Consider the following 72,089-nt stretch of genomic DNA (forward strand, 5'->3'; position numbering starts at 1 on the left):
TTTGTTGATGTTATTTAAAGCTTTTATTGTCAAGAGTCAGACAACCTTTGTTGATGTTATTTAAAGCTTTTATCGTCAAGTCCTAGACAGCGCCAGGGGCACTTAACATTGTAATATGATTGTAATATGTGGGTCTGATTGACAGGTCATAAAACCAATGCATATATCACACTCAAAGAACACTATCTACATTATTTGTAACACACCTCATTTAATATACAGATAACCACAAACGTTGTATAGTCTGCATGTATGATATATATATATATATATATATATATATATATATATATATATATATATATATATATATATATATATATATATATATGGGAGCCGGAAGTTTAACGAAAGACACTTGCCCTAATGCCGTTTGCACGAAGGCCGTTTCTCGAATAGACGTTTTCCCAAATGCGACAAATGTAAGAAAATCACACTCCGATACATAATGTAACAAAGTCACTTCCCAACATGTAATATAACAAAGACAGCTCACAACATGTAATATAACAAATTCACATACTAACATGCAATGTAACAAAGTCACATCCCCACACGTAATATAACAAAGACACCTCACAACATGTAATGTAACAAAGTCCCATCCTAACATTCTGTGTAAACAAATGAACACATAGATCTATATTTTACAGTGCGAAGTCTACTTTTCTTTGAACTTCCCGGCTTTAGACACACTTATAAATTAAAGCTTTTATTGTTGGGCTGATTTCCGTTTGACAAACGTACTGGTAATTTACTCACACTGATCCGGCAAGTGGAAATTTGTGGCGTTGTAATCTGTCGTGTTAAATAGTGTCATAGTTAATGGTGTTGTGTTCAATGGTGACATAGTTAATGGTGTCGAGCTTAATAGTGTTATCGTTAATGGTGTCATAGTTAATGGTGTCATCGTTAATGGTGTCATCGTTAATGGTGTCATAGTTAATGGTGTCGTGTTAAATGGTGTCATAGTTAATGATGTCGTATTAATGATGTCGTGTTAATTGTGTCGTGTTAAATGGTGTCATAGTTAATGGTGTCACGTTAAATGGTGTCATGTTAAATGGTGTCGTGTTAATGGTGTCGTAGTTAATGGTGTCCTGTTAGATGGTGTCATAGTTAATGGTGTCGTGTTAATGTTGTCATAGTTAATGGTGTCGTATTAAATGGTGACATAGTTAATGGTGTCATAGTTAATGGTGTCGTGTTAAATGATGTCATCGTTAATGGTGTCCTGTTAGATGGTGTCATAGTTAATGGTGTCGTGATATTGTTGTCATAGTTAATGGTGTCGTATTAAATGGTGTCGTGTTAAATGGTGTCATAGTTAATGGTGTCATAGTTAATGGTGTCGAGCTTAATAGTGTTATCGTTAATGGTGTCATAGTTAATGGTGTCATCGTTAATGGTGTCATAGTTAATGGTGTCGTGTTAAATGGTGTCATAGTTAATGATGTCGTATTAATGATGTCGTATTAATTGTGTCGTGTTAAATGGTGTCATAGTTAATGGTGTCACGTTAAATGGTGTCATGTTAAATGGTGTCGTGTTAATGGTGTCATAGTTAATGGTGTCCTGTTAGATGGTGTCATAGTTAATGGTGTCGTGTTAATGTTGTCATAGTTAATGGTGTCGTATTAAATGGTGACATAGTTAATGGTGTCATAGTTAATGGTGTCGTGTTAAATGATGTCATAGTTAATGGTGTCCTGTTAGATGGTGTCATATTTAATGGTGTCGTGATATTGTTGTCATAGTTAATGGTGTCGTATTAAATGGTGTCGTGTTAAATGGTGTCATAGTTAATGGTGTCATAGTTAATGGTGTCGTGTTAAATTGTGTCATAGTTAATGGTGTAGTGATAATGTTGTCATAGTTAATGGTGTCGTATTAAATGGTGTCATAGCTAATGGTGTCATAGTTAATGGTGTCGTGTTAAATGATGTCATAGTTAATGGCGTCGTGTTAAATGATGTCAAAGTTAATGGTGTCGTGTTAAATGGTGTTACAGTGAATGGTGTCGTGTTAAATGGTGTCATAGTTAATGGTGTCGTGTTAAGTGGTGTCATAGCTAATGGTGTCGTGTTAAATGGTGTCGTGTTAAACGATGTCGTGTTAAATGGTGTCGTGTTAAATGGTGTCGTATTAAATGGTGTCATGTTAAATGGTGTCATAGCTAATGGTGTCGTGTTAAATGGTGTCGTGTTAAACGATGTCGTGTTAAATGGTGTCGTGTTAAACGATGTCGTGTTAAATGGTGTCATGTTAAATGGTGTCATAGTTAATGGATTCCTGTTAGATGGTGTCTTACACTCACTCACTCACACACCCACCCAAATTTCCAAATGTACCCAATCCACTCATCCAGCCTTCCAGTCACACACATACCCACCATATGTGAAACCACCATCAAATCCTCAAGTTCACCTTTCATACACTCCTTGGGTCACGTCCCACCCACCCACATACCCACCATATGTGAAACCACCATCAAATCCTCAAGTTCACCTTTCATACACTCCTTGGGTCACGTCCCACCCACCCACATACCCACCATATGTGAAACCACCATCAAATCTTCAAGTTCACCTTTCATACACTCCTTGGGTCACGTCCCACCCACCCACCCACCAACCCACATACCCACCATATGTGAAACCACCATCAAATCTTCAAGTTCACCTTTCATACACTTCATGGGTCACGTGGCTTGCACTAATTAACCCCATCGATTCAAAGCGCCCCCGGTCTGGTGACTAAAATTAACAGGTGTGCTTAATTAGTAAGTCTAACCTTACCGGGTTAAGGATACGGCGTTATTTATTTTATAAACTTGTGCCATCATTCAAAAGGTTGCTGTAAATCAGAGGTCTCCAAACTTTTCAGTCCGAGGGCCACATTAACTATCAAATTTCAGTTCGGGGGCCAGTTTCTTCCAGAAATGTCTTTGAATTCTCTGGGCAAAGTTCCTCCGCCATCACCAACAAACATTTTTTTCCGTGGACAAAATGATCTCCGCGGGCCGGATGAGAGGACATCGCGGGCCGCATTCGGCCCGCGGGCCGTAGTTTGGAGACCCCTGCTGTAAATGAATGCGTCTATGATAAACCAGTTCCATTATTGAAAAGGTTTGCTATAATGATGTGCGTCTATAATAAACCAGTGCCATTATTTAAAAGGTTGCTGTAAATGAAGGCGCCTGTGACGACATACGTGATAATAGCAAAGATGGAGGGGGTATGCGTGTTTTGTAAAACAAGTGGAACAAGGAACTTGTCGAGAGGGGGAGAGTCAGAGGCGTAGTAGCGACCTATTCCGGCGCCCAGGGCGGATTATAAATTTGCGCCACTCCCCCATTTTTATAGCTATCCGTGATCCCGAAAAAGCGCCTCCACTCGCACTTTGGAAAGGTCGGAATCTCTTTTTACCATACACTGTTTCTTAACAGATTTTCTGTTTGTGTAACAATTGATCCGGCACATAGTTATATAAGTTAGTAAATCGACATAGTAGTCTGTTTTGTAACTTCGACGGGAAATGCAGCTCAAAATGACCTTTCAATTTTTTTTTGTAACCGGTATGGCGCCCCCTAGGTTCGGTACCCGATGCGGCTGTCCCACCTGCCCTCCCCTAGCTACGCTTCTGAGGAGAGGTTAGGCAATATCTCTGTAACAATATATGCTGTATGTCTTTATGTTTGGAAGGGTGTTGAAACAATACACTACTGTACGACAGTATTGCACAGACGACCCCAAAAGAATTAGCACATAGGACCTAACTCGGCTTAACTTGTGAAATACTGCATGACCTTGGGAAATCCGAAGTGTCTGATGTTTTTTTTTTATACCTCCCATTTTTTCATTTTTTTTGTTTTGTTTATCGCGAGATATTTAAAAAACGAAATTAAATTTTTATGTAGCTAAAATGAAATATTAATCCCCCGTCGTCGTGTCTTCTATCAGGGTCTACAACTCTGTGGATTATTTTAAAGCCAGTGTACACACATTTTGGTGACGTAATGCTGAAGCGGAGATACAAGAACTCGATATTATCGGGAAGAAAAAAAAAACATTTTTAGCAACCACTTTTTGGTCATTTTTACTTTCTCGTATATACGAAGTATAGAGAAAGTATTGTAATCGTGCACAAAAATAACATGAAATTTTAACAGTTTTCACCGTTTTACTCCTCAGTCCTTCATCACATCCGGAGTATAGAGGACTTATTTTAATCAGGCAAAAATTATAAATACAAATATATAAACATTTTGGCGTTTTATGCGTTATCGAGTCGTAAAAACTGGACTTTGCAATTATGTCCGTTGTCTGTGTGTCTGTGTGTAAACACGATAACTTGAGTACCGTTACAGCTAGGTTGATGAAATTTTATATATAAGTATTTTATGAAAATCGTAGATCCTGATCAACTTTTGAGCGATTTCCGATAACCGGAAGTGGTACTTTTTCTTCTTTGAATTTTTCAAAAGCCTAGAACTTGAGTACTATTTTAGATAGATAAATGAAATTTCACACGTAAGTAAAAGATTTAATTCTCTACCTTCTGTCAAATTTTGAGAAATTTCCGTTGATTGAAAGTACTAATTTACGCTATTTCCGATTTCTCAAAAAACGAATGTAAATTTATAAAGTACTAATAATATTCCGCACTATTATGCACGTTTTTTTTTTTTTTGGCGTTCACAGCTGTGCAATTCTTTTTTCTACGAGATTTTATTCTATTTTAAAAAGTTTAAGTTTTTAAAATGGATTAAAATTCATGTCTATATCCCGAGTTCCCATCCCCTGTTTTTTTTATAAAAGAATATTCGAGAAAGTTTTGGGGAGATCGCTCCCGGTTTATTTTTTTTACAACATTTTAACGGCAACCTCATTAAGGCGACCTCTCTAAGACAACTTCTGTACAAAAACGTCTTCAAGACATCTCGTTACAACAACATATTTCAGCCACTGTTGCCAAGGTAGGGCCTAAAAAAATGTTGACAGATTTTTGTTAACAACCTTTCAACGACCGTCTTTCAGCGACCGTCTTTCAACGACCGTCTTTCAACCCCTCTACTTCATTAGAAAATTAGCCAGCGTACCACTGCTTACCTCCAGAGGTCGTGATCTGAACTGTAATAAGTGTCTTGACCTTACTAAGGGCGTACCGGTTACCAGACACCGCTTACTCAAGCGGAACTCTAACTCATACTGTTCATCTCCTGTCAGTGGAGACATTCGTTTCGCTGTATTGAGTTTTTCGCCCACCGTGAAAATGACAGACGAGAGCGGAGTTTTTGACCAATGCGTTGATAAGAGTTTAGAATTTAGGTCACACGCGGGAGTTTCGGAGTCAAAACAACGTGTATGTGTGGAGGTGGGGGGAGGGGGTGGGGGGGAGGGGGTGGGGGGAGGGGGGGGGGGGGAGAGGGGGGGGGGAGGGGGGGGGAGGGGGGGGGAGGGGGGGTTGCCGCGGTGTGTGTGTGTGTGTGTGACCACTTAATGAGTGACGTCTGGTGCCCGAGGACCTTGGTCTATCATTCACGAGAACCCCGCCACAAAGCGGGCGGCTCGCTTTTAGGTTAGCCTAGCGGTGGATAGCGCGGCTTTGTGTGGTGGATGGCGTGGCTGTGTGGTGGAGGCAGACGGTACTGACGGGTCAAGGGAAACGGTGTGTGGGGGGATGTGTTGGAACAACGGCAGGTGTCTGATGTTTACCTGGAATTCTGTTAGCAGCGTGTAGGATTTACCTGAGTTCTGTTGGAACTGTGTTGAACGTTTTTGTTTACAAATTTAAGGATTTAGAAGAACAAAACGCAGATTTACAACTCGATATTTTGGTGGTAGTTTTGTGCCAGATTGTAACTTAGGCCTTACGTTTATTTTATGGGTAAGTTTAATTTCATCAAACTTTAATTTGTTAGGATATTGATATATTATTTACATTTTCGAGGCATTTGATTGGTGGGTTTAGGATTTAGATCTAGATTCTACCTGTTTAATTTGGTAGCAGGTGGCGTAATCGTGGATTAGGATTATATCACTAACCGTGGCGTGGTCGGTGGACAGAGCACACGATTTACAACCTGAAAGTCTTGAGTTCAGATCCCGGATACCAGTCCATTAAAGAGTCCACCCTGTATTAGTTTACTATTATGAGGTCTACATTCCACACAATCTTAGCAATACTGAGACATTACACATGGCACTGGTGAATATTTAACAAACAAAGAAAGCAGGCGTACATTGTATATGTAGAAATGTTTAAAACATGTGTTTGTGTTGTCAAATATCGTTTTCTCATGACATAGACCTAAAGCAACACACTTATATAGAATATTCTTTCATTTTAACACAACACACGCACATGCTATACGCACACATTACACGCACACATATGCCACACGCACACAAGGTGACATTACACGCACATATGCTCCCCACACACAAACTGTGCAGCCCATTTAGCCTTTTAATTGTGACCGCGCTTACTCAATGGCAGCTGAGCTCGACTTAAACTAGGTTTAAGTCAAGCAAGCTGTTTTAGCACTGTAGGTTTAAGTCAAGCAAGTTGTTTAGTACTGTAGGTTTAAGTCAAGCAAGTTGTTTAGTACTGTAGGTTTAAGTCAAGCAAGTTGTTTAGTACTGTAGGTTTAAGTCAAGCAAACTGTTTTAGTACTGTAGGTTTAAGTCAAGCAAGTTGTTTAGTACTGTAGGTTTAAGTCAAGCAAGCTGTTTTAGCACTGTAGGTTTAAGTCAAGCAGGCTGTTTTAGCACTAGGTTTAAGTCAAGCAAGCTATTTTAGCACTATAGGTTTAAGTCAAGCAAGCTGTTTTAGCACTAGGTTTAAGTAATCAACTCTTTTGTCGCTGTGTAGTTCGGAGTTTGTTACAACTTGTCAATCAACTACATGTGTTTGCGACTTGCTTTGAAGTGCTGAGCGAAGTGTCATTGATTGTGAATTGTTTTGTAGGTTTTGTTTTATGATTCACTTTCCTGTGAGTATTTTTTTTATTGTTGTGATGATTGACGATTGTTTTATGTGTAAATCGATATGACTTTTATGTTAGCTGTTAACTGGGTTTCGTTAATTACTTTAGTAGTACATTCGTGTAGGAAATTGATACTTTATTAATTTACTTAAGGTGTTTAAGTGTTATATTTTATGTGTACTTTAATTTTTGTTTAAATTTTCGCATTAATTTAAAATTTCTACATTGTGTTGGCTTTTCGTACTTCTACAATCCCAAGACTTTTGGGGTATCCGGATTTAGAACAAGATGGAGTCCGTAACATTTTGTTGGGATCGAGTACTATTTTGTTGGGATCGAGTACTCATATTTCGGGACCTTACAGTGTTAAGTGATCACCCACAATGTTCAGCGACCCCCACAGTAGCCAGTGACCCCCACTGTGTTCAGTGACCCCCCCCACTCAGGGTTCAGTGACATCCCCTACACACACTTTTCAGTGGCCCCCACAATGTTCAGTGACCATCATACACATAGGGTTCAGTGACACTTCCACAGTGTTCAGTAGCCCCCCCCCCCCTCCACAGGGTTCAGTAGCCCCCACAGGGTTCAGTAGCCCCCACAGGGTTCAGTTCCCTCCCACAGGGTTCAGTAGCCCCCCAAAGGGTTCAGTAGCCCCCCACAGGGTTCAGTAGCCCCCACAGGGTTCAGTAGCCCCCACAGGGTTCAGTGCCCCCCCACAGGGTTCAGTAGCCCCCCCCACAGGGTTCAGTAGCCCCCCCCCCCCCACAGGGTTCAGTAGCCCCCCACAGGGTTCAGTAGCCCCCCACAGGGTTCAGTAGCCCCCCCCCCCCCGTCATGGTTCAGTGCCCCCCCCCCCCACATGGTTCAGTAGCCCCCCACAGGGTTCAGTGCCCCCCACATGGTTCAGTAGCCCCCCACAGGGTTCAGTGCCCCCCACTGTTCAGTAACCCCCACAGGGTTCAGTGCCCCCCCCACATGGTTCAGTAACCCCCACAGGGTTCAGTGCCCCCCCACATGGTTCAGTAGCCCCCCACAGGGTTCAGTGCCCCCCACAGGGTTCAGTAGCCCCCCCCCCCCACAGGGTTCAGTAGCCCCCCCCCCCTCCCCACATGGTTCAGTGCCCCCCCCCACATGGTTCAGTAGCCCCCACAGGGTTCAGTAGCCCCCACAGGGTTCAGTTCCCTCCCACAGGGTTCAGTAGCCCCCCAAAGGGTTCAGTAGCCCCCCACAGGGTTCAGTAGCCCCCACAGGGTTCAGTAGCCCCCACAGGGTTCAGTGCCCCCCCACAGGGTTCAGTAGCCCCCCCCCCCACAGGGTTCAGTAGCCCCCCCCCACAGGGTTCAGTAGCCCCCCACAGGGTTCAGTAGCCCCCCACAGGGTTCAGTAGCCCCCCCCCCCCCCCCGTCATGGTTCAGTGCCCCCCCCCCCCACATGGTTCAGTAGCCCCCCACAGGGTTCAGTGCCCCCCACATGGTTCAGTAGCCCCCCACAGGGTTCAGTGCCCCCCACTGTTCAGTAACCCCCACAGGGTTCAGTGCCCCCCCCACATGGTTCAGTAACCCCCACAGGGTTCAGTGCCCCCCCACATGGTTCAGTAGCCCCCCACAGGGTTCAGTGCCCCCCACAGGGTTCAGTAGCCCCCCCCCCCCACAGGGTTCAGTAGCCCCCCCCCCCCCTCCCCACATGGTTCAGTGCCCCCCCCCCCCACATGGTTCAGTAGCCCCCCACAGGGTTCAGTGCCCCCCACATGGTTCAGTGCCCCCCCACATGGTTCAGTAGCCCCCCACAGGGTTCAGTAGCCCCCCCACATGGTTCAGTGCCCCCCCCCCACATGGTTCAGTAGCCCCCACAGGGTTCAGTGCCCCCCACAGGGTTCAGTAGCCCCCCCACAGGGTTCAGTAGCGCCCCCCCCACATGGTTCAGTGCCCCCCCCCCCACATGGTTCAGTAACCCCCACAGGGTTCAGTGCCCCCCCCACAGGGTTCAGTGCCCCCCCCCACATGGTTCAGTGCCCCCCACAGGGTTCAGTAGCCCCCCCACAGGGTTCAGTAGCCCCCCCACATGGTTCAGTGCCCCCCCCCCACATGGTTCAGTAACCCCCACATGGTTCAGTAACCCCCACATGGTTCAGTGCCCCCCCCACATGGTTCAGTAACCCCCACATGGTTCAGTGCCCCCCCCAGTTCAGTAACCCCCACAGGGTTCAGTGCCCCCCCCCACATGGTTCAGTAACCCCCACATGGTTCAGTGCCCCCTCCCCACTGTTCAGTAACCCCCACAGGGTTCAGTGCCCCCCCCCCACACACAGGGTTCAATGCCCCCCCCCCCCCACACACAGGGTTCAGTGCCCCCCCCCCCACTGTTCAGTAACCCCCACAGGGTTCAGTGCCCCCCCCCCACACACAGGGTTCAGTGCCCCCCCCCCCCCCCACTGTTCAGTAACCCCCACAGGGTTCAGTGACCTATGTAAGATTGTGCAGGGTCTCCCACAAGTTTCTCAAACGTGTAACATTCATTCTGTCCCTCCGTTATAATCCATCTCCTGCCATCGTTCACGCCTCACTGCCAGTCCCTACCATCACCCCCCCCCCAGTACACACCCCCACCCCCCAGTACACCCCCCTCTCACCCTTGCTTTCTGCACCCTTATAACAATCCAATGCCAAGACCCCCCTAATCTTTCTAACACAGACCGGCTTAATTAACACATCGTGTCATCACACGGACCGGCTTAATTAACACATCACACGGACCGGCTTAATTAACACATCGTGTCATCACACGGACCGGCTTAATTAACACATCACACGGACCGGCTTAATTAACACATCACACGGACCGGCTTAATTAACACATCGTGTCATCACACGGACCGGCTTAATTAACACATCACACGGACCGGCTTAATTAACACATCACACGGACCGGCTTAATTAACACATCGTGTCATCACACGGACCGGCTTAAATAACACATCGACACGGACCGGCTTAAATAACACATCACACGGACCGGCTTAATTAACACATCGTGTCATCACACGGACCGGCTTAAATAACACATCGTGTCATCAACGGACCGGCTTAAATAACACATCGTGTCATCTCACGGACCGGCTTAAATAACACATCGTGTCATCACACGGACCGGCTTAAATAACACATCGTGTCATCACACGGACCGGCTTAAATAACACATCGTGTCATCACACGGACCGGCTTAAATAACACATCGTGTCATCACACGGACCGGCTTAAATAACACATCGTGTCATCACACGGACCGGCTTAAATAACACATCGTGTCATCACACGGACCGGCTTAAATAACACATCATGTCATCACACGGACCGGCTTAAATAACACATCGACACGGACCGGCTTAAATAACACATCGTGTCATCACACGGACCGGCTTAAATAACACATCGTGTCATCACACGGACCGGCTTAAATAACACATCGTGTCGTCACACGGACCGGCTTAATTAACACATCACACGGACCGGCTTAAATAACACATCGTGTCGTCACACGGACCGGCTTAAATAACACATCGACACGGACCGGCTGAAATAACACATCGTGTCATCTCACGGACCGAAGCACCCAGGCATGACGCTGGAGTCAGTTCTCAACGTATCCATCTGTGGAGTTGTATTCACGCTTTAAAACTTCCTGATTTCAACGATCTTCTTTTCTTACCTGTCTTTCGTCCACCTCGCTGAACTGTAGACTTTATCCACCACTGCGCCAGTTTCAGATAGCCGTCATAACTCTTTGAACGTCGTCGTATTTTCCCGTGGGGCAGATGAAGTAGGGTTTATCTCTTTAAGAGACATGAAGGGATAGTGTGGTCAGCACTAAGTCCAGATGCCTTTGTTTCCCCAAGTGTTCTCGTTAAAAAGCTATACTACTAAAATGTTTTACATCAAAATTTCGTAACTATGAAACTCTGCAGTTAATGAGTTCATTTTAAAAAAAAAATGTCATAACGTTTTATGAATATTTTTTTTAAAAAAGAATGCAATATTAAAAAGGCATTTAGTTTTATTTATAAATAAAAATGGCAATTTTTAATATTTCTAAATTAAAATATTAATTTGTAATTCTTCAAAATTAAAAGAATAATCTATTATTTCTAAATACAAATATTAGGCTAATAGTAATATTTCTAAAATAAATAGCGTATTGTGTAGTATTTTTAAATTAAAAGAGTATATTGTAATGTTTGTAAATTGCAAAAGTTATTTGTATTATTTCTAAATGAAAAGAGTAAATGCGACCAATGTTCTGACTACAGTGATGTAATGTAACTATTGATTCACTCAACATTGTACTGATACTACCATTAACCTACCTAGGCCTGCTTTCTATTGTAAATTACTTTATAATTAAATTTTAATGACATATTCCATAGCATTAGAAGTGGATTAAACATTAGTACATTTTCCACCAAAGCATTGGAGGTGGATTAAAAATTGTACATTTTCCACCATAGCATTGGAGGTGGATTAAACATTTGTACGACATTTTCCACCATAGCATTAGAAGTGGATTAAACATTTGTACGACATATTCCAACATAGCATTAGAAGTGGATTAAACATTTGTACATTTTCCACCATAGCATTACAGGTGGATTAAACATTAGTACGACATATTCCACCATAGCATTAGAGGTGGATTAGACATTAGTACGACATATTCCACCATAGCATTAGAGGTGGATTAAACATTAGTACGACATTTTCCACCATAGCATTAGAGGTGGATTAAACATTTGTACGACATTTTCCACCATAGCATTAGAGGTGGATTAAACATTAGTACGACATTTTCCACCATAGCATTGGAGGTGGATTAAACATTTGTACGACATTTTCCACCATAGCATTGGAGGTGGATTAAACATTAGTACATTTTCCACCATACCATTAGAGGTGGATGAAAAGAGTAAATGCGACCAATGTTCTGACTACAGTGATGTAATGTAACTATTGATTCACTCAACATTGTACTGATACTACCATTAACCTACCTAGGCCTGCTTTCTATTGTAAATTACTTTATAATTAAATTTTAATGACATATTCCATAGCATTAGAAGTGGATTAAACATTAGTACATTTTCCACCAAAGCATTGGAGGTGGATTAAAAATTGTACATTTTCCACCATAGCATTGGAGGTGGATTAAACATTTGTACGACATTTTCCACCATAGCATTAGAAGTGGATTAAACATTTGTACGACATATTCCAACATAGCATTAGAAGTGGATTAAACATTTGTACATTTTCCACCATAGCATTACAGGTGGATTAAACATTAGTACGACATATTCCACCATAGCATTAGAGGTGGATTAGACATTAGTACGACATATTCCACCATAGCATTAGAGGTGGATTAAACATTAGTACATTTTCCACCATACCATTGGAGGTGGATTAAGGAGGCTGACCAGGTTGGCCTCCCCCCACCACCTCCCTGGGGGACGGGGGACTGAAATGTTGTTTTAAAGCTATAGCACGATATTGTGTTAATCCCGCCATTAGGGCCCACTCCGACTTAATCCACCACTAGGCCATTCGCAGATTTAATCCGCCCTTGGGTCTGACTTAATCCACCATTGCATAGCGCGAGAAAAACAAGAAAATTTTCGTCGAATATTAGTCCTTGAATTGTACTTTTAACAAGCGCTGTTTATATAAATGATTTTTACAAATTGTTCTAGAACCACAAACAAACAAACACAAAAATAGTTTAGTGCGTACTGTAGGCTACATTAGACCTATTGTCGACATGACACGCGAATGCACGTTAGCCTCTTTGAGAGTACCTCAAAGTGAACCGGTGGTGTCCCTGTAAACAGCGCGTCTCTAGCGATGTATAGCTAACGAGCCGACCCGCGGCATAACATACGCCGCTATTTAGTTGTTGTTTTTTCTACTTTTCAGTTATTCATAATTTGTGAATTCGACACTACTAACGCTGCCATTGAAAATATTTCTTTAAAACACTATAAGTCGCTCGTTAAGGACGATACCCCCCTCCTCCCCCCCTCGGTTAAAGAAAACCACTTAGATACCCCCCCTACGTTTAAAATCGTTTCAAACTAAATTATCTACCCATAATAGTCGTCATTAAACCCGGCTCTGTTTGTAAACATTTAGAGTGAACCACAGCTCACCAGACCATGTAGGGGTGGGGGAGGTGGGGAGGTAGGGAGCACGTTTACAGCTTGTTTTCTAGTGTCTCCCAGAAGAGAATTATATATACGAGCTGACCCGCTGCGTATCATACGCCGCTATTTAGTTTTTTTTTTTCTACTTTTCAGTAATTTATAATTTGTGAATTCGACAGTACCAATGCTGCCATTGAAAATATTTGCTTAAAAAAAACTACCCCCCCCCCCCCACGTGAAAGCAGCCTCCTCTTAGTTACCTCCTCTAAGTTTAAAATCGTTTCAAACTAAATTATCTGCCCCTAATAGCCGTCACCAAACCCGTCTCTATGATTGTAAAATGTAAACAGAGTGAACACCGCTCACCAGATCATGTGGGGGTGGGGTGGAGGTGGTAGTGATAGTGATAGAGAGGAAGAGAGGGGACTGCAAAGGCGCGCTTGCAGCTTGTTTTCTAACTGATCCCAGAAGAGAATTATATATATAGAAGATAGATTGTATCAACAGGAGGACTAATATTAGACCGTACACATAACATATAACGCGATATAGGGGGGGATTAGGGGTGCGATTTGTCCTTGTGTTATATTGCGTTATATGAGGCGGGGATAGTTTCCTTAGAGCAGTGTTAAAATAATATCCTTTGATTAAAAAAAAATTGCTTTTCATTTTCAGCATGTTGAAGTTGTATAGAACAGAAGGCCCATGTGGCCTATACATTTCAGCTACCGGCACAATAGAGTTCTTTATATTAGATTGCCATGGGCGTGTATGTGGGCGAAAAATATGCAAATGTAGTTGATTGAATCATAACAGTGTAGAATCGTTTGAATTTAAATCTGTCTGTCTGTCATTCTGTCTGTCTGTCTGTCTGTCTCTCTCTCTCTCTGTCTGCCTGACTGCATGCCTGCCGATCTGTCTGTCTGCATATCGAAGGTACCTAATAGGAATAAACATGTATGTAGCAAACCCCAAATAGTTTTCTTATCTTGTTCAATTCATGTGAGAGGTAATCTCGCTTTTTTTTTATAGTTAAAGTAATAGCCATGTATTATAATATTTAAAAAAAAAACATTTTATTTCCTTAATATTAATGCATATATAAAAGTTTCATTCTAAAAAGTTTATGTATATATACTTATCTTTAGGCCTTTATAGTCTATCCTTCCAGATGTTTAATTAAAAATATTATTAATCTGCCCATAGTAACCTTCACTAAACCCGGCTCTACGAATGTAAACATTTAGCGTGAACCAAAGCTCACCAGACCATGTAGGGGTGGGGTGGTAGGGAGCGCGCTTGCAGCTTGTTTTTTAGCGTCTCCCAGAAGAGAATTATATATATAGAAGATAACTGTTTAGTTCTGTTCGAAAGTATTTTACATAATCCAAGTAGGCCTGACTGAATGTTACTTAAAGCAACCCTTCTGAAGCCTCCAAATGTATGCTAGTAACAAACAGAAATAAATGCTAGTGACAAACACAAATGTATGCAAGTAGCAAACACAAATGGATGCTAGTAACAAACACAAATGTATGCTAGTAACAAACACAAATGTGTGTTAGTAACAAACACAAATGTATGCTAGTAACAAACACAAATGTATGCTAGTAACAAACACAAATGTATGCTAGTAACAAACACAAATGTATGCTAGTAACAAACACAAATGTATGCTAGTAACAAACACAAATGTATGCTAGTAACAAACACAAATGTATACTAGTAACAAACACAAATGTATACTATTAACAAACACACATAAATGCTAGTAACAAACACACAGAAATGCTAGTAACAAACACACAGAAATGCTAGTAACAAACAAATATATGCTAGTAACAAACACGAAAAAAAACCCTCTGGCCAGTGGCACACAACACACTGTGTGTAGTAGTTTCTGTCGTGGAATTGTATGTCAATTTGTAGAAAGTGGGCCAATTAAGGCGTAATTAGCTGATAACTCGTTATCTTCAGAAGAACAACAACTGCTTGTATTGCTATAGCGTAGATATGTTTTGTACGTCATAAACTAACAAAGAGAAACGAAATAATTCACATTGAGAGTTTTTACAAAAGTTGGGCCGGGAAAAATAAGCGGAGACGGAGTTATGGAAACTTAATTTTAAAATTTAATTTGAGATGTAACAGATTGTGTAACATATTTTATGCATAAGTTTTGGCTACCGAAATAATTTTTTTTTTCGAGAAGTGTAACGTTCTACGGTTTACGTAGTTCGATCATACAGACACGTGTCGCCGTCCTTGTTTGTCCAAGTATAGATAAGTACAGTATGCTAACGATTTCAATTTTATACCGGTTTCGATTTTTAGGTTAGGATTAGGGCTGTGGCCAAAGCTCAGAGTTAAATGTACCTCTCCGCGGGTAGGAAGGGGAAGGGGGTGGGCACCCTGCCCGGATGAAATGACAAAATACAGAGTTTATTTAGAAAAATATATTTCAACCGGTGCCTCAGCCCTCCCGGAAGTTTACCCCCCCCCCCCCCCCACATATGTCTGGAAAAAAGCCACTGATCACCCTTATCATAAAACACATACAGTTCTCTGGCCAATGTTAACGTTCAAACATTCCTTCCTTCCCCCCCCCCCCCCCCCCCCCCCGGCTTGTCGTACTAGATTGATATTCGCTGGGAGTTTGTTTCTTCAGTCACTCTCTTCGTTTATGGGTGGGTGGGGATGAGGGGGGGGGGGGGAAGAGTTGTGGTGATATGATACCTCTTCTTTCTTAATTCTAATGTGTAAAGGGATTCCCTCCAACACAATTAAGCATTCCGTGTCAACTTGACCACGCCGATTCCTAAAAAGTTTGGTTTGGTTCTCGATTTATTTCATGACACAACGACATGCAGTCACGCTTCACTGTACATGGTTTGTTTTGTTGCACTGGAGTGTCGTAAAGAATATGTAAGATACGTGTGACTTAACACCAGGGTTTCTTTCAGGCATCTCTGCGGGGGGTGGGGGAGGCATTGAGGCATGTCTACCGCCTCGCACTTCCCGAACGAAGTATATAAATTAAATACACAATACAAGACATCAATCAGCGTTCCCAACCTGAAATTTGAACCCCCCCCCCCCAGAAAGTTTCAAGTGCCACTCCCCTCCATTCCCCACCGAGAGTTTCTTCCAGGCATCTGTTCGGGGGGTGGGGGGGGGGCAAAGCCCCGAAAAAATTCTACCGCCCCCCCCCCCCCCGGAGAAAAGTCTGGAAGAAACACTGCCCCCCACCCCCTCCTGGTAAAAACTGTTTGAAATAAACACTGTTTGATGCCGATTTGAAGTCTTGGTTTCGAATTCAGGCTAGCGCCAATTGTATTTACATGTGTGGACACTTTATAATCATTTAGACGTGTTTGTCTTGCATGTGAGTTGAAGCCAAGATGTCGTGGGTTCTTGTCAAAACGCTGACACCGCAGATTTTCTTTTTTATCTTATCAAGGTTTGCTCTGGGTTTTTTTTTATCTACTGTGTAGTAAGGGTCAAGGTTAGGATTCAAGTTAGAAATATATTGATGATTAATGCTTAGGGTTTTTCCAGGATTAAAGAAGCGAGAAAAATAATATCCTCGTAGTCCACGAACCGACGTTTTTTAAAGACGTACCTACATACATTTATGTCTAGATGCTTACACTCACTGATATTAATTCAATGTTACACAAGTGTTTTTCTGATGGTTATTTTATTTTACAGGCATAGTTTGGTGAAGTGATTCAAGACTCCCGACTCTGTGACGCAACACTGACGCAACACTGACGCAGCAATGACTCGCTAAACAGTGACCACCTCAAAAAATGCTCAGACGTTACTTCACCGTTTTGTTTTCGCCCCGCTCCCCTGGCGCATGCGCAACACGGATCGTCCTGCTGATCACCACCGTAGTGGTCCTGTCGTTTGCCCTGGGTCTCATCCACACGCCGACCACGAAGATCGTCGAGAAAGAGCGAGATTTGAACCCGAACTCTAAACCTTTCATCCCGGACACGGCTCCATATTTCCCCGTCGACCAACCCGTCGTGGTCCGGTTTACATCGAACTTGACGAGACAAAATGGCGGGAAAAAAGAAGCGTGTCCGCTTCCACGTCTGGAACTCCATGACCCCGCCATCATGTCGTTCTACGTCAAGCACCCACGGATAAAGTGCGACGTGGAGCCGAACTGGGTGCTTCTGCATGCCGGGCGCTTCATCATCCTGCCCGAGGCCGTGGAGAAACACGGCAAGATCGAGTGCGACCTGTACCCTGTCGTCAAAAACAGCGATTTTAAAGTGGACGAGCAGGCGCCGCTACGTAACGTGGCCAATGGGACACGGTTTGAGAATGATTTTTACAGGATTAGCTGTGTCGCTAAGGACGGCGCCAAGTATGAGTGAGTACATGTTCTTGATAGTTTTTTGTCCCGTAAATCAGCTCAATTGATTTCTTGTCATCACCGTTTCACGTTCGTGCATGAGACACATAGGGTAAATGAAGTGAGTTCATCTTATTTACTTGTTAGTTATTGTTGCGTCCCTTGTGTTATAATTTTAGTGATGTCCCTTGAATGCCGTGTTTTTGATGTCAGTGAGTTTGCTACGAATGAGCCTGGAGAGAAGATGTGTCATGGGAGCTGTATTATATAAATAATGAAGTATTGAAGTTAACTTAGAGTCTTTTTTATTTCAAGTGATAGGACATAAGTAATGTGACATTCAATGACCTCGACATACTTGGGGTAATGTGGTCAGTACTATGCCCAGTCGCCTTTGTTTCCCTAAAGTAAGTCTGGGTACCCATTAGAGCTGTGTGGACTCAGGGACGTCCACAAACACATCTCAATCATAAAACTATAGCATTTAACATATGATTTTACTAGCGAGTGTCCGTTTAAACCTCAGGTTTTTAAACGTTTTCGAGTGACTCGCGACCCCATACAATTAATTTTTTTAAGTTTAGTCTACAAGTTGGAGACCCCAAAACACCTTCGTGATCCCCGATGGGGGCCACGACCCATAGATAGGGAACCCGTTTTGTAGATCATAAGATCATACCTGCCAATTCCTACCTACCTTTTTAACAGGTACAGCCTGATGCTACTGGTTGATGATTTGCTTTTTGATTCATTCCATTTCTCCACTGACAGCGTCACGGGTCTATTACGTTCAAACTATATTTTAACCGAAGGGTAGGCTTTGTAAACATTACATCACGTGATTGTTGCCCCCCCCCCCCCCCCCCCCCCAGTGTTAATACCACATTCTAAATATACCTTGTTAGTCTAGAATGGATGATCGGTGGCAATGGTACTAAATTTGTTTTTTTTTGTAAAGAAAAGTTCCGTTTTTTGAAACTAACAGTCCATGGGGCAAGTGAAGTAGAGTTCACGTGTTTCTGTGACATCGGCATATGAAGAGATAGTGTGGTCAGCACCATGTACAGTCGCCTTTACTTTAATCAACGTGAGTTAGGTACCCACCAGAGCTGGGTGGACTCAGGGACGTCCTACTGACATAGACCCGGAATCGAACTTTCAGCTTAGCTTATAGCGCTCTACCTCTAGGCCACACCGTCTCATTAATGAGTTGTGGGAGGAGTTTATACTTTGATTGATAGGAGGACATGTTTTTACTTTTTCAATTTGCATGCTAATCAATTTTGGAATTTAGAATCCACTCTCTAGACACTGGGCTAAATTGCCTACTCATGGATTAAAAACAAATAAAGGTTGACATGTTGTCTACTCAAGGATTAACAGACCCCCCCCCCCCCTTCCCCACTTACACACCGTTACAATCTACCGAAATCCAGTCGGCTTGAGTCTAGTTGCAATGTGAAATGCAATTTTGCCTAATAGTCAAGTTGCAATGTGAAATGCAATTTTGCCTAATCTCAGAAGATTTGATTTCACTTTGACTAGAGATTATCTAGATAATGGTGCTCTCTGAAAACTCTTATCTAAAATCGTCCTCTCTATGAAACCTATTTAATAATTTAAAAAAAAAAAAAAAACTTCCTCTCAACGGCAATCCTCACTGAAACAGCAATCGACTCTAGCATTGCCTGGTTACGTTAGTATTTGTCGGTGCGATAAGGATAAGAATATAATAAAACATGCAATTGCTACTGTTGCTTGATTAGGAATTTAATTCCTCGGCTAATTAAAACCTTATTAAAACACTTAAGAACAGGGTCTGATTAAGGCGGAAGCTATTTGTTCGGTCTTAAGTCGTGTATAGAGCATGTATTTTCCGATCTAGGTGGCCTTCTAGTTGATACATTCAAACATATCATGGCAGAGATATAATACCTTTTAGGAGCCATCCATGTAATTAATATTGTCAAGCTTATTTTGACGTTTTTTACTTCGCCCTCTGCACATCAGCACAAAATGCCCAGCCCCCCCCCCCCCCCCCCCACCCACCCATCTCCCTTATGACATCACATCTAATCCTACAACACACCCCAAAATTACAGATTCTGTTTTAAACACCGATTTCTTTTCTAAAATACTTATATATATATATATATATATATATATATATATATATATATATATATATATATATATATATATATATATATATATATATAAACAAAAACATTTAAAAACGGTAAAATTCAATTTATGATAATATTTTAATGCAAAAGTGTGTCGTCACACTTTCTGAACCCGCCTACCTTCCCCAGCCACATCGTCGCTAGATTCACACCCCATATCCTTAATAGTATGACGCTATTAAAAATCACATTATTTATTGAATGCACATGCTAACACTATATTAAATACAAATAATCGGTTTTAGGGGCTTTAGTAACATTTGTTTTCTCCATAGGGCTGTAGGTGGTTTGCCCGTATTTGAGGATTTGATCACAGGTGCATTGTCTATACAAGATGAGGATTAACTTAACACAGGATTAAAAAGTTAAGATGCGGCACGATGTATTAAGATTATTCATCATGTGTAAATTATTAACAAGTCATCTGAACCACTACAAAAAGTGCAATGTGCTGTCCAGAGATTTGCTATTACATATGTTATTTAGTCAGTGGCGTAGCGAGGTAGGGTGTCACCCGGTGCGGCACTTAATGGTGTTACCCCCCCCCCCCCCCCCAGAGGCGTAGCGACCCTTCCCGGGGACAAATTTTCAAAGTTTCGATTTGCTTTCCCCCCTCAGATTTTCGATTTGCACCCCCCCCCTCAAACTTTTGATTTGCACCCCCCCCCCCCTCAAGTTTTTCTCTATATATTTTGCTATTTTTTGCCTTGGTGTCACCCCCCTAAATGGTGTCACCCGGTGCGGTCCGGAAGAAACAATGTGAAATTTTCGGGGAGGGGGTTGGTAGACTTTCTTCGGGGGGGGGGGGGCGGACACTGTTAAAAGTATATATTTTCTATATAAATTATATAAATTTCATTTCGTTCGGGGGGGGGGGGGGGTAGAATTGTTTCAGAGATGTCTGGAAGAAACTCTACATGGGCTGTGTGTTTTCGAGATCTCCACGATTTATGAAACGTTTTACTCCTCGCATTATTTGTGCTCATAAATGTTTATGAATAAATCAAATAGGCCCTGCACTAGCTTTTGTGGACTAAAATAACTTTATTGACTTATTTTATTACACGTTAATTTCTATTAATGGCAGCTCATTATTATTGCATTGATAATTGTATAAAGCATTTAAAGTAATGTTAAACAGCTTATTATTATTATTATTATTATTATTATTATTATTATTATTATTATTATTATTATTATCATCATCATTATTATTATCGCACTACATGTGGACAAACTATAGATAGATCCCCTAAGGTCAAGGCCCCACTATGGTCAACACACATGAGGTATAAGTTCTGCTTACCAAACAAACCGTTGCCATAAAATGAAAAGAACTTTATTAACAGCTTATTTTAGTACGCCCCCCCCTGGAGAAAAACGTCTGAAAGAAACACCGGTTTAAACGAGTCTTCAATATGCTTGTATATACCTGGCAACGTGTATGACCTAAGGTTTTCCTTCTCTTCAAAGTAAATTTACACAGTCTCCGGTTCGTTTCGGGTTTTAGAAAAAAACCGCAAGCATGAAAAACCCAACACGCTCGGTACACCAGCATCAGGCATAGATCTTTGTTTAAAGCAGGTGCTATGCAAATGTAATTTTTTTTATTTAAGCACATTTATTACTCGGTTTAGTTTGCCAAGGTCATTTGATGCCGATGTGAAGTCGGATTTTTTTAAAAATACAGGCAACCGGAAATTGTTTTACGTGTGTAGGCCTAATAATTTCTTGGATATGTATGTCTTACACTTACAGGTACACGAGCGGTGAAATAAAGCTGTAATGGGTTATTATCAAACACAGTGGTGTAGGCAGGGGGGGTAGGGGGGTCATAACCCCCCCCCCCATAGACCCCTCGGTATATATATATATATATATATATATATATATATATATATATATATATATATATATATATATATATATATATAAAGTTTGAGGGGGGGGGGTGCAAATCGAAAGTTTGTCCCCGGGTAAAAATTGGAACCCCCCCCCCCCCCCCTTGAGACGATCCTAGCTACGCCACTGTTACGTGTGTAGGCCCAACAATTTCTTGGATATGTTTGTCTTACACTTACAGGTACACGAGAGGTTAAATAAAGCTGTAATGGGTTCTTATCAAACATGACAAATCGTTGACTCCTCCTTGCTTTATCAAATACATAACCTGTCACACGAAAGGGTTTAAATACAAACATAAAAGACAGACAATATTGTATTGCATAAAATGTTAAAACAAGTTAATTAAAAAGTCTAGTGACATTTAAGCGCAATTTCCTTATGTTATCTAAAAATAGTTCTGTTTTAGCGTACATCAAGAGCAGGGTTAGTAAAACCATTGGTTAAAATACAGGTTTTATTTACAATAGAGTTACATGACTAAAAACCATTGCGCGCCTAGCTACTGAACGTGATGACGCAGCCATTGAACGTGATGGCGCAGCTATTGAACGTGATGACGCGTGTGGTGTGGTTGGATAAAAATGCCTACTAATTTGGTCCAAATTTTAATTAATTAAAAAAAATTTTTTGTTACCGAACGAAAGGATATTTTTGAAAACTTTCTTCGGCAATATTGTTCTAAATTATGGCAGGAATCGATTGGTACATGTTTCAAGTCGCTAAGTGGTCTGGTTGCCGAGATATGGGCCAAAAACTGCATTTTTTCGATGTTTTTTGGCTTTTCCGGGAAATCCATGAAAGAAACCCGGAATTTTTATGGCCTATGTTCATCCTCGTAACTTGCTTAACATAATTGCTTTTGAAACTAGTCCTCGATATTGCTTCGTTGAGGAGGAGATACGACTTAAAGCTGCGGACACACATTCATCCATCCATTCATCCATCCAGAAATGACGGGTTAATAAACGCAATTCTCCAGAATGGAAATTGCGCTAAAAATATCGCTTCCCAGAACAAACTTCCGGTTTAGTCTTTTTAAATTAAAGCGTCGTTAGATGATAAACCCATGCATGCACTTAGAGCACTTACGATACAAAACAGTTTAAAAAAAACCCACCCGTTTATGTCGTTAGAAATTCTTTATTCAGTATCATAAGTTTCGGCAATCAGACTGCACTAAAGTGAACGGTCTTTATTATAGCCTGTTGGTCGCACAAAGGTTTCTGTAGACATACTTTCCGTGTTTTATGAGTGGAGGTGGGGACGGGGAATTAGGGTGGACGCATCAAATGAAGTAGGATACTCTTGAAAAAATAAATTATTCTACAGGTTTTTTTGTAAATCGCTAAATCAAACATTTTACAGGAGCATCTTATTATGGCAATTTCTATCATGTTTATTTAAACTCATTAAGATTTGAGTGTGTGTTTTCATTTCTGGAATATATCTAACGGGTTTTATAAAGGGATGTGGATGTGAAAAGTTTCTACCAACGTGAAAACAGGTCCAGTGAAATTTTTTTTAAAATGTTTCCCCAAATTTTTATACCGGCTGGTAATCTACGATACTCTCACAGGCTTTCGTGTTGAATGGTGATAGAATTATAGAACGAAAACCTGAAAAAGTGAGTTATGGCGTTGATTTACTGCTAAATACAATGTGTTGTCCGATTAAATTTAAAAATGCCGTTATGGTGCCACCACTCTGCCCCCGAATATTTTAATTTAATTGGATAACAAATTGTTTTTGCTGGTAAATCTGTTTCGATTTGGTGTCTTCCCTTGAATGGTGTCCCCCCTCTGAATGGTGTCACCTGGTGCGGACCGCACCACCCGTCCCCACCAGTTGACGCTACAGTCCTAGGGTGTGTAAATCTCGAAACTTCAGTGATATCTTGTTCACCCACATAAAGTATGTTGCGTGAATCAGAGCCGGGGAAATTGAAGGTGGCTTGGCATAGTGCTTACCATAATATAGTGCTTACTATAATATCCCATTACACTTAAATGAATTCTACTTGATTTATCTCATGCACCATAGGAAATAGCGCTTCTTTGTTTAATATAAACAGTGTTTCTTCCAGACTTTTTTCTCCGGGGGGGGGGGCACTTGAAATTTTCGGGGGGGGGGGGGGCGGTAGATCTTCTTGGGGGGGGGGGGGGGGGGGGCGGACACTGTTAAAAGTATATATTTTCTATTTAAATTATATAAATTTCATTTCGTTCGGGGGGGGGGGGGCGGTAAAAAATTTTCGGGGGGGGGGGGCGAAATAGATGCCTGGAAGAAACTCTGAATATAAATCAAATTCAAATTTATTCAAATTTATTCAAATTTATTCAAACAACGGTTACAATTGTAGGCACAAAGGCCTTTTTTCACATTGGCCGTTTAAACAAATAAAGCAATTCAATAACACATAGCAGTAACACATAGCACTGAAAATGTGGAATAAAGAAACAATGGTACATAGCTATCATACATAATGAGATAAAAAAGAGAATATAATAGATGAATGAGAAATGTTACAATGAGTCAGTTAGGTCATTAAATAATTTTAGTTTTAATTTAGATTTGAATATATTTTCAGATCTAGATAGCTTTATTTTATTAGGAAGATTGTTCCACAAATTAGAACCAGAGTAGGCGAAGCTATGTTTTTGGAAAAAGGTTGAATAAGGGAATGGTAAATTGAGACGACGATTTAATTTTATGTTAAAAGAAAATAGATCTGATAAGTAAGAGGGGGCTGTTTCGTGGAATATTTTATATAAGAAAATTGATTTAGTATATATTATCTTTTTATTTAATGGAAGTATTTTAGTTGTAAGAAAAGAATCCATACTACTAGACAAGCCAGTAACCAGTTTTATAGCCCTTTTTTGTAAAGAAAGAAGAGGACGCTGCTTAGATATAAAGCTGCCGCTCCACACTACAGAAGCATAATCCAACCTGGATTGAATAAAAGCCTCATAAAAAACCAGCCTGCTCCTATAGTTGAGAAAGTTCTTTATCCTTGCTAACTGAAAGGTTGTCTTTAATAAGGACATTCTTAGAAAATGAATATGGTCAGACCAAGTGAGGTTGTGATCTATAAACAATCCTAGGCATTTGTAACTGTCTACCTGTTCAATGTTTGAATTGTCTATAGTAATGTTTAATGCGGTGGATGGAAGACGAAGGCGTTTCTGATGAGTTGTAATAAACATTGACTTGGTTTTATCGGGGTGAAGTTTCATTTTGTTAAATTTTGTCCAAGTTGCAAGCTGATTGGCACATGTTTGAAGTTTGTAACTGAGTGACTCAGCACTGTCTGCAAAGACATGCAAAGAAGTATCATCAGCGAACATCTCGCACTGACCAGCGTCAATATGTAATGGAAGATCATTAATGTATAAAGAAAAAAGTAAAGGACCTAAGATTGAGCCCTGTGGAACCCCTATATTAACATATTTCTGTGAAGAGATGGTATTAAGGTGAAACACGCGTTGAGATCGGTTAGATAAAAAGGAGTGAAGTAACCTAACTGTAAAGTCGTGGAATTTGTATGGAATTAGTTTTTTAAGAAGTATGGTGTGATCAATAGAATCAAAGGCTTTTCTGAAATCGACAAACAGCGAGCCACAGAGTAGGTTTTTGTTAATATTTATAAGCCAGTTTTCATTCATCTTAATCAGAGCAGTGTGACAAGAATGAAACTTTCTAAACCCAGACTGATTACTATGGAAAAGCTTGAACTTTTCTAGGTAATATGAAATGCATTTGTTTATATGTATTTCTAGTGGCTTGGAGAGGGAAGAAAGTATAGAAATTGGCCTGTAGTTATTAGCATCTTGGATGTTACCTTTTTTGTGTAGTGGTATAACCTTAGCATGCTTAAAATGTGTCGGGTAATAATGCTTGGCAATACAGAGGTTATAGACATAGGTTAAAACTTCGGAAATTATTGGAGCTGAAATCTTCAATACATTATTAGAAATATCATCAAACGAAGTTGTTGAAGACGGTTTAAGAGATCTTAGGCTAACATAAACTTCATGAACAGTGAGAAGCGGAATGATCAGCTCTGTCCTACCACGGTGAGCAGAATTACAAAAATTTTTAAGCTCCTCACTGATTGTGTAATCAGCATCTGTGTTGAGCGCTACAGATGATATAAAATGATTGTTTAAGTCATCAGCAGATATCTGGCAATGTCCAGCTGTATTACATGTGCGTTTTTTTCTAATTATTTGATTTATAGCAGTCCAGATAGATTTGGAATTAGGTTTGCCTGACAGCAGCTTATTAAAATACTCTTTCTTCGACCTACGCACGAGCAGTTTGACATAATTTCGCTGCCTACAAAAGTCCTCAGAAGTTCCATGACGTTTAAGCCAGTCTCTTTTATTAATTGCAGATTCGATATTGTTGTTAAACCAAGAAGGTTTGTATGTAGTCTTAACTCTTTTAGAGATTTTAGGAATATGTTTATCATATATAGTATAGAAAATACGCAGCCATTCAGAAATGGCAAGATCGGGACAATTATAATTGTATACATTGCAGAAGGGGGCAGCCAATAAATCCGAAAGAAAAAGATTTTCATTAAATTTTCTAAAAGAGCGATAACTTATAGTTATGTGTTGCCGCGAAGGTACACATAATCTTTTTGTCGAAAAAGTACAACAAACAGGGAAGTGGTCACTAACACCACAAGAGGGAACACAGACCTCTATTAGGTTGCAGTCAGGTGATGCGTATATGTGGTCAATTATTGTACTAGATTTATCATTTACCCTGGTAGCCGTGTGCACAAATTGTTTAAGATTCAAAGAATCAATAATATCTTGCCAATATCCTTGAGGTTTTAATAAATTTATATTAAAATCTCCCAATATGATATATTCATTGTTAGTAGATAAAACGGTATCCATCATGGAGCAAAAACGATCATACCAATCCATGTTTTCACAGGGATTTCTATAAAGGAAGCAAATTAAAATTGCCGGATGGTGTTTGCTTTTTTCGAGTTCAATCCAAATACATTCTATATTGTCCGTTGACAGATCCATCCTGTACTTGAAACGAATTGAGGAGTGGACATAGACACAAAGGCCAGTTTCTTTGTGTAAGGATGGGTCTCGGCGTATTAGGTTATAATCAGAGACGGATATCTCAACATCATTTATAAAAGATTGTAATCGAGTTTCAGAGAAACCAAAGATATGGAAAGGATTGTTGGAATTGTTTAAAATTTTTAGAACTTCATGGTGTTTATTAAATATGTGGAAAATATTTAAATGGCCCAATTTTAGCCCACATTGTGAGGGCCAGGATGATGAAAATAGACAATGCATAAAGATAATAAAATATCAATGAATAAGAGATGTTATAAACAAAAATCAATATAATGAACTAATTAAACAGAATCAATATAATTGTCTTACAATTACACGCTTTGTCATCCAATAAACAAACACTCGCTGCTCTTCACACTGCCTTCACTATAATTAAAATAGTACAGTGAGCTAAACTAGTAAATAGTAAGTGAAAAAAGTTAGGTTCCGGGAAGGCGCTTAAGCGACAACATTAGAGCTTGATGAAGCAACAAAGGGCTAAAGCCCATTAAGTGATGTAAGCCTGGGCTAGAGTTCAATTGATCTGAAGATATTGTTGGAAGCAAATCAACAGTCGAAACCAAATCAGACGTTGTACCTTTTACGTTTGAAAGTTGCACATGGTCTTTATCTGTTAAGCTGACGGCTCTTTGGGGATACTTTATATTTTTAGCAAGAATGCTGCTTCCAATTTTAGTCAAATGAATACTGTCACTGTACAAGCGTTGTCTCGGGGCTCCTGACTTCGCAGTGAAAAAAGGTGTATTGTTTATAAAACAGTATTTATAACTAATGCAGAAAGATTGTAAAAATCTATTATTTATATCTATCAACTGCCTACCCTTGCCCCGACATGGGGGTACGATGGATGAAAATCGGATTGTTGCGTTGGGAAATTTGTGAGTGATACTTCTCACAATGTCTAGCATATTAGCTTGTGACAGCCTGACGTTTGATAGACTGTCGTTGACACCACAATGTAAGGTTACAGTTGTGGTATTAGAGTCACGTGATCGGCTACTAATAATGTCCCTAATTTTTTCAAAATTTGCCCCAGGCAGCGCTATTACCGATACACGCTCGTAATGATCCGTGGCCATTATATCAGGATGGAGACCTTTAAGTGTAGAGTCACCAAGGATCAAATGGTGTTTCGTTGTTAGGTTGGTGTAGGGGGCGGCGACATGTTGTGTGCTATCTCTATTAGTGGCATAGTGAGTAGAGCGTTGGACAACAGGGACATGAACAGCCTTGACCGTTGGGACGCTGTATTGTGTAGAATTGCTTTTAGTTCGTGGTCGTTGCAGGGTGCTGGGACTCGAATGTTCCGATGGTTTGATTCGCGCTCTGTCATCACGTTGCGTAATTTTAACAGGGATTGGGAACGGAGCTTCTTGCATGATGCCTGCCGATGTGATTTTTGTATCATTTATTAGTTGTTGTTGATTATCCTCACATGTTGAGGTGGATATTGTGCTGCAAGAGGGATTCTTGGTTGTGAGGAGTTTCTTTAGTGACGCAGAAATATTTTCTTGATCAATCAAACGTTTCTTAAGGTTAACGTGTATATCTTTGCAGCTATGCACTTCATTAGATAGTCTCTTGACTTCATCCCTTAAGACAGCGTTTTCGACTCGGAGTTGTTCTAGTTGGCTGTTAAACAGCAATTTCTCCGCTTTAAAAGCTTTTTTAACACAGGTGATCTCGTTAAGAATAAACGATCTTAAGTTATTATCCAGTTGTGTGGTTTGAAGAAATATTTTTGGACTAAGCAAATCAGTTGGTTGAGATAGGTTTGATGAAAATGTATAGTTATTTATAGGTGTTACACAATCTAACGGATTGGTATTGATCGTATCCTCTGCACATTGATTGTCACTGTTGGAAGCAGACATAATCATGGGCGGTGAAATGGGTAGCTCCAATACTCTGGGTGGGGACAGTGAAGGTGGTGGTGACAGTGATAGTGGCGGCGACATGGGTAGAGGCATGTCGACAGCTTTGTCTGTTGTAATTAGGTTATTTAGAATACAGCAAAATTCCGAATCCACCCAAACAGACACAACGTTAGATTTTCCCTGTACCATAATTTTGTTATTCGTGTGGTACAGATGGACAGATAGCCCTGGTAATTTATAAATATCTTCAACATTGGCGCCATCATCATCCCTTCTTTCCTCAACAACACCAGCATATTTAGTTTTGAAGATTCTTTTTACTTTTTCATAGCTAATTGAGTTTCTAAAGGCAACGATAACGCATTGTCCTCCATCTTTCTTTTGAAATCACACGATGTACGTCCAAACAGGAACTATCACGCCGGCATCAGGTATGACGAGAAAGTCCAGTCCAGACCAGTTCCAGAGTCCAAGACAGGCCTGAATCTTGACGTCATCATGATAGGGCTGGACTCGACGTCACGGCTGGCGTGGAGGAGACACTTGCCCCTGACCAGGGACTACTTCACGAGTACTCTAGGTGGAGTAGAGTTAGAGGTGAGCTTAAAATGGGGGGCTGGGGGAGGGGGGGGAGGGCAGGAGTGAGATTAGGGGGCGGGGGTTCTAAATTTTGGCGTTGAGGGTAAGCTAGCATTAGTATTTTAATTCAGATATTTTAGTTACACAGTCTCATTTAAAACAATGCTATAAACTCGTCGTTTTTGAAAATCTCCAAGTTCTCATACCAACAACGTAAAATACGCATCCACACATCCTTAAGGCTATAGTCAGCTTAGAAACAGAAAACAGTCTACGACTGGTTTTGATTTATCGTTTACCATAAACATAAAGCAGTTTCCGTGGTTTATTTATTTTTGCTAAATTTTAAAACAATGTCAGAGAGGAGTAGAGTTTCTTTTAAGCATCTCATAGACTTTAGACGATCCCCGAACGTTAACAAAGCGTTAACAACCCTAACTTTTCTAAGTAAAAGAAACACAACAGCTCTACTTCATCTATTCAACCGAGGTTTATGTGATTTGACAAATAGCGAGAAGGCAAATACGCTATCTAAATACGAAGACACAAATGCTGTGACTACGATTTTCGCTGTGTAAACATTGTTAATCACTTTGTTAATGGAAGATATATAGAATGACGGGGAGATGTCCAGTAGTCCCACACTGCAGACGCCCTTAAGCCTGGGGCGAACCCCCCCCCCCCCCCCCCCCCCCTCTGTATGCGCCACTGACGAATGTCGGACTGTAGTTTACAGAGAACAACCGCTGGCTGTTTCTTATTTAGAAACCTTTTCACGTTTTCCCCAGGGCTACAATATTTTGGGAGACGGCACCCCAGCCGCCATTATGCCGATATTGATTGGCAAAAGGGAGGAGGAGTTGCCGGAAGCAAGGAGAGGCTACTCTGGTGCCAAGCCGGTGGATAGCTTCCCCTGGATCTGGAAGGAGTTTAGGGACGCGGGGTACGCTGTTGCATGGGGGGAGGATGATGCTCATCTTGGGACCTTTCAGTACAGGTTGCTAGGTAAGTGAAGTGTGTCCAGTGTTTCTTCCTTCCAGACTTTTTTATCCGGGGGGGGGGGGGGGGGAAAGGAGGGCACTGTTAAAAGTATATATTTTCTATATAAATTAATTGTTTTTTTTTTGGGGGGGGGGCACTTGAAATTTCCGGGGGGGGGGGGCACTGTTAAAAGTATATATTTTCTATATAAATTAATTGTTTTGGGGGGTGGGCTGGGTTGCGGTAGACTTTCTTCGCCCCCCCCCCCCCCAACCAAGAGATGCCTTGAAGAAACACTGAGTGTATCAGTGACAATAGGCTAGGTGTGTCAGTGACAGTTGGCTAGGTGTTTCGGTGACAAAAATATGAGATCACAAGACTTAAACTGCCCACCAGCTAACCAGAGAAAAATTCCACTGTAATTGATCACTACTAATTATTGAAAGTGTTAATTATGTAACTGACCTTCAGCCCTCTCCGTCAATTAAATGTGCACTACTTGTGTTGTACATTATCGGCCATCACACCTGCTTGTTGGGATAACCTTGTTTTGTCAGTTAATTATAATAATTAACCTCTTAAATTACAAAAGCCACCGAGTCTTATTTCTTCTACAAGCATGAAGGTGACCTCCCTTTGTGGACCCGTACAATCAGAGTTGTTCGCCTTGTGTCCTTGGTTCTTATGTAAACAATTTACGAAGCGGCGAAGTACTTTTTCTTTTTCTATTATTATTGGTGCCCTAACTTAACTATGACTCAAACCTAAATGTGTACCTTTTCCAAACCTTAATGTAGACTAATCCTTAATCTAGACCCGAAACACTTCCTCAAAGCTTTGTATTAAAAACACATTCATCTCTGGGGCAGTGTTTCTTCCAGAGTGGGGGGGGGGGGGGGGGTGGACTATATTTTCCGGGAGGGGATACTGGTGGAAATGTATATTTATGTATATTTTCTATATAAATTCCATTTCGTTCGGGGGGGGGGGGGGGCTGTAGACTTTCTTTAGGGGGGGGGGAGGAGGAGGTCGGCGAACCCCCCTCCGATGAGATGCCTGGAAGAAACCCTGCTCTGGGGGGGGGGGGGGGTGCACAGTGCACTAGAAACTTCAAGGGGGGGGGGGCATTCATAAATTTCAGAGAGGGGGCTATGATTACAATATACATTTTATACCAGAATTTCTTCCAGGTATTTCTTCGGGGAGGGGGGGGGGTCCGTCCCCCCACCCCCGAAGAAAGTCTACCGCCCCCCCCTCCCCCGTACGAGATGGAATTTTATATAGCAAACATATAAATGTTGACCGCCCCCCCCCCCCCCCCCCAGGTCGGCGTGGTCGAGTCGGTAAAGCTCATGATTGCTAAACCGAAAAGTCTCGAGTTCGAACCCTCGGGCAGATGAGGCTCGTTAGCTGGGGACAGCCACTCTTCTAGGAGAGACAATTCCAAAATCAAACAACTGCTGCCTTGTAGAAGCAAATCCAAAAAGAAAAGCAGGCTAAAATCGGAGTCAATGGCTTCAACCAGTTGACACGTATCCTTAATTGTGATGGAGGCGTGGTCGAGTCGGCAAAAGCTCATGGTTGATAAATTGGAAAATGTCTCGAGTTTGAACCCTCTGGCAGATAAGGCTCGATTCCTTCCAACACCAAAAATTAATAACGAAGAAGACCGCCCCCCAATGTCTGAAAGAAATTGCACTCACTCGATTATTAGTAAACATAATTGTCCTGGCATCATTTCTAAGAGAGCCGTATAGAGTTAACTGCTAAATATAGAGCGACACACACCAGATGCTTGAAACTGTCGCAATACCAGGATGTAAACACAAAGGGGAGATAAACAACAAAGGTCAAGGATCTAACAGGAGGAACACACCTTGACTCACACTACATCTGCGTTGAAAATGGACTGTTAGATAGAGAGAGGTCGTGTACATATTTTTGACCCATTTTAATTTCACTTAATGTCATATGAACCAAATAAAAGGAGAGAAAAAAAATAGAGTCTAGTAGGAAAAAGATCAGTCTGTTTAGTACTATTCTGCTTAGTAATTAAATACATCTTTCCAATTCTATTATTTGAAGAAATTTCATTGTTTTGATTTTTAAAAAAAAAAACATTTTGCGATTATCAATTGAAAACGAAATAGTTTGCTTTCAAAAATGAAATATACTATATTGAACTGTTGATAATTTTATTTGAATTAACCTCCGAAAAAGGCGCTTCTATCATGAAAATGATCCTAGGTGGTGCGACCGCTCCCCCCTCCCCAGGCTCCCACGTACACTGGAGTGGTATCTACGTAGACACCAGCAGTTGTATTAAATAGCTGGAACAAAGCCATACCCCCCCCCCAATTTGTAAATACATTATAACACATTTATAGACTAACCCCCATTCTCCTCTTGTTATGAAATATGTCGAATTATCTTTACACAACTTAATTAATCACTTTGACGGAAACATTTATTTTACTAAAAAAAGAATTTAAGTAACTTAAATTTTAAAATAATTTTTTAAAGTTTTGGTCTGTAAGAGATATTCTAGAGTAGGGGAGACAATAAATAAAATAAGCAGAAAAATGTAATAAAATAACAGTGAGCTCCCTTTGTTTTGTGTACTCTAAGCACTCTATTGAAACTCTCTTTTCTCTTCCAGGCTTCAGTGAACAGCCCACGGACCACTACTACCGCTATTTTAGCCTGGCCCTAGAGCCACATTACAAAGATAACAAACCATTCTGCGTGGGTTCCCGGCCCAGGCATCTAGTCCTCCAGGACTACATGAGAGAAATGTATTACATGTACCCCAACAGGAGGAAGTGGATTTTTTCCTTCCAGAGCGAGTTGTCCCACCAAGACAACAACAACCTCTCTAAGGTGAGGAAAACAAAATACTTAAGAATAGGCTAGGCCTATATATTTAGTAGGCCTATACTATACGAGAAAAATGGCCCGTTGAGGAAGGATACACCGGGCGCTAGGTTGATAGTGCTGTCTCTTTTCTCTAAACTAAAACCAACCCATCCCCCCCACACACCTACCCCCAACCCCCAACCCCACCCCCCACCCACCCCACACACCCCACCCCCACCCCCACCCCAGCCCCACCCACCCACCCCCACCCACACCCCCCAAAAAAACATGTCTACCGTCCCATTCAACGAAATATAATTATATACTTTTTCCAGTGTCCGCCCCCTCCCAGAAAATTCTACCCCCGCCCCCGAAAATTTCAAGTACCCCCACCCCTCTCCGGGGAAGAAAAAGTCTGAAAGAAACACTGAAACCAACCCACCCCCCACACCCCCCCCACCCCCCCCACACACCACCCCCCACCCCCACACCCCCCACCCCCCCCACACACCACCCCCCCACCCCTCCACCACCCCCCACCCCCAAAAAAAAAACATGTCTACCGTCCCATTCAACGAAATATAATTATATACTTTTTCCAGTGTCCGCCCCCTCCCAGAAAATTCTACCCCCGCCCCCGAAAATTTCAAGTACCCCCACCCCTCTCCGGGGAGGAAAAAGTCTGAAAGAAACACTGAAACCAACCCACCCCCCACACACCACCCCCACCCCCCCCCACCCCCACACACCACCCCCCCCCACACACCCCCCCCCACCCCTCCACCCCCCCCCCCCCCCAAAAAAAAAAACATGTCTACATGTCATTGCAAGAAAACCACTTTTTAGATTAGACACATTAATTAGGCGGTAATTTTATTATAGAGTATCGATGAAGAAATTTCTTTTGAGTTAGGGAGGGGGGGGGGGCTCAGACGTTCTTACGCGGGGGGTGGGGCTTCGCCCCTACCCGAAGAATTATATGCAAGAAACTCTTCACGCAAACCATTTAGATTAGACAAAATTTCCTTTTTTTCAATGTTTACGCGATAATCAATGACGTCATATTTGTGTGTGCACTCTCTGGTTTGAGATTATGTTCTAGGCCTACTCTATGCTAAATGTGTCGACGTCATATTTCGTTTTTCGAATTACTGTGCATGTTTTTATTTTGCTTGTGTTTTCTCTAGAGCGTTCTTGTCAGACAGAGCGTTCTTGTCAGACAGAGCGTTCTTGACAGACAGCGAAACTATTAGTATTAATAGTAGATCTAATATGTTGGCCTATATTTTATTTTATTTTTATTATAATTTTATTTATTGTCTTGAAATTGTTAGGTTATGCCCCTGCCCTAGAATAGATTAAATCTACTAATCTACCTAGATTCTATATTCAACAAGTGGTAGACTAATTAATAAATTGTAAAAAAAAAGTCTATACTATAGACTATAGACTCTATCTATACCAGGGGTTCCCAACCTTTTTTTACTCTAGAGCACATTCTAAAATATCGATTTGCACCCCCCCTCAAACTTTCGATTTGCACCCCCCCCCCCACCCCCCCCCCCCCCCCCCCGCCCCTCAAACTTTCGATTTCCATCCCCTTCAACCTTTCAATAATGTTTATGAAAAAATTCTGTCTCTGTCGAATAGTGAGAGGCGGGTACATACGAATCGTTCTGCGGGCGCCATGGGGCACGGGGTTGGGAACCCCTGGTCTATAGTATAGTCTATAACTATGACTATAAGTATATTAGTATAGAATCTATAAAGTAGTTAGTCTAACTAAATTAACTATTAGATTGTATAGTACCTATATTTTAAAATTTATCAATACTTGTCTTTAGATGGATGATGATTTTTATGAGCACATCAAGAGACTGCATGAGGAAGGTTTTCTGGACAATGCTATTCTGATAATGATGGCTGACCACGGGGCAAGATTCAGCAAAGTAAGAGCCACTGCACAGGGCAAACAAGAAGAGAGGCTGCCTTATTTTGGCATCAGGTCAGTCAGAAGCTTTAGAACACGCAGCAAACCTCCTTTCAGAACACCCTGAATCACCGAATAGTCAGATTGTATTCCTTACAGATGCCAATTCAGTCCTGCAATCCCTACAAAATCCAGAGTCCTATATTCAAACACTTAAGACAGCACTAGAGAGGCTAAAAAATACCTGCAGCAGAATTGTGCTGCAGTGGATCCCGGGCCACTGCCAGATCCAGGGTAACGAGATCGCAGACCAGCTGGCAAAAATTGGGGGAAAGAAACCACAACCGGAAATTTCGCTACACCCAAAAGAAATAAAAAGAATTATAAAAAACAAACAAACGCAAATGTGGTCTGTCACACACCCTCACTACATTAAAGACGACGGCTATTATAATTTAACACGAAAACAACAATAAACAATCTTTCGACTTAGAACAGGCCACAACAGACTAAATCAACACATGCACAGAAAACTGAAGGTTGGGTGTAGCGAAATGTGCCCTTGTGGCAAGGCCCCTGAAAACACGGAGCACGTACTCCAGGAATGCACTTTGTATAGCCAGGCACGAGACAGACACTGGCCCCAGCCCACCCCACTAAGGGAAAAATTATATGGGGCACCTGACAAACTGGAGACCACAGTCCGGTTTGTCCACCAAGTTGGACTTGTTGTCTGAATCCTCCACCATATTCACAATTAAGAACGAAGAAGAAGAAGAAGAAGTCAGCTAAACAATTATCAAAGAAACTATTGGTTTAAAACATCTAAACACTGAAAATGAGCCATTTCTTTTATTTAATAACAAGACATTTTTTTTTTTAATCACAAGAGATGAATATTAAATTTTCTATTTCTACTTTTGAAGTTAATTTCATTTACTGCTATGATAATACAATGAAATATAAATGGATTCATTAGTCAAGCCTGATAATAATTTAGTAGATAATTTATCTATGCTCAGATTGCTTGACCTTACCCAAATTTATTCAAATACCTATTAGAGATGGATGGACGTAAATCTTTTCGACAGGAATTGAACTTAATGCTTTTGAGTTAGCATTATATTATTCCACCCACCTTACCCATACCCCCATCCCAAATGTGCATTAGCCATATGTAATTATTAATGTTAGTCCTATTAATTTTGTATATGTAGCTCTGTGACAAATGATTTGTTCTAGCATTTATTCCTGGTAGCTATAGAAGCTGTAAATGAGTTCTAGTCTACCATACATAAAGCCTAAACTTCTTTTTTTTTACTTAATAAATCATCTAAGATTGGCATAAACATTTGTGTATCTTAACTGGGTAGCATAACCCAGGTCTATGTAATGGGTAGATAACTATTTTATCAATACTCAAACCCAAAGATTGAAACTGTAATCACATTATATTTTTCCAAATTCTTTCACAGATTTCCTGAGTGGTTTAAAAAGAAATATCCTGAAATCATCCAGAATGTGTTGAAAAATTCCAAACGGTTAACTACCCCTTTTGATATACATGAAACGTTCCATGACATTTTGAATTTCACTGGGACTGGACCAGCTGATATTAGCAAGAGGGGTGTCAGCTTATTTAAAGAGATCCCACCAAATAGAGATTGCAGCTCGTAAGTTCTATTTTTGTATGCCTTTTTTTTTTAATGCTATAAATATTTTTGTTCATAATGAAGCAACATTATCTTTAGGTGAACAACATTCTGTTCTTTAATTTAAAAAAAAGCGTATGCTTTATTCACTAGAAGTCATATGATGTTAGCTTCATATAATTTTTAAATTGTAAAAGTTAAACCTATTATGCAGTTGTAGAACTGTTTTTGTATTGAATAGTGCACTGGGTTAAGTTCAAGTTTTTACCACATAGAAGTGATTTGTGGTTACTTTTATTAATGGGTCTTTTTCCAAATGTCCGAATTTTGTACATTAATTTTGAAAATTCAGTTAGTATTTAACTACCTTACAATTAATGAAAATATTTATACCACTTATTACCTCTAATTATATTTTGAGAAGAAAAAACTGAATTTTCCTAACACTTGCTAGTAAAAAAATAAGCAAGGTAATGGAGTTGAATTTAACATTGCCATGAAATAATTGAGCAGGGCTGAAGTTGACCCCCACTGGTGTGCTTGTATGGAGTGGGTGGACTTGAATATGAAAGACCCAATCCTAGACAGGCTGACAGAGAAGATTCTGGAGACATTCAACAACTACACCGAGCCTCATAGAGATCTGTGCGCTAAGTTGAGCATTGACAAGCTCATCTCTGCCAAGGCTCTGAAAGTGATGGATGCTGTTCTCAAGTTCAAGGACACCAGTGATGGAGGTAGAGGGCGCTTTGGGAAGATGGATGACACTACACAGCACACTTCAATTCTTTATCAGGTAATTTAATTTTACTCAGGCAGTTACCCATTAATTGCTCATTAATTGACCATTAGTTGACCATTAATTACCCATTAGAAGTAGGACTATTCTAAGAGAAAGTTTTATTTCAGTTGCCATTGAATATGTATGGATTGTGCTACCATATAATAATTTATAAAAAAGATTTAATGAATCCAGTGTCAAGCCATCTACCAGATCATGTATTATAAGATACAGGAAACTCTGCCAATTGAAATTGCTTGATAATTTACATATCAGTGTTCAATTGTTTTATTAGTTTTGCTCATCAATGTGAAAGATTTATAAAATTCATTTATGTACCAAAAATTTAAATAGTTAAATTTTATTGATATCAGTAGTCCCTATTTAAGCAATTTTCAGATTTACCTAGATTCTAAATTGATCTCATTAAAATGTTTCCAGTTTTAATTATACTATGTATCAATCAGAATTGATAATTTAAAGTAGATATTTTTTTAATACAATTTTTAAATCTTCTCGATTTGTAAAGAATTCATAGCTTTGATGTTTTATTATTATCAAAATCTAATGTTTTAAACTTTAGTGTTTTTAGATTATTCAGTATTATCATAATCTAATGTTCTAAACTTTAATGTTTTCAGATAATTCATTATTATCAAAATCTAATGTTCTAAACTTTAATATTTTCAGATAATTCATTATTATCAAAATCTAATGTTCTAAACTTTAATGTTTTCAAATGATTCATTATCAAAATCTAATGTTCTAAACTTTAATGTTTTCAAATGATTCATTAGGGGGTCGGCGTGGTCGAGTCGGTAAAGCTCATGGTTGCTAAACCGAAAAGCCACGAGTTCGAACCCTCGGGCAGATGAGGCTCGTTAGCTGGGGACAGCCACTCTTCTAGGAGAGATAACTCCAAAATTAAACAACTGCTGCCTTGTAGTTTGTTCTTGGTTGGACAAAGGCTATGGAAGCAAATCCAAAAAGAAAAGCAGGCTGAAATCGGAGTCAATGGCCTCAATGGCGCATAACCAATTGACACGTAACGCTTAATTGTGTTGGAGGCGTGGTCGAGTCGGCAAAAAAGCTCATGGTTGATAAATCGAACAAAGTCTCGAATTCAAACCCACTGGCAGATAAATCTCGATCCCCTTCAACACTAATAATTAAGAACGAAGAAGAAGAAAAGAAATGATTCATTATTATCAAAATCTAATGTTCTAAACTTTAATATTTTCAGATAATTCATTATCAAAATCTAATGTTCTAAACTTTAATGTTTTCAGATAATTCATTATTATCAAAATCTAATGTTCTAAACTTTAATGTTTTCAAATGATTCATTATTAAAATCTAATGTTCTAAACTTTAATGTTTTCAAATGATTCATTATCAAAATCTAATGTTCTAAACTTTAATATTTACAGATAATTTTCCAGACGACCCCAGGTGCTGGTTTGTTTGAGGTGACCTTGACCCACAGGTTGAAAGAAGACCAGATTATTCTAGAGAAAAAAGATGTGAGCAGGGCCAACAAGTACGGCAATGCAGCCGCCTGCATTGAAACACAAGATGCATTCTTACGACCTTACTGTTACTGTAAAAGTACTTAACTAATTTGAGTGATACACTTGTGGAGAAAAATGAAGTACTATAAAGGCAAAAACTGATGTGTGTTTAGATTTAAACCATCTAATTTTAAACTGACAATAGTTAAGGTTAGAATGAGGAATGGTTAATCAAGTTGGATTATAATCCTTATTCATCCAAGAGAAATCCACCGTCTAAAATTGATGTCATATAAAAGTGCCAAGACGCAATCCGGACTGATTGCTTGATGTAAAATATGCTTTGTGTGACTGATTGTTTATGTTGGGGGTCATACTTAATTGACGCCACCCTCCAGCAGGGGTGGGTGGGAGGGAATGTAGGACTTTAAAGATTAAGTTTGGGGGGTGGGGGTTGATTTAGAAAATGTGGTTTTACATTTTCATTAAAAAAAATTAGTAAAAAAATTAAATTTAATTTTTAGCAATTAATTTCATATATTTCAAGACCTGTTTCATAAATTGTAATAATGAATAGGTCAGTACACCTTACATTGACACCAGTGTGTATTTAATAGAGACATCTCTGATTCACAGAGAAATTGCAATCTGGTTGGTGGGTTAGGTAGGATATGTAATTGTGGGTTTTTTTTTGGGGAGTGGTTGACTTTTTAAGTGACAAAAAAAAGCTTGATGTGTTTTATCGATGACCCTGTATTAAATGGCATACATGTGCTAACTTATGCTTCCGGTAGTAAAAGGCGTACACGTGTTAGCTTATGCTTCCAGCATACAACAGCATTAAATAAACTTTTGTTCTCGCTAGTGTTACTGGTCTTAAAAGGTAACGGTCGAAATCAGGGTACAAATGTCTTGTTCATTGTAGTATTTGTAGCCTTTACTTTTTAGGTTACTGTTGTGTTCTAAGTATATATGTCACCTCTAAGTGAGCCATCACCTGTTGAACTGTCTTCATGTTGATTTTAGCCACTATTGGGTTACCACTGTGTTCTGGAATCTGTTCTCAGTTGGATTTGGACATTTACCCCCACCCCCCCCCCCCCCCATAACCCTCCGGTCAATAAACCAACCCCCTAGTCAACTATCCCCCACTGTTATCAATTTCCCCCTCCCCCACCCCCCATGAATACCAATACAGGCTACTGCTACTATTGAGCTTGTGGGAAACCCAGTGTTTTATTTATATTTCCCAATCTCAAACTTTTAACTTCATTTTAGGTTGATGGTCAATTAGCTATTGACAAGAAGGTGTGGTCCTACTGCAGTTTTTTTTTGGGCTGGGGGTGATGTACTAGATGGTTATCTCCCTGGGGGTGGGGGGGGGGGCGCGAGGGTAATGTCCTCCATCCAGTTAAAAATTGTAGGCTCTGACAGAGCCCTGTCTTAACGAACCTGTCCTCATTTTATGTACAGTGTGAAAGAATAGTTTTTTATATATAGGCCTGCTTATATTTAGTTACGTTTAGATTTGTGTAGGCTAAAAATTTGTTCATGTGAACCCATTTTTTTTTCTTCCTGAGCTTATGTAGTTGTAAACCTATATTGATATTAGACTATTGGTGTAAGCCTATGTTTATGTAAACAAAAGTTGATGTTAAAGTTTATAGCTGACTTTTGTTAAACTATTTTTATTTAAACACATATTAGTTTATGTCTATGTTGATGTAAGCCAAAGTAGACATAAAAACCTATGTTCAAATAAACCAATGCTTATGTAGGCCTATGTTAATATAAATTTATGATTGTGTAGGCATATGTTAAGTTAAACCTATGTTTATGTAAAAACTATGCTTATGTAAAGCCTTTGTTTAAAACCTATGTTTATGTAAAGCCTATGTTTATGTGAAACCTATATGTTGGTGAAATCCTATGTGTAACATAGACTTAAATAAAACTTTTAAAATTTAATTGAAATCCTAGTAAGAAAAAAACCATTATGAACTACAACCACAAAACCCAATATATCACTCATCACTACACATTGATTAATATTTGTCTTTCATTAAGCTTAAATAATTTGACACCATGTACCCATGCTTCCATTTTATTGTTCCATTATAATATGCCAAGGAGGTTATCCTTCATATTTTTTATTGTTTAGCAGTTATTTGTTGAAATTTACCATTTTTGTTTCAGTATTATTTATTCTGTTTGCTTTCAAATATGTGTAGTTTTTTTTAAAAATTCAGCTGGAATAAAAGCCAGTTTTTCTTCCAGACTGTTTTCTCTGGGGGGGGGGGGGGGGGGGGCTTTTGAAATTATTTTTTTTGGGGGGAGAGGGGGGGGTCAACATTTATCGGGGGGGGGGGGGGTGGACACTAGTAAAAGTGTATGTTTACTATATAAAACCCATCTCGTTCGGGGGGGGGGGGGGGGACGGTAGACATTCGTTGGGGGGGGGGGGGAGAGATGCCTGGAAGAAACTCTGATGAAAGCTAATGTACGAATGTGTTTACCATGACTCTAAGCTGTACATTCTACTTAACGAGGTTGTGTTGAATATGGTGGAAGACAGACACTATAGAAAGGTGAAGCTGAAACTATATTTTTTGTTACGATCATGGTTAAACAGTGGTGAAAATGTTATTTGAAATTTTTGTATGGCTGCTTACATTTTACTATTTAGCTAATTGAATTTCAGTAATAAATATTAATAATTTGTTTGAAGTAACAATATCATCCCAGGGTACAATCAAATTTACTTGTTGCGATTTTTTAATAGTACTGTGATGTACTAAATTGCGAAGTATCTACACATGAGAATTTGGTGTTTTTCAGTAGTGACACAACCACCTTTGTCTTGTGAGACCAATAGCTTGTGTTATCATTTTATTTTGTATTCGAAAAATAGCTTGTTTTATCATTTCATGTTTGTTATCTACACTCTCTACTCCCAAATATTTTACCCCCTTTGTTTTTCCATCTGAAACTGTATAGAGCAGTTGTCTATAGAAGACTAACCACCAGCATTTAAGTATTTTTACTCCCCCACCCCCTTACCCCATTCTACCAAGGAAAATGCTGGTTTCTCCAAGGTATCTACACACCTTATATTATTATGTTATGCTACATTAACATGTATGCAACTAAAAATGTACAATATTGATTACCCTTTATGGGTTTATTTACTTCCTAAATGTTTTGGCTTTGATTTGCCTTGAAGCAATTTTTCTTTTTCAGCCCTTGTTTAAAGGATGCGTCATAACTTTGACTCACCCCCCACTTCCTATCTCTACAAGTTTATGATGTGATCATCCAATGTGTGAATATTCAACACAGTGTGTCCACTCTCTGTGGCCATGTCTGCTCTAACTGCATTCTCCATACCAAAGATTAAAACTGCATCATAGAACTAGTGTCTTGTAGCTTTTTCTGGTAAAACATCACAACTGCACATCATAAAATTATCTTGTAGCTTTCTCTAGTAAAACATAACAACGATGCATAAAATTGTCTTGTAGCTTTTCTCTAGTAAAACATCACAACTGCACATAAAATTGTCTTGTAGCTTTCTCTAGTGAAACATCACAACTGCACATCATGAAATTGTCTTGTAGCTTTCTCTAGTGAAACATCACAACTGCGCATCATAAAATTATCTTTGCGCATCATAAAATTATCTTGTAGCTTTCTTTAGTAAATCATAACAATGATGCATACAATTGTCTTGTAGCTTTTCTCTTGTAAAACATCACTAATGTTTTTGTAGCCTCCTCTATTAAAACACCATTTTTAAGCTCTCTGCTTTCAGTAGTTTCAGCCATTGTGTCCCTTCAAGCTAGTCAGTCCATTAAGATCGTTCTCAAATTGTTTACTTTTTTCTTTAGTAACATTATCAACTAATTTGATATTGTTGTCATTTTGTTTTATTCTCGTCCACATTGTTTCCAACTAGTTTCAAATTGTTTACACTTTGTTTAAAATCATTTTACCTAAAACTCCATTCCTTGTGCACCATTGTGATGATTTATGTTGCTAATTTAAAGTTCACTTAATTAGGAGGTGTTGTAAAATATATAACTGCTGTTGAGCTTATTTATAAATTGTTTCTTTTTTTACATGTTCTTTTGTAAACATACACATATCTTTTTGTTTTTTTATTTTTTACACGTGGAATAAGTATTGTCACTGTGTTTTGGTTTGATATTGATGGTTAACTCTTAAGTTAAAAAAAAAGACTAAATCAACTAAATGTTAGTGTTTTTTTATTAACAATAATTTTTAAAAATTTAACGGAAAATCTTAGTGCTCAATCTAATTCCTACCATATTGCTTGATAATTTTTAAAGTGGAAATTTTTAGAAGGTTTTGTTGGGAACTACCAAGATTTTTTTTTACCCCATGGCCTTTAAATTTCATCTCTTGAACATAACATTATTGGATTATAATTAACACAAAAGTAATTTCTTTATTCTTTGTTTTTTTTTAAACCAACTGTATTTAAAAAAAAAATACATATTTGACTCTTAAAATCGCTTCAGACAAATGATTTTTTTCTTTATATTTTGAATTCAATAATATCCATGACATTCAATGATTCCTACCACTGAAAATAAACCTTTAAGATTATTTTACAGAATGCCTATATTGAAAGATAATTGTGTGTAGGGTGTATTCATAGTTAATTTTTGTAAGTATCTTTAACTTCCTCGATATCTCGTTTCCCTTATCTAGACCATATCCCTATTAATAACCGACATTTAATACTGAACTCATCTCAAATCTTGATCCTTTCTCAAATGTTGACCTTATCTCTGGCCCTATCCCTAATCCTGATCTTGTCTCTATCCCTAATCCTGATCTTGTCTGTATCCCTAATCCTGATCTTGTCTCTATCCCTAATCCTGATCTTGTCTCTATCCCTAATCCTGATCTTGTCTCTATCCCTAATCCTGATCTTGTCTCTATCCCTAATCCTGATCTTGTCTGTATCCCTAATCCTGATCTTGTCTCTATCCCTAATCCTGATCTTGTCTGTATCCCTAATCCTGATCTTGTCTCTATCCCTAATCCTGATCTTGTCTGTATCCCTAATCCTGATCTTGTCTCTATCCCTAATCCTGATCTTGTCTCTATCTCTGGCCCTATCCCTAATCCTGATCTTGTCTCTATCCCTAATCCTGATCTTGTCTGTATCCCTAATCCTGATCTTGTCTCTATCCCTAATCCTGATCTTGTCTCTATCCCTAATCCTGATCTTGTCTCTATCCCTAATCCTGATCTTGTCTCTATCCCTAATCCTGATCTTGTCTCTATCCCTAATCCTGATCTTGTCTCTATCCCTAATCCTGATCTTGTCTCTATCCCTAATCCTGATCTTGTCTCTATCCCTAATCCTGATCTTGTCTCTATCCCTAATCCTGATCTTGTCTCTATCCCTGGCCCTATCCCTAATCCATGCCTCCCATCCATGACCTCAGACCCAACCCTTATACTGGCCATTAAAAAAAATCCTACTTTACTGTCTCGCTTTGCTGGTAGTTAAATTTTAATACAAGAACCTTATACTCTCTAAAACATGTAATGTGATGGTACTGAGTTTTGCTTGTATCCACTTAGACGTGTTAGTTCTCGATGTACACTGATTTGATTTTGTGCTGTGATTTGATTTTGTTTCATTCCATCGGCTCACACTGCCAGTCACACGTGCGTGCCACCGAGAGGCCGACTTTACCAGACGTGGGGAGGGAAGGGTTGTCAGCACCCCCTCCCCCCCCCCTCCACCCACAACCATCATCAGTTTGTCGTTCATATTTTTCATCGAATTAGTCACATGACCAGATGATTTTTAAAAAAATGTGCATTGCATCAAGTTTGAGAAATGAAGCAAAAGTATAATAAAACTAAGACTTCGTTGTTGTCTTTCTTTAATGTTGTTTTATTGATTTGTTGTACGGCGTTTACGTAAGTGAGATGATCTAACAGGTGTAGTGAAAGCTACTTAATCTGTTACACGCACAAGGATTCCCGTCACTCAATGCTGCGATCTCAGAAGAAAGAAAATTCAAAGAAACAAAAGCGACCAATTGTGTGTTTTTAGATTAGTAAAAGCGTTTTTTTTTAATAAAACCAAACCTATCGCTATTGTGCTCAAATAACGTGATGCATCAGATAAAAAATAGAAACTGAGTGAGGGTGAGGTAGGACACCCCTCGCCGGGGGTCGCGGTGAGCTCGTGGGAACCACCGGCTAAACGAATGCAGGGATGTCTCGTTTTCTCCATCGATTGTAGTAGCCTACCGTATCCCTAGTGTAGGGCGCTCTTTGAAACGAATATAGGCGAGTTGGTGCTCTTTTGGAAGCCCGCGACGCACATTATCACACGGCGATCTACCCAAGTCCTCTGACGTTAACATGTATATTGAACACGAATGAGCTGCTCTATAACAAAAAAAAACGTGTCAACTTCGAACAAAGCAGAAGATTATCTCCAGCACCTTGTACCTACGCCACTACATAAGCATGTTCTTAAGATTATATTGAACATTCTATGTATAAATTCGATAAAAGTAATTACGTATTCTGCAATTTTATATTTGTAATAACATATTGTAAACGAAATGCGTCTTAAATTCGAGTAAAAAATGGGCCTTTATATTATGTATTTTTTTGTATTATGCAATCATATTATGTATTTCTTGCTGTATAGCCTATATTCTATAATAATATACTAATATATTCTATATTCCACAATCCTATATCGTTTAGTAATCTCTGCCCTAATGTTTTCTATACTGAATAATCAATATTCTGTAATTCTAAATTGTGTATAAATTAATCATACAATCTCTAAAATTAATCATATTTGTGATCACAATTAAAATAATTTAATTTTCAATTTTTAAGACAGAAGATACATTTTTATAATATTAATGAATATTTGCTCTGTAAAATGAATGGTTGTTTAATTTTTGTTATATTAATTTTTTAAATCGATTAATTAATCGAAATAGTTTTATTCCGTTAGCTAGTTTGTACAGTGTATAACTATAATTAGAGTCTCATCGACAGAATCAAATGAGAAAAAATGTATAGCCTTATTCTATACCGACACTGTCGATGAGCGACTCAACGACAGTGTCGATAAGAATAGTGTAGGATCGGCTGCGTACGTCTAGGGAGTGTAAACTTATCGTGTGAATGAGAATGTGCTAAGACCAGAGGCGTAGCGAGGGGGGGGGGGGGCGGGGGTGCGGACCGCACCGGGTGACACCATTTAGAAAGGTGACACCAAGGCAAAAAATAGTAAAATATATAGAAAAAAATTTGAGGGGGGGGGGGTGCAATTCGAAAGTTTGAGGGGGCGGGGTGCAAATCAAAAGTTCGACGGGGGGGGGGGGGGTGGTTACAAATCGAATATTGAATGTTTGTCCCTGGGAAGAGTCGCTACGCCTCTAATGGGGTGACACCATTAAGTGCCGCAACGGGTGACACCCGACCTCGCTACGCCACTGGCTAAGACTATCTAAAATTGTTCTTTATTGAAAGAGTTATCGCGCTGGGACGATGTGTACACTTCCTCTCGATTTTAAAGGCTTTTTCACCCACCATTTTTCATAAAGAGTCAGAGATTTGCAGGGAGTCATAATTTTTTTTTATTGAAGAATCTGTAGTCCGAAGTTTTTACTGTCATTTGTGGCTGTCTAGCTATCAAACTTTATACGGGTTCGGGTAAATTCGGCTAATCAAAGTGTCGTCATTTTATTTCTTATACTCAACTTTACGCTGCATGTGTTTCCATAACAAACGGCATCTCCCCCTTTTTTGAGTTTGCGCTGATCGTTAGCCCTACACACCTGTCCAAGCGAGCACATTATACACGCGTTGATATTTAAAAACCTTATTGTAACGTGGTTATTTTAAGTCTTTTAACTGGAAAAAAATTGACCAAATCTACATCATCTTAAGCTTTGACACGAAATAATGATGTAGGCCTACTATGATATGGTTGCAATTGTTAAAAATAAACTTGAATACCATGAATTGTTTTAAAAAAATGTCGCCTTCACTGCCCCATCCATCCCCTCCCGCTTGTAAAAAAAAAAAAATCGATTAATTTTTTTAGGCGGGTGGTATACAGCTACATTTCTGATAAATTTGAGAACTGCTGATTTATTGTATAATCTACATTTTATGTGAATATTCAAATTTATTTTTTGAAATTATTAAATGTAAGTATTTTGTGGTTTAATTCCACATGTGGACCTCTACATTGACCCAACCCCCCCCCATTCCCCCCAGTCCACACGCGTCCACCAAAGTCAATTTTTTTCGGAACCCCACCCCCCTCCTTCCACCCCAGTGTGGGTATCATAAATAGATATATACCTCCAACAAGAAATTTTTACTGGGTTTTTATAAAGAAAGATAAATCTTCAAACTTTTATGGCCGATACCTATTTAATGGTTTTCTCCCTTAGACCGTTTCGGGGCAATGAAACAAGAAATTCCTTTACTCAACTGGGTTGAATAAAGAAAGATAACTCCTCAAATTTGCGAGGCCGATACATATTTAAGGATTGTTTCCCTTAGACCGGTTCAGAGCACAGTAATAAGAAAATGCAATTATAAAAAAGTTAATTTCACTCTTTTGTATTAGTTTTCCAGTGGTTATTTTGAAGGACAAAAGAAAACTTATATGTAACAATAAGTTGACGTTTACACAAAATAATTTATTTTGGGAACGGACGAAATACTTATAGGGGCTTCTGAATCTTTGTGTTGATCTCCAACAATGGATGCATGTAATTACAAATCGACAAATAAACATTGACGTTTTAAGAACATCCGTTTAGAAATATATAATTTATGCATTCTAATAGATACAATTTTAAAACTATTTGGACATTTAAACAATGCTTTCCTACTATACGGATAGCTTTCCCTGCTACGCGGAAGCTGTCAAATGTTTTACAAAGAACTGTTTCGAGATTTTCTATGAGATTGTTAATATTCATCAAGGCTTGTCATAATTTGGAAAATTCTCCAGATAAACCACTTATTTTTAATTTGTAAAGTATGTAATTTTTTAAGTTATTTATGCTCAATATAGTAAGTTTTTAAATGTAAATAAATACACATAATGATCTAGTAACTATTGTCTGTAGCGAAAATGAGCTTGAAGTTTATAATGTTAAAAATATAAGCTCAATCTTTACCCCTCCCCCCCCCTCCAAAAAGGAATAGTGATAAATGAAAACTTTTAAAACGGTTCCACATTCAGAAAATTACTGTCAGATTTTTTTTTAGAAAACTATATTTATATTTTGCTAAATAACTATTCACAACAATCATATTAAGAACAAAGTTTCGAGAATGACTTGTTTCTTGTAGACTTGAATAGATCAATTTAATCGCTCAGCCCTGCATTTATGCATGAACATGAGAAACACTTGTTCTACTGAGGTTTGCTGAATTGTGTAGTGCTCTAGGCCAATATCATTTTTAGCCGTCTCCATCTTGTCAAACAGGACAGACAGGGGAACGATTCCAGCTGGCACTTGGATGTGGAGGTACAGGTCCATGTGATCGAATATATGCATATATGGATATATATATTCATACATACATATATATATATATATATATATATATATATATATATATATATATATATATATATATATATATATATATATATATATATATATATATATATATGTATATATGGATATATATATGCATACATATATATATATATATATATATATATATATATATATATATATATATATATATATATATATATATATATATATATATATATATGCTTGCGTGCCCGTCCCCCGCGCTTTGCTGCGGTCTCAGAGAAAAAATGGCTGATGCGATATTTTAAAAGGATTTCATCAATCATGTGTTACCGATCCTGTATTTTTATTAGACGCTGAACTTCTTTTCTACAACTAAGTTATTTTAATGTAAACGAAGCAGGCACTGTTTTTTTATCCTTTTTTGTTTGGCCGCGGATTTGTCCACACTACCGCCCAGACACCCCAAGGCGTGCTGTTTAAAAACTTTGAGTGTACGTTAGTTGCCCTCCGTAAGAATAAGGTAGATCAGACCTCGGCGACAACTCAGGTGTCATGGCGCCGGGTACGCTCATGACTCGCTTTAATCATCGAACGTCATGTGCTTGCATGTCAGTATTGTAGAGTGCTATTTTAAACGCTTACGGGGGGGGGGGGGGGAACGGGGCACCGAATCGCCCCCTGCAAGAGCGCCGGAGGACGCGCCTGATTCGATAACATCAACCATTAATGTTGCCTTTTGTGTCCTTAGAATAAAGCTCTTTTTTTAAAAACAAACGTAGATGCCATAGTGCTCACCGGGGAGCCAAGGGCGCTTTGGGTCACTCTATCGCTGGGGCGACGGCGGATGGAGCAGTTTTACTAATGAATCAAGATATGTCCCTTACCAGCTAAGTGCTAAGATAGCCGCTCTGGAACTCTATATTAAGAAAACTCTCACATTCCCGGGGCGGCGCCCCTAAAAATATTTTTTTTCCGCATTAACCTCCCGAAAAGTATTTTTAACTCCCCATAGTTTCATGGCACTCGGATGAACGGTATCAAACGGCATCCTACTTTTATTTATATATATTCTGTTACGGGCTAGAATAGTGTGGGAGGTGTGTGTGTGTGAGTTGAGTTAACCTCGGGGTGTTTATGTATTGTTATCCCATGGTCGAGTCGGGTATAAAAGCTGGAATGAACGATTGTAAAGGGTTTTTAGTTAGTAGCGGCTAGGGACGATGGCTGATGTGTAATGTGTAAAGATGAGAAAAAATAAAGTATTAAACATTTTCTTGGATCGTTTTCTGCATTAAATAAAACCCAGAGGTAATATATACCGTATATAAAGAACAATCGCATCGCACCTTCTTGGGCGCCGCCCTTGCGAAGTTTAAAACTAATAATAGGTATTTGAAGTTGCTGAAGTGTACCGAGTTGTAATTGAAAATACTTAAACAATTTTACACGATTGTTGCTTGGAATTTAATTTATAAAAATACTGCCGTGGTAATCTTGGGAAGATACATTGAATGACAAAGAGAAGTAATATTTCATGCAATATGAGTATTGAATTCCCGAGTTCGAGCTCACGTGTAAATTTAGCGTGAAAGCTGGTGACAGCAAACCATATGGGAGCGAAAAGTACATTAACATATCCCCTGCTAGTTGTAGTATGTTCCTGGACGTACACAGGCTATGGAGGCAAATCCAGAAAGAAAAAGCAGGTTAAAATGGGAAACAACAGATAATGTGGAGAAAAATATTTTGATACGTAATTATGTTGGAGGAAATCCTCTTTAACCTTACAGTTAAGAAGCACAAGAGGAAGAAGCGTCTTAAAAAAAAAAACAACGAAAAAAATCAGAAATATTTTTGTAAAATAACTAAAACGTAAAGCAATAAAAGAATATGTATAAAAACAATGCTCAGACATTTTGTCTTGTGTAGCGAAGGGTGTTCACTAACCATAGCTTTCTGCAACGCTGACTTCCATCGATTTGTCTACAGTGGCCTTTTATTAAGAAAATCGGGGTAGGCAATCAATACAGTGTCGTTGTATTGTCCTATGCTCGTATCGCACTGGGTAAGTGTATCGATACCAGTTTCGATACGCACTACGGCTGTTAAAATATCTTCAGACGATTACACATCACCTGTGTAACACATTGACGGTCCTATAATGCAGTGCCTGATTGACACAATCATTCATTCACGCGGACAAACACACAATAATTCACATGGACAAACATACAATCATTCACATGGACACATATGTTACGGCCAAAAAAAAAATGATTAACGCAAAATGATAAAAAAAATTGTGTAGGCCTACTACTAAAATCTTACAGATATCTTATTTTTCAAACACGAGGATTTCCTACATGAATACGCTATTAGGGACCATCACAGGTATTACTCTTTGGCATTCTGTCTTGTTTTTTAACAATATCCCATTTTTCACACTTGTCCATATTCAATTCTTTTGTACACAAAATTATACAGTGTGATGTGAAAACTTTTCCGTTTATAGCTCTATTTCTATCGCTGTCTTTGGTTTGGAATGGTAATGTTGGGTGAAACGAAAAACAAATGGGCAAATAAACTGATCAGGCTGTTGAAGTTACGGGGATTGACCAATTGAGAAATTGCATTAGGGGCTAAAAACTGCTGGTTGATTCATTTGGTTCACAATCCATATGAAGATCACTCGGGATAAACCACAGTTTTCCACTTATTGAAATTTTTGAGTTACCACCATATTCATGTAGTACTAGTGTATATCTATCAGGTATAGTAATACGAAAGCGTACAACCACCTCGATACCCTCAACGTTTAGGATTTTAAAATCATGTCACAATGCTACAGCTAAGGATTTCAAACACAAAATCTCATTGTTCACAACAGTAGAAAACTATGACAAAATTTGGTTTATCACTTGTGGTCTACATATGTTTTACCATTATTATCTTGAAAGATGGGTAAACGATGCAGATAATGTTCTTCTTCAACAGACATTAATGTATGTTAAGAGATTCTATTTAGGGATTTAGAAACGGTTGTTATTAGGCATAACGTAGCCTATATGTCTCATTCACCGGAGTTCCAAAAGTTGAACTGGGTACACGATGGTCTAGAAAACAAACCCATTTTGACCGTAACCCTGTTTAGTAGGAACTTATGATCGGTAAATGCAATACCCCACCAGATGATATAGCTATTTTACTTTATTGTGTGTACGTCCGTTTAATACAATATGGACTTCCTGCGTGGTTCATTATATTCTAGAAAAAATCGATCAGTTATGTAGACTAGAACAACGGTAAATCAATACATTAAATAATAATTGGGTCTAGTTCTTAATGTGTTGAGTTTGCTTCAAGGTATCCAAATGTCACGTATATTTTTAAGTATGTAAGTTCATCTATTTTACTATTGTCTTGTAATGGATTTTAATTTTCAATCATATCATTTGTTTTCATACTAAATACTTAGCATTTACACTGAATATAAAACAATAATAAGAATTGATATAGTACAATACCTGCTCGAACTAAAATAAGCTAAAATAACCTAAAATAACCTAAAATAACCTAAAAAAACCTAACCTAACTTAACTTGACCTGACCTGACCTGACCTGACCTGACCTGACCTGACCTAACCTAACCTAACCTAACCTAACCTAACCTAACCTAACCTAGCCCAGCCTAGCCTAACCTAACCGAACCGAACCGAACCTAACCTAACCTAACCTAACCTAACCTAACCTAACCTAACCTAACCTAACCTAACCTACCTAACGTAACCTAACCTAACCTAACCTAACCTAACCTAACCTAACCTAACCTAACCTAACCTAACCTAACCTAACCTAACCTAACCTAACTTAACCTAACCTAACCTAACCTAACCTAACCTCATCTCATCTCATCTCAACTCACCTAACCTGACCTAACCTGACCTAACCTGACCTAACCTGACCTGACCTGATCTAGTCAAGTAGAATGTACCTTTAAATTGTAAATAAAAATAACGAATCCATAAGAAAACACTGAACAAAGAAACAGTTATGGTGTCTCTTTTTCAAATTAAAAATAAATTCATTCAAACAGTACAACATTAAAATAGTAATACAATAATATAAAAAATATGTTCTATCTTTAAAAAAAATACTTAAAACATATAGAAAATTTACGACTATTCTTTTCATTTCAGCTGGTATAGATGAATATTCCAGCTAATGATGTCTTACCTACTCCACTACAGTGTGTCAGAGCTCTAAACCACATCCCAGAGTGGAATATTAAACTGAAAGATAGAAAGTCAAGAGCATTAGAGTGGATTACTATTTTAGTAACAGACGATTTGTATTTGATTCTATCACCGCCGTACACGGAATGGAAGATACATTAGGCTCATGAAGCAGAGCAGACAAATCACTGAAACTCTAGCATGAGCCGATTTATTAAAATAATAGAATCATTCTTGAGATGGTGGATTGAAGATATGACTAAAGACAAAACTATAGTTGTGTGAATAGTAATTGCTTTGTGTTAATCATCTTTGTTTGAAACACAACGCCAATCAATTTATATAGTATGCTTATATTTTTTTTAGAAACTTGAAATATTAAGCTTTATTTTTACGAACAAGAAAATTATTAATTTTAATTTTAAATTGATATTGAAAAATATTCATTTTGTATGTAATCAAATGCCAAACTCCATAGAACAAACCAAAATAGTTATTACATTTTTGAGTAATGTAAATACGTGAGTAGCATACAAAATATATTTCTTTTTCTGGGACTAGGTTAAATAAATCAAAATAAGGAGAAACCAAATCACAGTCTGTTAATTTTTTCTGTTATGGACAATGGCTGAACCTTCTGAAAAAGCCAAAAAAGCCACTGAAGTATACCAAAAGGGCTCAGAGAGTACAAATACAAATGGTGTTGGTCATAGAGGAGCTGTTCTAGATGGGAAAAACACTTTGATGTGGGCCGCCGAACGCGGAGATTTCAAAACTGCCGAGCTTTATATTCGATTTGGGAACGAAGTAAAAGCAGTAGATGTCAATGGAAGCAATGCTTTAATGTACGCGTCTAGCAATGGACGCGATAAAATTGTACAACTTTTAATTACAAGTGGGATCGACTTAAACGCTGTTGATAATGCTGGAAACACCGCTTTAATGAACGCTTCTCTCAATGGGTACAACACAATTGTGGAACAACTAATTCAAAGTGGGAGCGATGTTAATCGTGTTAACAAATATGGCATAAACGCGTTAATGTACGCTTCTGAAAGTGGGCATGCTAAAACTGTGAAGCTGTTGATTAAAAATGGGTCCGGTGTTTCACATGTTAACAAATATGGGGTGGATGCTTTAACGTCAGCTGCTAGAAATGGACATGATCAAGTTGTGGAAATTTTAATAAGAAATGGGAGTGACTTTAAAGCTGCTGATAAAGATGGATGGAATGCGTTGATGCACGCTGCTTATAAAGGTCATCATGCATGTGTGAATCTGTTAATTAAAAGTGGTAGTGATGTTCATGCCGTTAACAAAAACGGATTAAACGCATTAATGCTTGCGGCTGGAAATGGGCATGAAGAAACTGTTGATATTTTAATTAAAAGTGGGAGCAATGCAAATGCTGTCAACAATAATGGAATCAACGCATTAATGTACGCTTCTCTAAAAGGGCACGATAATATAGTACATATATTAATAAAAAGTGGGAGTACTGTTAAGGCTGTTGATAACGAAGGGTGGAATGCCTTAATGTACGCTTCATTAAATGGACATAACACAACTGTAGAGATTTTAATTCAAAGTGGCAGCGACGTGACATCTGTGAACAGCCACGGGTGGAGTGCTTTGATGTTAGCCTCTAAAACTGGACATGAGAAAACTGTCGAGCTCCTAGTGAAGTCTGGATGTGATGTTCTAGCCAAGAACAAAGATGGAGACAATGCCTTAGATATTGCGTCAAACTTTGGACGTGAAAATGTTGTGAAACTTCTAAGCAACCCTCACAAAGAAAAAGAAGGGAATATCCCATCATCTGCATCCGCCAAAAAACGCTACTTACACGAAGAAGACTGTTCTGTAAGTAATATATTTTACTTTTTTATTTTTTATAGTAAACCGAAAGTGATCTCCCCTAAACTTTCTTATATATAACGCGGGGAATTGCAACTCGGGTTATAGACATGATTTTTTAATTCATTGTTAATTACTTAAACTTTTTAAGATAGAATAGAATCTCATAGAAAAATAAATTGCGCACCAAAATGAACGCCAAACAATATGTGTATAATAGAGCGGAATATTATTCGTAGTTTATAAATTCACATGGTTTTTTTAGGAATTGAAAATAGCGTAAATTACTACTTTCGGTCAATGGAAATTACTCAAACTTTGACAGAAGGCAGATAATTAGATCTTTTACTTACTTGTGAAATTTCATTAATTTATATGAAACAGTACTCAAAAAGTTGATACAGAACTACAAATTCGATATAACACTTATATATGAAATTTCATCAAGTTTAATTTTGGAGTTGTCTCTCCTAGAAGAGTTGCTGTCCCCAACTGTCGAGCCTCATCTGCCAGAGGGTTCGAACTTGAGCCTTTTAGTTTAACTTTATCGACTCGACCACGAGTAGTTTACTAATTTTTGGTGTAAAAAGTATCAATTAATTGTTTTTCTTCAAATAGTAAATTGTTGAAAATCCTAAATTAGTTAACAAAAAACTATGTGTGAATCTTTTTACCTCTAAACCAAAAACACGTTACTTATCAGGATTTGCAAGTAAACTCCTCATACATACTTCTTGCTTTTGTTCTTTTAAAATGAGGTCTGGGTGGGGAAGAGTTGGAGCCACGCTTAAAATTTTTATTTACGTCTGGCGATATTTGTACCCTGTTAAATACTCGCCTATTAGCTTTATCTTTGACTTGGCATTCTATAATGACTAAGCAAAGTAAAAAAAAAACCAAGTGATTGCTAATTCGTTCTTTGTAAATGTCTGTAGTTTTGGTAACTACCCATTTGCCTTGTAATGTGAAAATAAACTTATAACTAAACGTAAAATGCAATCAATAGTAATCAATACCTACCCTCCCAGACTCCAACAACACTAACAGCTAATTCTACAAGCTTACATGCATATTTTTGTCCATTTAGATGACACACGAAGACAAAATTGTCAACTCACTTCGGAATGTTTCGCGCAAATTACCGCGACCGAAATCAGCACCCGTGAAGACAAACAACAGACACAAAAATACAGGTAAAACTAACAGTTAATAAAAACAATTTAATGAATTTGTAAATATTAAAACAGTGGACACAAAATACAGGTAAACTTGACAGTTAATTAAAACAATTTAATGAATTAAATATTAAAACAGTGGACACAAAAATACAGGTAAACCTAATAGTTAATTAAAACAATTTAATGAATTTGTAAATATTAATCAACCGGGAGTGATCTCCCCTAAACTTTCTCGAATATTCTTATATAAAACAACAGGGGATGGGAACTCTGGCTATAGACATGATTTTTAATCCATTTTAAATACTTAAAGTTTTAAAAATAGAATAAAATCTCGTAGACAAAAGAATTGCACACCAAGTGAACGCCAAATAAAAAAGTGCACACTAGTGCGCAATATTATTAGTACTTTAAAAATTTACATTAGTTTTTTGAGAAATCGGAAGTAGAATAAATTACTTCTTCCGGTCAATGGAAATTACTCAAAATTTAATTGATGGTAGAGAATTAGATTTTTTACTTACATCTGAAATAGTACTCAAGTTATAGGCTTTTGAAAAATTCAAAGTAGAAAAAGTACCACTTCTGGTTATCGAAAATCGCTCAAAAGTTGATACGGATCTACGATTTTCATAAAATACTTATATATGAAATTTCAGCAACCTAGCTGTAACGGTACTCAAGTTATCGTGTTTACACACGGACAAACACACAGACACACAGACATACGGACAGAATTGCAAAGCCCAGTTTTTCAGACTGGATTTCGCATAAAACCTCTTAATTTTGATAAATCTGGATTGATAATTTTTGCCCGATTAAAATAAGTCCTCTATACTTCGGATGTGATGAAGGACTGAGGTGTAATACGGTGAAAATTGTTAAAATTTCAAGTGATTTTTGTGCACGATTACAAGACTTTCTCTATACTTCGTATATACGAGAAAGTAAAAAAGTGGACACAAAATACAGGTAAACTTGACAGTTAATTAAAACAATTTAATGAATTAAATATTAAAACAGAGGACACAAAAATACAGGTAAACCTGACAGTTAATTAAAACAATTTAATGAATTAAATATTAAAACAATGGACATAAAAATACAGGTAAGCCTGTCAGCTAATTAAAACAATTTAATGAATTAAATATTAAAACAGTGGACATAAAAATACAGGTAAACCTGTCACTTAATTAAAACAATTTAATGAATTAAATATTAAAGCAGTGGACAAAAAAATACAGGTAAACCTGACAGTTAATTAAAACAATTTAATGAATTTGTAAATATTAAAACAGTGGGAATATGTTAACTAATCAATACGGACTAAAGATTGCCAAATACTGTTGCACTAAATTATAGGCTACTTATTCTGACTTTAGACAATAGACATATGTAACTTAACAACTGAGCTTTATTACCACACACGGCGTAGACCTACATAAACTTTAATTATGTGAAGATACTTAATTTTAAATCAACCATACTGGGGGGTCATAGCGCTGACCACAGTATCCCTTCATAGGCAAAGGTCACTGACACTGATAAAATCTACCTTACCATGGTCCCTCATTTCTTAACTTTATACTCAAGGAGAAGAGTGTAATCTCACTACATAATGAACTTGTTAGTCATCCCCCGATTATTAAATGCAAGCAATCAATCATTAAATGTGTCTGAAGGTTTACAACACAACATATTCTTGCTACAGTTGGGGTGTAGTGGGAGTAGAGTAAATATAACTTTACCCATTTAATCAGTTATTTAATTTAAAATGACGCCTTTTACAAACATAAAGTATTATTCTAGATAATTTTTCTAGCCTTTTTTTAATCTTCTCTTGTACTTTTCCTAAAACAATCTCCAACCTTTGTTTGAGTAACTAGCTTTTACTTAAAATATTTTCGGAGCTGTTTAGATCAGGTAAGTTATTCCGAAGTTTACAATTAGTTATTTTTTCACATATTTTTTTACTCTTTTCAGTGACCGACCAAACTGAACCTTTACGTGGAAAGCTGTTAGATAAACACGAAGCCGTACTTCGAAAACATTTTCCCTATTTGATTGAAGAAATAGACGCCAAGTATTTAACAGATGATCTGTATTCTAAAAACATCATCAGTAGGGATGACAGACTGTCAGTTACATCCTTACAAACACCTAACGATCGGACTAGAGCTCTGCTGGATATAATTCTCCATGCAGGACCAAGACGGGCGTTTCCAGAGTTTATAAATTCTCTTAAGAAACATTATCCACATATAGCATCAAAACTGGGGCAGTATTTATGACAAATCGTTGAACAAATATATTTTGTTATATGTTTATATACTAAAACATTGACATAATGATATTTCATTGGTTTTACCTATAGCCTACTTGTTTATAGAAAACCATATTTGTTAGTTAATTTTTAATGAGATGAGTATTGTCCCTTGCTCCACTACTATGATGATACACAATCATAAAGGTAAATGGATGCTGTCTGGTACTTTGATCAATTTGCTATTTTGTACAAGTTTAATTAACACGTGTACAGTGGTTTAGTTTCCACAGTGGTTATCTACTTATGTGGTCGACTTATGCGGGAATCAATGAATTTATAAAGTCGGCTGTTGAAAAAGGCAACTTTACCACAAATTTAAAAAGCAATTTACAATGTAACGTATTACTTTGCTAGTTTCACTAAATGCACATTTTAAAGGGTTTTTTTTGTAACTTCCACTAAGTGCCTTTACTTTTTTTTAATGTAGATGCGTATTAATTTCAATAGTATTTTTCATCCATCACATTCTACATTTGTCAAATCATTAAAACGCAGAGCATACATCAGTGTTTCTTTCAGACTTTTTTCTGCGGTGAGGAGGCACTTGATATTTTCGGGGGGGGGGGGGGGGGACGGGGGACACACAAGTAAAAATATATAAATTACATTTAGTTCCGGGTCGACATTTCATAAGAGATGCCTGGAAGAAACTGTGGCCTACATACAACCCAAAAAAGATAGGAATAAATTTACATTTTCTAAAACTGTATTGTTACATTTTCTGCTGCTTTAATTAAAGTTACTTAATAAACCAATGTAGATTTCTGTTACTCATAGTTTTATTAAAGTAAAATATATTGATACAAATTGATAATGTGACCTGGATATTATCTGTGACTGCAATACAACTTCGTACTCTACAGATTTTGCCTGCTAGCGCAGACTCGAATACAATTCTTATGATAAATCTTTTCCTAATCAACCGTAGTGTGTAAAATACCTTGCCAATAGTCTTTTTAATTTGATGAATTTAAACAAATCTATAAAATAAAGTAAGGTTTAAATAGCGAAAAACACCGATGTAGGGGAAGTAATTATCAATATACTGAATGTATCATTTAAGCACAGTGCTTGTACCAGTTTTATTGATTACCTTTACAACTTAACAAATACGTCACATATTATTGTAAAATTAAATCCTTAGAAAAATGCATAAAACGTTTTAATTGCAAGCTTCTATGTAATAACGCATTAAAAGGAGAAAATATTTGATTTTCTTTAATATATAATAACACTACTATTTAAATAACTTTAAAGAAAAGCGTGGGTCATTTATTAACTATTTATTACCTTTAATAAAGTTTAAGAAGCGACCCACGCTTTCCTTTGCAGTTATTTAAATAGTAATGTATTATTATATATTTAAAGAAAATCATTTATTTCTCTGTGTTTGGGGCATTTTTTTAAAAAAAGCTTGTAATTAACACGTTTTATGAGAAATATAATATACTTTTAATTTTGCCGAAAAGATCTAGAACTTTGAGCACGTATAGCTGTTGTGTGTAGGGAGGGGTGTGTCTGGGGGTTGGGCAGTGGACGCTATTTTTATACGCCCTTATTAATATTTGTATGTCCTGAATTCCAATCTCCTAGCTGGTGGGTTATGTATTTGAAAGAGATAACGCGGTGTCCTGTATCGATTTATTTTAGTGCACCAACCTACCAGCGTGGTGACACAGTATTCAAGTCGTTTATGTCGTCAGAAGGTTGATCGGTTAATCCTATCTTATCTATTAGAAACGTAAACCACGCGATCTTTCATGTAACATTAACACCTCATCTTGTGACTTAGCTCGCAGAATGGAGTAGTAAACACGAACCATTAATCCCGTTTGTATAAAGGTTAAAAACGTTGAGGCCAAACTGGCAATAGTAGGCCTATAACGATAATAACAAATCAAAGCCTGGCTTTATAGACATTCGCTGAAATACATTTGTATGTAATGCTATAGAACTTGTAAGTTTATCGTTCTTTCTCGCGTTAATTCGTGTCTGGTTAGCCAGGGAGAGATAAAAGTTTTCGAACTAAATCAATTGTTGTGAACGGGGTTTCCCATTGATAACAAAAAACATGGCGGCTATTTGTAACTTAGTAGGTCCCGCTTCAAGATTTCAAAATCATCAAACGTTCCAGAAATGCAACAACTGTAAAAACTTTCAACGCTGTTTTGTTCATATGGATGGGAACAAACACATGTGAATGCATTTTTGAATATAAAAGTTTTGTGTCGGTAAGTATATTGATTTTATTTCTTTTGTTGATAGTTTGTCCAAGGCTAGGGGACATTACTCTGACTCTACTCAGTCTTTGCTACGAGACTTAAGATTCCCAGACCTAGATCTAGATCTAGATTCTAGAATCTACCAACTAAGATCTACATTGCTTTAATCTAGTTCTAAGAGTATAAGTTCATGAATTAGAATATATTAGATCTAGATTCTAGATCTAGTATTTTAGTGATCTAGATAAAATATTAAAAATATTAAGAAAAGGATGACGGTAAAAACTAAAACAACAGGGAAATGAGGATGACTTCCGTCTTCCAGTCTCACTCACTCACTCAGCCTACGACTTACTTATTAATCGAATCTAGATTCTAGATCTAGATATCTAGAACTTAGACAACAATGTTAATGTTAATAGACCTAGATCTAGATCTAGCTAGATTACTGAACTAGTTACTAGACTCTAGTACTGATTACTCAGTGATTACTGTTTAATATTTTAGAAGTAGGCCTATTAATTAGTTATTAGAAGTAGCATGTAGATAGATGGCTAGATAGATAGTATTACTAGATCTAGATAGAGATAGTAGAATAGATCTAGATCTAGATTCTAGTTGCAGATGGTAGTATGGTTGGTAGGCCCTAGATCTAAAATCTAGATCTAGAGAATCTAGTAGATCTAGATAGATTCTAGATCTAGATTAGATCTAGTTTAGGTAAAACCTACCCTAGTTAAGTTTAGTAAGAGCTAGTAATGCCTAGTAAGGCTAACCTGTTTTTAATTTTAAATCAATTTTTTTATATCTAGAATCTAGACTAGATCTACTCCTAGCTATTTACTAGATCTAGATCAGTCAGTAGCCAGTAGAGTGATTAGAGTAGTAGTAGAGTGTAGTGTAGAGTACTGTAGACTATTGTAGAGTGTAGATACTAATAACTAGACTGAAACTAAATTAGACTAGAATCTAGGTCTAGATACATTTAGGGCTTACAGACTTATCAGACTACAGTGTTGCAATGAGTAGATCTAGTAATATATAGATTAAATTTAGTTTGAAATTGTTACAGTAGTGCTACTACTTTTCTAAGTAGTAAGTAGTGTAGACTACTAGAAGAGCAAGATGATAGATCTCCATCAAGCTACAATAGAGTTTAGTTAGTAGTTAGTTAGCCGTAGTAATAGTACCAAAAGCAGTGTAAGTAGCACAGTAAAAAAAAAAGTATTACTAGGCCATCTACTATTGTATTAGGCCCTTTTATTTTTAGCAAGTTAAAGTTTGGTTAAGTACTAGTCTTCTAGCAAGTTGCCTAGTAGTAAACTTTAAACTAGATCATGCGTATTAGTACTATTAGACTTGTAGGCTAGTCTTGTTAGTCTAGACCAGGGACTATAAAATCTACAATTGATAACTTTCGGCCTTTTAGTATAAGCCTAATTATTAATGAATTACAGGTTACAAAAATTAATAAATTGGTCAGAGTCAGTATGGTTACAGTTAGCTGTTAATAGAATTAAGTTTTAGATCTATTGACTACAATTTTTAGTTACAAGTAATGAAAATGAAACTAATAGTTTTGTAATAGTTAAGATATGGTTAACTGTAAACCAGATATTTTAGTTTTTAAGACAAGCTAAGTAGATAGAAAACTGAACCTTTACAATAAATTAAACCTTTTATAAATATAAATATATATATATATATATATATATATATATATATATATATATATATATATATATATATATATATATATATATATTAATATCTCATATTAGTTAAATAATTATTTTAATATAATATATGGATAAACTTAATAATTTATTATATTTAAATTCCCTAGGTACTTGGCAAGCAATTTTCTCACACTTTACTGTGGCTATTGGTGCTGATCTTTAGCTAAAGGTGAGCTGAATTTTTTTTTTATAATAAGCCATTTTTCAGCTTAAGCCCAAGTTTGAAATCGATTCAGTGTTCTAATTCTTAAAGAATATGTTGCTACTAAGATTATATACTGTAAGTATTAATATGTATGGCTTGATAGTGGGACTGTCAGACAGTAGCTTTCACATTTCTATCCTAAAAGATAAGAGTTCAGATCCCTGGTTTTAGTCCTGGTATGATGTCTTAAGTCTCATGAGTACCAGCTCTCATGAGTACCTGGCTCAAGATAGGGAAATTAAAGGTGGCTGGGTATATACCTCTGAACACTCTAATTTTACATGCAAATGTCACAGAAACAGGTGAATTTTAATTCATCTGCTATATTGGCTGTCTGTTTTAATCAATGATTAATTTTTTCATATTACAGAAAGTTGTTAAAAATATTATTTATTTAATTTCTAGGTAAATGGAACAGCATGGATGTGGATTTTTAGACACAAGGAAGCTGAATTTAACTTTTAATGAAGAATTTAAATGATGATTGTCCATGAAAAGAAATATTAATCATATACATTGTAATGCTGTATTGATGCATCTTCTGTTTTAATTAATTAAAAAACCATCCATTTATGAAATTCTTTTCATTTTTTTTTTCAATTTTAAAACTGTAGTTCTGTTTTGTTATTTGAAAACAATGATGAAAGTATACTGAACTGCCATTGAGATATTAATATAAATGCTATTGTTTATAGTTTAATTCTTTCAGAAGCAACTATATTGACATCAAAATTGAATCTTTATTGTACACTAAGTATAAAAGCTTACCCGCAAACCAGTCCATGTCAACAATTTATTGACATTCAAACATTAAATTTTTTTAAAGGTGATTTTTCTTAAATAAAACAGACTACTTTCATATGGGATAAGAAACATTTAATTTTGAAATTGATTGGTTTATTAAATTTTAATGGAGCTGAAACTAAAACACTGGGTACAAATTTATTATTACTTTGTTTCTCAGAAAATTGCAAATTTTGAACATAAGAACTGTGGGAAGTAGGCAATGATGTTAAAATATCTCTTGAAACTTGAAGAAATTGTGGAAGGTTTAGAGATAGAAAACAACATTTCAGAAGATGATGTTTGAAATAATGGTAAAATATCTTTAGCAATTGTCACTGAATAAATATTTTCATTAGACAAATCACATTTAGATATAGAAGAATAAGGTATGTCTTCAGATTTTCTTATCAGCGAAGATCCTGGTTGATTCTCTTTGTTACCATCGGTCAAACGACAAGCCAATTCTGGAAAATTCATTGGGTTCTTTGCCTGGGCAGCTAAATATATTTAAATTAAGTTCATTCAAGGCTTTAGAAACATCAATTGGATAAAACTCTATAATTTCATTAACTTTTTATTAATATCAGCTCCAAAGGAATAATATAAACAAGTTACACATCATCAATAAATCAAATTTGCAGATATTTCCATTTCACCAAACTTTCTCTAAGTCATAATATATATTTTAAATTCATGGCATTTTGTTAGGCTAGATATGTTGACTTTTATTTACCACAATAATCTGATTATATAAATTAGGATTACCCAGCTATCATACATTCTTCTTTTATGAGGGGGAGGTAAAAATCATCATAAAATGTGTGATGCAATTTACAGATGAACCCTCTCTCTCTCTCTCTCCCTCCCCCTATATATATATATGTATATCTACATAATCTCTAAAATCATGTTGGTACCTCTACCTGTTTGAATGTTAGGCCCCTTTCCTTCAACTGTTTCTGTGTGGATCTTCTCCATGGGGGTCATCTATAAATGACGTCAAGCATTTTTTTGACGATTTTTACCTCCCCCCTCCCCCTACACATCGTCACAAAAAGCCAGACCCCCACCCCCTAAAATGACGTCACACAGTACTAGATTCTAGATCTAAATTACTACAGTTGCCTACACTCTAGATTTAGTTCTTAAGTTCTACAACAAGACTACACTAAAGTTCGCTAGATCTAGAATAATCTAGATTCTATATATAAATTGATATTGAACATATTCTAGTCTACCTGTCTTAAAGTAAATAGCCTATTTACTAGTATTTAGTAATTTAGTAATTAATTCCACTCAGCTACACTGTAAAATAAAAGAAACTAGATCTAGATCTAGAATCTAGATCTCTAGACTACTCTTGAGTCTTTAAATTAAAAATAAATCCTGTATGTCGTATGTTACTGTCTAAGTCGGAATTTTCAAGAGGGTTTTTTTTTTAAGTCATAGATCTAGATATAGAATTCTAGATCTAGAAATCTAGACTCTAGATCTAGGCTATATATATATTTATTAATTAAATTAGGCTTGATTTCAGATTTACGATTGAAATCTTTTAGGCCTAGAATCTATAAATATCATATTTTATAAATTATATAGATTATAGATGTATTATTATTATACAGGTTGTATTCTAGATCTATATAAAATATAATATATTTGTGTGTGTGTGTTATTTTAAACTTAATTTACTTAAAACAACTTATTGTCGGAGTTTTTTTATTCCAAAAAACGAAAGTAGATTTCATAACTTAAAAAAAAATAAAAAAAAAATATTCACATTTGGTTTGAAAAAACAAAAAAACCCCATCTGGCAACTACTTGAGCGAGAACTTGATAAGCTACTTTAACAACTTACAAGCCCAATAGTGATTGTTAAATACCTTTGTGTGTGTTGTTATAGTGAGTGTGAAATTAATTTTGTTTGTGCTGTTTATAGTGATTGTGAAATAGGTTTCTATGTGATGTTGTAGTGTTTATGAATACAAGAAATAATGACAACTACACTGCAGTTCTCACGTTATATTAAAAATTATTTTAATTTAATAAAATGAAAAATTGAAGGATAGAGATCACGAGATTGAGCTATTGTTAATCACTATGGGACTTTATAAATAAAGCGAGAGCGATCTCCACTAAACTTTCTCGTATACTCTTATAGGCCTACTATTCGGGATGGCAACTTGGAATATAGACATGATTTTTAATCCATTTTTAACACGTTTTTCTTAACTCAGCTTCGCGTTTATTTGTTTGTTTGTTTAATGGTTTGTTGTTAAAATTGACAACGAAAATTAGCCCACTTCTAATTGCTCTAGAGATCTGAAATTTGGCATGTAGGCTATTTTCGCCTAACAATTTCAGATGCAATCATAAAAACTAGCAATTAGAGACCTAAATTAGCTTAATTAAATTACGCCCCAAGGACCCTAAAATTGAGGACATGATTTCTCAAAAACGCATGTAAATTTATAAAGTACTAATAATATCCCACACTTTTATACACATTTTATAAGGCGTTCGCTTGGTGTGGGACGGAGTGGTCTAGCGGTAGAGAGCTGGACTGCTATAGTCTCGGGTTCGAATCCGAGTTCAAGTTAGTAGACCGTTCTGTTTGAGGAGGGATGGACGGTGGGCCAACTACCTAAAAGCATTCAAAAACCTTTTGATCCTTTTTATTTTGATAAAAAATCCTCTAAATTTTTATGTATTTAAAAACACGTAGTCAAGTCAAACTTAATCAAGTCATTAGATAAAGTAGAAAATAAACTATATAAAAAACTTTTAAAAAACCACGTTTTTTATATGTAGCAAAAGACTAAAAAGGAGAAAATAAAATACTTAAAAAAAACTTTAAAATGAAAAAAAATTCATAAAAAACGTTTTAATAACAAGCTTTTATGTAATGATGCACTAAAAAGTAGAAAATAAATTATAGACTACTATTTAAATAACTATAAAGAAAAGCGTGGGTCACTTTAGTATCTATTGGATACCTTTACTAATGTTAAGGAAGACACCCACGCTTTTCTTTATAGTTATTTAAATAGTAGTCTATAATTTATTTTCTACTTTTTAGTGCATCATTACATAAAAGCTTGTTATTAAAACGTTTTTTATGAATTTTTTTTCAGTACTTTACATGTTTTATCTACAATAGAGTTACATGACTAAAAACCATTGCGCGCCTACTGAATATCACGTTCAGTAGGCGCGCAATGGTTTTTGAACGCAGCCATTACGTGGTCGTGATGGCGCAGCTATTGATGACGCGTGTGGTGTGGTTGGCTAGACATGCCTACTAATTCGGTCCAAATTTTAATTAATTCATAAAAAATCAATTAGGCATCCAATTAAGTCAAATTTAGTTTCAGATTGCATTGTCTTCATGTCTTGACCCACGTGCCAACTGTGAATCGTGTCGGTCAAGTAGAACTGTCCGAATTTTCACTCCTGCGTTTCCGTCTAGACAGACTGACGACTGACGAGGAAGTGAGTTAAATAAAAGCTTGTAAATAAATACATTAACCAAGTTGACTTGGTGTGTCTCGAACCCGCACCACCTGCGTGGTTTAATGTACACTAACATCTTCGCTATTTAGGCAGATGACGTCAATAGTTAATGTATAAGCAATAGTGACGTCACAGTTTTATGCGTTCTTTTTCACATATATTAATGCTTTTCCGGTTGCATAAATAATACTGTTTCTCTACATTCGAATACGCCTTAAATTTTTATTTTTCTTCTTTGAATAAAATTGTGGTTATACATTTAAAACATCTAACATATTATTTTCAACAAAAGTCCGTAAAAAATTCTCGATATATCGCTGCCGATTCTGACGTGATGTCCGGCGAAAATTTTTTGCGGACAGAGAAAGAGAGAGAGAGAGAGAGAGATGTGCGCACATTGGGCTTTTATAAATTAGGATAGAGTTACATGACTAAAAACCATTGCGCGCCTACTGAATATCACGTTCAGTAGGCGCGCAATGGTTTTTGAACGCAGCCATTACGTGGTCGTGATGGCGCAGCTATTGATGACGCGTGTGGTGTGGTTGGCTAGACATGCCTACTAATTCGGTCCAAATTTTAATTAATTCATAAAAAATCAATTAGGCATCCAATTAAGTCAAATTTAGTTTCAGATTGCATTGTCTTCATGTCTTGACCCACGTGCCAACTGTGAATCGTGTCGGTCAAGTAGAACTGTCCGAATTTTCACTCCTGCGTTTCCGTCAAGACAGACTTACGACAGACAGAGGAAGTGAGTTAAATAAAAGCTTGTAAAAACCACGTTTTTCTTGTGGACTAAAAAGTAGAAAATAAATTTTTCTTCCGACCCTAGGGGATCTACCAATGACTGCTCGTAGATTTTGTGCTTCCTCGAGCTGTGCAGGTTCTTGTGATGACTGTTCATACATTTGATGACAAAAAACGTGGGTCGGGCACACAACACACGAATTTTGGAAATTTGATGGTGAACGTACCCACGTTTTTTGTCATCAAATGTATGAACAGTCATCACAAGAACCTGCACAGCTCGAGAAAGCACAAAATCTACGAGCAGTCATTGGTAGATCCCCTAGGGTCGGAAGAAAAATTTATTTTCTACTTTTTAGTCCACAAGAAAAACGTGGTTTTTTAAAGAAGTTTTTTTTAAAGTATTTTATTAATACTTTAACTTATTTAAAAAGAATAAAATATAGTAGAAAAAGGAAATGAGAAATCAGATTTAGCGTAAAGTACTAACTCCGGTAAACGGAAATTACTTAAAATTTGACAGAAATCAGTAACTTATATCATTTACTTATACGTCGAATTTCATTTAATTATCACAATAATTTAAAAAGTTATAGGGTTTGAAAAAAACGACAGTAGAATAAAGTCGACTTCCGGCTACCGGAAAAGACCGAAAATTTGATATAAAACTACAAATTTGAAAAAATACCTATATCAACCTAGCTGTAAAGGTACTCAAGTTATCATGTTCACAGACAAACACACACGTACACATATACACATACACTAACACAGATAAACTGACAAAATTTCAAAACTAAGTTTTTCCCACTCAAGGAGTTGTAAAACGTCGAAATGTGTTAAAAATCTCAACTTCTATTTGTAGCGCGATTACAACATTTCCTAAATTTCGTAGACGAGAAAGTAAAAAGAAGGCAATAAAAGGCAAATAATATGGGTATAATCGCGTGGAAAATTAGTATACTTTATAAAAGAAACATTCATTACTTTTGTAAAACGTTAAACATCTAATTGGATCACATTTTATGTTACAGTTAATTGACATTAGTCTTTACATACAAGAAAAATTTGAAGCAAATCGTTCCAGCAAAAGTAAATAGTTTTTGAGAAAACGGAAATGCCGTTTAGTACTACTATAAGTTTTCGAAAATCATTCAAAATTTGAAAGATTCAATATAATAAAATCGTATACCTATGTATATTTTTTGTAAAGGTACTTAAGTTATCGTTATTTTAGTAACCCGAAATAGAGTAAAATACCATTTCCGGTAATAATAAATTAAAAATTATTAAAATAAAAGATCCTATAATTATATAATTTTTATCTAACTGAAGCAGTACTCAAGTTAAAGTTTTCACCGTCTTTCTTAAACGGCTTTCTAGTTATTTATCGCTTTTAAGAAACCGGAAGCAGAGGTGACCAGAATAAAAGCGCAACGGAAAAAAAGCGCAACGAAAAAAGCGCAAAACAAAAAGCGCAACGGAAAAAAGCGCACACGGAAAAAAAAACGCAAAGAGAAAAAAGCGCACACAGATAAAAGCGCAAACAGAAAAAAAGCGCAAACTGAAAAAGGCGCAAACAGAAAATAGCGCACACAAAAAAAGCGCAAACAGAAAAAGCGCAAACGGAAAAAAGCGCAAACAGAAAAAAGCTCACACAGAAAAAAAAGCGCAAACGGAAAAAAGCACAAACTGAAAAAAGCGCAAACAGAATAAAGCGCAAACAGAAAAAAGTGCAAACTGAAAAAAGCGCAAACGGAAAAAAGCGAAACCAGAATTAAAGCACAAACAGAAAAATTCGCAACCAGAAAAAAACACAACGAAAAATGTGCAAAAGAGAAATTTAGAACAAAGACCTATATCGACTAGATGACAAATTTATTCATGACAGTTAGGGCTGCTGTAAGAGTATCGTGTTTGATCACGTGATCTACTACCATTTAAAGCGTACCTCCCCCATGTGCATTCAAATCACCACGAAACAGGCGATAATCGCTTTTCTTGGTCAATAATTATTCAACTACTATTCTTGTATAAATAAACATAAAACTATCGTTGATATCGACATTACACGAAGTATTCTCCCTAGTCCGAACTACCTAGCTTGCATACTATAACAACCCGTTGTTATGGCAAAACTTCACTCTCTTTCATCCGCGTCATCAAACATGCATTCGTCATATTTCTCGCAACAACATTCATTCGCACCAAAATAACAAATATGCATTTAATATTATTTCACATCATGACGCACCTACCTACCTACCTACTACCCACCTACCCACCTACCCACCTACCTACATACCCACCTACCCACTTACCCACCAAAAAGTATCGGCGAAGTTCGTTAGTTTCGTAAACTGTACTAGACATCTTTTTTTTTAATGAAAATTCATTGACATCATTGACATATGTTACATATATGTTTCATTTTGTGACAACCTTATTTAGTGCGTTGGGCTTGTATGAAAACTCACTTCGAACTAAATCAATTACATGCTATTTATTTTAACATAACACGGCAAGTCTCACCCAACTGTTGTGATGTGAGGTGAGCACAGGTTCAACAATAAACCAACACGAAAATACGAAAGAGACATAGACTGGCTATTAGAGAATGGACCACCTAACTTTCCTAACCCCACCATTTATTATACCCTACCTAACCTCTAAATTTCCTGCGCTATATGTCACTTCCCTCCCAATTGTTCCTATTCTACAGAATTGTGTGTACTATTTATTTACATTCTTTAATCTCAATATTACTAAAATAGACTATTGTTTGAAAAGTAATGAAAACATGTAAACGCTACTCTAAATCTATGCGAATACTTATATGTAACAATCCTAACCCCAACCAAAACATGTACTGAACAGCATAATGGGCTGCATGTAGCCAGAGTTTTTTTCCAGGCATCTCTTTTACCGCCCCCCCCCCCCCCCCTCCGATCGAAATGGAATTTATGAAGTAAACATACACTTTTACTAGTGTCCGCCCCCCCCCCCCACCCCGAAAAATGTTGAACCCCCCACGAAAATCCCCCCCCCCCCCCACCCCCGGAAAAAAATTCTGGAAGAAACACTGCATATATAACAGAAGAGCTATGGTTGTTTATATCATTTTGCATTCGTCCGGTCAACATTTCAGTAAAAAATCTTAAAAAACCTTCCATAACCTTTTTATAAAGAAACAAAGAGAGAAGAAGTTTTATAATAACATCAGGCTTTGACAAACACCTACTCCAAGGGCATCTACATTGTTAAACCGATTAACTAACCTTACGCCAAACCAGTTTGAAATTTCGAGTTTTGTAACACTGTTACTAAGCTAGCAAAATGGAAATGTGCATAATCTATATCATCTGCACAAATACCCAAACACCTACCTAACTACCCACCCACACATCTACCCACATACCCACCTAACAACCTACCCACCCACTTACCCATATATATATATATATATATATATATATATATATATATATATATATATATATATATATATATATATATATATATATATATATATATATATATATATATATATATATATATATATATATATATGTATATGTTATAACTGAGTCTATGTGCCCCGCAACTATGAAGAGGGTCCACAATACCATTATATTCTGTCTAGCCATTCAGTAGCTCATCCCAAAGCACGACGACATCAAGGTATACAAATGATTCGACAGGATGACATTAATTTTACTATTTATTGCATTACAAAGGACCACTTGAACGAACAATACTAAGACTGGACTACATCACGACATCACTCTAACACAACAAGAACAAGTGTACTTTTTAACTTCTTTCCCTGACAAAAACGAACCTACACTAAAACGTCACATTCTTGCGAACCGCGTAGCTATTCAATGCGTCTTAACTTTCGCACTAATATTCGTTCACACCAATCCTTGTTTAAACATACATCAAAACTATATCTATATATATATATATATATATATATGAGGTAATTAGGTAGGTGGGTAGGCAGGTAGGTAGGTAGGCAGGTAGGCAGGCTGGCCGGTAGGTAGGCAGGTAGGTAGGTAGGCAGGTAAGTAGGTAGGTAGGTAGGTGCGTCATAATGAAATAATGGTAAATACATCATCGTTATGATGTGTGTTTTATCAGGTATTTTGGTGCGAATGAATGTTTTTGCGAGAAATATGACGAATGCATGTTTGATAACGCGAATGAAAGAGAGTGAAGTTTTGCCATAGGAACGGGTTGTTATGGTATGCAAGCTAGGTAGATCGGACAAGGGAGAATGTGAGAGATACTTCGTGTAATGTCGATAGTTTTATGTTTATTTATACGAGAATAGCAGTTGAATAATTATTGACCAAGAAAATAATAGGCATTGTGTAAAATGATTATCGCATGTATCGTGGTGATGGGAATTTACATGGTAGTGGTATGCTTTAAATGGTAGTAGATCACGTGATCAAACACGACACTCTCACAACAGTCATGTATACGTGTGTCATATAGTCCATATGTTCTTTGTGCTAAATTTCTCTTTTGCACATTTTTGTTGTGTTTTTTCTGGTTGCGTTTTTTTCTGTTTGCGCTTTTTTCCGTTTGCTCTTTTTTCCGTTTGCGCTTTTTTCTGTGTGCACTTTTTCTTGTTTGCGCTTTTTTCCGTTTGCTCTTTTTTCCGTTTGCGCTTTTTTCTGTGTGCACTTTTTCTTGTTTGCGCTTTTTTCCGTTTGCGCTTTTTTCTATTTGCGCTTTTTTCTGTGTGCGATATT

At 37.5% G+C, this 72,089-nt stretch overlaps 3 protein-coding genes across 3 annotated transcripts; 2 read left to right on the plus strand and 1 right to left on the minus strand.

The window, feature by feature from the left end:
* Positions 1 to 5,634: 5,634 nt before the first annotated feature.
* On the plus strand, positions 5,635 to 40,018 carry LOC131929743 (uncharacterized). Its single transcript, XM_059286090.1, has 9 exons — positions 5,635 to 5,889; positions 16,896 to 17,571; positions 29,049 to 29,235; positions 30,006 to 30,222; positions 32,858 to 33,078; positions 34,899 to 35,059; positions 36,460 to 36,657; positions 37,150 to 37,432; positions 38,848 to 40,018. Exons 2-9 carry the CDS (start codon positions 16,997 to 16,999, stop codon positions 39,031 to 39,033), a joined length of 2,028 nt encoding a protein of 675 aa, XP_059142073.1. The 5' UTR covers positions 5,635 to 5,889; positions 16,896 to 16,996; the 3' UTR covers positions 39,034 to 40,018.
* Positions 40,019 to 43,723: 3,705 nt separating this feature from the next.
* On the minus strand, positions 43,724 to 50,971 carry LOC131929744 (nipped-B-like protein B). Its single transcript, XM_059286091.1, has 2 exons — positions 50,917 to 50,971; positions 43,724 to 44,403 (listed from the first exon to the last, which is right to left on the minus strand). Exons 1-2 carry the CDS (start codon positions 50,969 to 50,971, stop codon positions 43,724 to 43,726), a joined length of 735 nt encoding a protein of 244 aa, XP_059142074.1.
* A 2,403-nt stretch (positions 50,972 to 53,374) lies between these two features.
* Positions 53,375 to 58,076, plus strand: LOC131929745 (ankyrin repeat domain-containing protein 29-like). The gene is made up of 3 exons (XM_059286093.1): positions 53,375 to 54,613; positions 55,855 to 55,870; positions 57,769 to 58,076. The coding sequence occupies exons 1-3, from the start codon at positions 53,375 to 53,377 to the stop codon at positions 58,074 to 58,076; spliced, it is 1,563 nt and encodes a 520-aa protein (XP_059142076.1).
* The last annotated feature ends 14,013 nt before the right edge of the window (positions 58,077 to 72,089 follow it).

This window comes from Physella acuta, unplaced genomic scaffold (genome assembly GCF_028476545.2).
Source record: "Physella acuta isolate Inbredline_101_S28 unplaced genomic scaffold, ASM2847654v3 ptg001669l, whole genome shotgun sequence".
Taxonomy (NCBI): domain Eukaryota; kingdom Metazoa; phylum Mollusca; class Gastropoda; family Physidae; genus Physella; species Physella acuta.

Excerpts from the sequence above, each read along its gene's own strand:
- LOC131929743 (XM_059286090.1), top strand. The coding sequence starts at position 16,997 with ATGCTCAGACGTTACTTCACCGTTTTGTTTTCGCCCCGCTCCCCTGGC. Across the intron at positions 33,079-34,898 it reads ACAACAACAACCTCTCTAAG|ATGGATGATGATTTTTATGA; the intron begins GTGAGGAAAACA and ends ACTTGTCTTTAG. Across the intron at positions 35,060-36,459 it reads CTGCCTTATTTTGGCATCAG|ATTTCCTGAGTGGTTTAAAA; the intron begins GTCAGTCAGAAG and ends ATTCTTTCACAG.
- LOC131929744 (XM_059286091.1), bottom strand. The coding sequence starts at position 50,971 with ATGGACAAGTGTGAAAAATGGGATATTGTTAAAAAACAAGACAGAATG. Across the intron at positions 44,404-50,916 it reads ACAAGACAGAATGCCAAAGA|GTCATGGATGGGAGGCATGG; the intron begins GTAATACCTGTG and ends GTTGGGTCTGAG.
- LOC131929745 (XM_059286093.1), top strand. The coding sequence starts at position 53,375 with ATGGCTGAACCTTCTGAAAAAGCCAAAAAAGCCACTGAAGTATACCAA.